Source organism: Balaenoptera musculus, chromosome 14 (assembly GCF_009873245.2).
Source record: "Balaenoptera musculus isolate JJ_BM4_2016_0621 chromosome 14, mBalMus1.pri.v3, whole genome shotgun sequence".
Taxonomy (NCBI): domain Eukaryota; kingdom Metazoa; phylum Chordata; class Mammalia; order Artiodactyla; family Balaenopteridae; genus Balaenoptera; species Balaenoptera musculus.
In genome coordinates, this window is record NC_045798.1 from 53650321 (window position 1) to 53722409 (window position 72089).

A 72089-nucleotide genomic window follows, 5' to 3' on the forward strand; every position below is an offset into this window, starting at 1 on the left:
CTCTGAGCATCCCTACAAGTACCAGGATGCAGTTCCCTAAGCAGCCACCTGCTATATTAAGTAAACTTCTCAATGTTTCCATATATGTATTTCTTATCACCTGCCTTTGAATTTTGTTCAACAAAATGTAAATTAATTCAAGGTTCCAAGTGTACTGATGAACCATGCTATTTAGCCTGATTTAGTTATGATACCAGTTTCTCTCTCCTGCCCCCCTACCAGGGCACTTTCAGGACAAAGAAAATGGTAGAGTGTGGGAGGGGCTCACTCATGGAGTGGACCTAACCCAGTATTGATTCTGCTACTACCTGATTCTGAGTCTTGGGGCAAGTCACTCCCTAAGCCTGAAGACATTTCTTGTAAAGAAGGAAACTCAGCATGAGTAATGTGGGAATGTGCCTGGCATCTCCACATTTGTCATGAGTTGTCAATTATATTTTGCAGAATCTGTTGTTGTAGAGTCTGCGGCCAGCCCTATTCTAAAGCACAGAGTCCTAGCAGCCAACTGCAGGAGGAAGAGAAAGCATTAGGAATATATTAGCTGAATAGCTTCCTTCCTCACCTTTCTCTTCAGCTATGGCAGACAAGATACTGTCAGCATCTGGGTCCCCACATAAACAGCTGTCTACATGAAACAAGGCAGGAGGCCCATATTAAGTAATGAGGATACAATACATTAATTATACCTTGGTAAGTAACTCATATAAAATATGACCATTATATGATTGTTATTACTTTTACTACATTATTCATGCTGACATAAATATAACAGCCCACTAGTCATCAGTGTCATACTGTTTTTATAGAAAAGGAAAATGGAGCTCAAAGCATTTAATGGCCTAATGGCCAAACCTCTAAAACACCAAAATAATCGTTGGCAATGCATGAAAAGAGACCAGCAAGTTTGCCAAAAGGACAGCTTAATGACTGAACTACATTTTAATTTTGACTTCTCATTTCTCAAATGCCTTCCTAGACTATCAGCCCTATAACTGGGCATAACAGGTTGCAACATATGGTGGGGAATGAATAGAAGGGCACCTGACAGGTTACCCTAACCTAGACTATCAAACATGGTGTTTTAATTCTACCATTGGAGCTTCATTTGTTTGATTCTTGAAGATAAATTTTCAGATCTATACCAGCTTCACACATAATAAAACTTTGACGTGTTAACTCATATCATTTAAGAAGCGTTGTAGCAACTAATATCTTGTATGAAGTGGGCAAGGTTTTAGCTCAATATAAAATTAGGAAAATAAAACCCAGAGACACTTCCCCAAGGACAAACTTGTTAGCATCAATATAATTTACTGAATTAAAATTCCTGTTTTTTTGTATATTATGCTACCTCTTATTAGCTCAAAGTACCCATAGGAAAATGGGTCTGGAAAGAGGAAAGAGAAATAAGAATAAACTGGTAGAACATGTATAAGAAAAATATGTTTTTAACTCCATAATTCTCAGACTCTTTCTAGACCTACTAAGCTGGATGGGCTTATCACTTGATCTACTCCTCAGCTTCTTTCTCATATGAGTCTGAAACAGTCAAGGCAATATAAAACACAAAAAAGTAAACTTTTTGAAATTATCAGAAAGAGATTAAAATTTACCCCTTATAAGCACTTAGAATATGTAAATAAAGGTATGTGACAATATCTCAATGGGACTGAACTTTAGACTTCTGTAGATGGCTATTTTAATCATACGTCAGTATGAAAGTGGGTCATTCATTCATCAGAACATATTCATTGAGGGCATTCTGGGAACAAAGTAGATGCTGGGATTATTATTTTCAGACTTGTGCTAATGTGTTTAGGTCTTTGTACCTCCTTTGACAGCAATGACAATCACCATTATTTTGTCATTACTGTCTATCTTTGCTAAATTTTCAATTGCCATGAGAAATTCAAAGGTCAAAGTAAGATATTTTAAAGTCTCCACCAGAATCCTCTCACTAGATGCCAAGTAGGACAAACTTCATGCTGGGAGCCCAGCTACTCTCAGGAATCCTATGAAGATCATATAAAATGATGCATGTGAAATACTTTGAAGTAAAGGATTATATGTGTGTAAAGTATTGCTATTATCAGACGTACTTTTCTAAGTTAATAACATAATGGGAAATGACTTGAGAGCTGATCCTGAAACCATGCTCACTTTTTTTTCAGGAAAATCCATTGTTGTTTTATTTCACAGTCTCAAAAATTCACAGGTAGCTTTATTATTTTATATTTTACTTTATACTCACCATTTAAAGCACTACTAAAATTGTTAATGATTCTTATTTAATTTATTATTATGGAAAAACTTTAGGATATGTAAAAGTAGAACAGTATCACAAACCTTCATGAACCCATGAAACAATGTGAGGCCAAGTTTGTTTTCACTCCTACCTCATTTCCTCCAATGCACATAGTGGATTTTTAAAGCAAATACTTTAAATATCCTACCATTTCATCCTTAAATATTTCAATATATGTCTGCAAAATATAAGGAGTCCTTCACCATGTGTTTATTTTTAACACAACCACAATAGATGACCACATTTAAAAGAAGCCTTAGGAAACAGTTTCCTATTAGGGAAGAATATTGTGCTATGTGTCTACTTGAGAATATTCTGTGACTCTCCAGTGCCCTCAGGATGAAATCTCAACCCCAAGATCATCTTCTAATCAAAACCTTCCCACTGTCCCCCACCCCCATTGTCTGGGCATATTAGTTCTCACTATTTAATCCATCCTATGCCAGGCCTTTGGTCACCCTTCCATCTTGACCCTACCCATTTTTCAAAGACTTGTCTAATCCAACCTCTTGATTTCTATACATTGTTGCAGCCTCTAGTGATTCATTTTTTCTTTAAACCTTTGATGCATTTACTATACTATTAGAAGGTGGTATTACGGGGATTAAAAACATGTGCTCTGGTGTCTGACAAAGCTGGGTCTGGAAATTTCTCCATGACTTACTAGTTAAATGTCCTTGGGAAAGCCCTCCCTAATCCTCATGTACTCAGGTGCTAACAGGAACAGGAACAATATTGTAGTTAAAGATATTAAGTATAAAAATATTATATGTATATGTATAAAACACACATTCACATATATGTATAAACCATATGCATACACACACATACACACATATACATAGCACACACTCACATAAATATATACATTGTTTACCAGATAGAACAATCAAGGTAGAATTATTACTGATATTGTTACCATCTGTATTCAGTATCATATTCTACCTGACTTGTGTATTGTTGGTTATTTTTTGGGTTTACTTCTTGAGGTCAGAGCCAACTTTGGCTTCATGGAGGAGATTCTCAAAGATATTTCTGGAAGACAGCCAGCCAATGTGCCGAAAGATGAAGAGGAGCCAGGGTTCCGACTCCTCCCTGAACCCCTCCAGGATGTTGTGAATAGAAGAACCTCTCCCCTTCTCCTCAGGCTCCCTGCCAGGCTTGCTCTGTGTGTGTGTGTGGTACAGGGCACTTTGAAGTGAATCTGTAGATTTCTCCAAAAAGCAAAAAGCTTTTATGCAGAAAAACAGGAAAAACAGTCATTTCTAACTGAAGTGAGTTTGCAGGCAGCTGATCCTACCATAGAGCTGGCTGTCTTTATCCTGGAAATGTCATCTTTCTTTAATCTGAAAATATCATGCTATAGAGAACACCTTAGCACTGGCTCTCAGAGGAGACGGAGCCAATGTTGTATGACAGTTTACTGTCAACCAAAGGACAATGCTTCTTTCTTGGATTTAATAAAATGGGAAGGGGGCTGGGCAAGCTGCTCTAGAGAATGGACATGCAATACCCATCCTTCCATCACTTTGTGGCTTCTTTAATAAAATGATGAAAGAGCATCTTTGTCCTCCAAACACCAGTGTTACTTGGGCACATTCACTTTTTCATTTTCAAATATGTGAATTCTTGGAATATGGCTGTGGCCTCCCTTTTAAACATGCACCCATAGTTTCTGTTAAGAACTATGTAGGGACTTTTACCTTGCAGTATCTCCCTAATCCAGGCCAAATCCTCCATTTCACCTTTTCATAGTCTAACACTCAACTAAGTAAAGTTGTAGTTCAGTTAACCAACACATTTTAGAAAATAAATTTCCCCAGAAATGTAAAGATTATCTTTCTTACTGTGAAGCATTCCTTGCTGTGAATTACATAGTCAGATTTCTCTGCATTCGTTACATGGCTGAGAACAGAAAATGACAATTTCATTGTGAAGGGGGAAGTAATTTTTGGCATACAGATCAATTCTATTAAGATCTGGTCTGAGAAGGGGGTTGATATGATAGAATTTGTGTAGCTAAAAGGTAGTACTAAAGACTGATGGTGGGTATAGTGGAGGGGGAATTTGGGAGGAAATGAAAAGCACAGGAGATGATAAGAAGGAATCAGAAAGAAGTGGCAAGTATGAAGGATGAGCTTCTTCCTTTTGGAAATTGTGCTCGTGGTGCACATACACAAGCAGTTAGGGGCTGGTGTAGAGAGCAGGGGCTGGATATGAATGACTTGTGAACTAATCCCCACTGCCCTGCCCTACACACCAGCTCTGTGACTCTGGGTAATTTACTTAGTTTCCCTAAGCTTCAGTCTCCTTATCTGTAAAATGAGAATGAAAGAGCATTCACAGGTCATGGCACTGTGTTGAAGATTAAGGGAAATAGTGCATGTTAGACATTTATCACAGTGTCTGGCACACGTCATATAACCTCTAAATGCTCAATAAATATATTTTTCTTAAAAGTAGGGAAATAATCTTCTGATTTATAAACTTCTGATTTATAAACTATTCCTCATATATGATTTTATTGTCTAATATTCTCTTCTAAGAGTCAATGTTAAAAAGTCTATGCCTAATCAAAACTTTGCACTTATCTGATTAATTTCCCTAAACTAATAATTAAAGGGACACTCAGTACTTTATAGAAACAGTTCTAGCGTTCTCCCTCTCCCCTCCCCAAACATATCTCTCTCTCTCTCTCTCTCTCTCTCTATATATATATATATATATATATATATATATATATATATGTACATATATACATATTACATATATCCACACATTTAATCTTCACCATAGCCTATTGTCCAGATGAGGATGACAAGGCACAGAGAGAAATTAAGTAACTTGTCCACAGTACCTCAGCTACTGTGGTAGAACCAGTGTTTGACCAAGGATGGTGTGATTCTAGAGCCTATATTCTTAACAGTATAAAGCCTGGAAAGATGAGGTGAATTGTTAAAGACCATGTAGCAAGTGAGAAGCAGGACTGGAGCCCAATTCAGTTTTCTTTATTACTTCCCAAATAGGATTCTTTCCTTACTAGCTTCATCTTTCCTCAACTAAGGCTGCCCAGATTCACTGACTGGGAAGGACTAGACTAGCTACTCAGAGGCCTGGGCTACAGCCCAGCATTACCAGTTAATACCCTTGTTACTTAGGGTAGGAGCTAAATAGAGATTTAGTACCTTGAGTTTTAGTTGTATCATTTGTTGCTTGACTTTGGTCTATAGAATAATATTTTGATTTATTGCAAAAGTCAAATGAAATAGTTGGTGGAAAATTACTTTGAAAACTGGAAAGCACTAAATAGCAATAAGATATTAGTCTAATTATTACCAACATTAGTATCCTTTCTTTGAATATATATTCTGCCAATAGTCTATAGTCACAAATCTGATTGATGATAATAATTATCTGAAACTTTTTTTTTAACTAACAAGTCTCAGATCTCAACCTTTGAGAATCTGATCCAGTTGGTCTGGGATGGGCTTATGGAATTTTTAAACCTCTCAGGTATTTCAGTTAAACAGGTTTACCAATCCCCATTCTATGCCATAAAGTATCACCCTGGATCATGGACCATCTTAAGTATTTCCCATCTATATTTTATCAAGCCTTATCTTCTGTAAAACCTATTTTCTTAACAAAAGTTATGTATATTTTTAATGTTTTCCTTGTAAAACTTGCAGAACACAGATCAAGACTGGGTAGAACAGTTGATTGAGTTGTATGTATTGACTCCATTGAAAACTGTTGTAAGCAGATCAGCTGAAAACTTGTGTAAAACAGTTTTTAAAAGAGACAGAGTTAAAGTTGCAAAGAGAAGTCTTTATTGACCTTGAGAAATTACCTTCTTGAATGGTACCCCCAAGGCATGAGTATAGATTAAATGACCTTTTAAGGTAATGACCCTTTAGAAAGGTTAGTCTTGATTCAAAGGCCAAATCTAGACAAGCAAACCATTTTGGAGAGAATAAAATAGCTGAATCCAGCCAGTAAACTGAATATTTAGTGAACTATCCTTTAAATGAGGTAGTATTCTTAGTGTTTTCTTAGGGTTTTAAAATGTGATCTAGTGCTTTACTGAGATGAAGCATCATGGACCACAGACTCTGCAACCAAACCTGGGACTGAATCACAGCATCATGATTTAACAGTTGTATAGACATCCAAAAAGTTCCTACTTTCTCTCAGCCTATGTTTTCTCATCTGTACAACTGAAAGAAGACAGGATTATATGAGGTAAAAATACATGCAAAGTACACGTGGTGGCACATGGTGAGCATGGGATAAATGGCAGCTACTATTATTTTTAGACATAACTAATCCACCCTGAACTGTCTGTTTTCTCCATTTCCCCTGATGGTTGAAAGAAATTAATGCAGTTGCGGAGGGAGTGGAGAAGTGCATAAAGCACTAGGAAAGGCTGACTTAATATGTGTTTCTGAAAATCTCCTGACTTCTTTGTGAATATCCATTATCTATCTGTTTAAAAACAAGGTGCACAACACTTCTTGTAGCATTTTGGCTGATTGTTTTAGAATGAGACATTGATAAATTGGAGAGGACCCCAAAATGATAAAAGGATTAAAGGATATGACCTACAGAGAAAGATTATTCTAAGTGCTTTATACATCCAGCCTAGAGCAATGATGACAGTGGGTAGGGAATATGATAATTGAATATAAATCTAGGTATAAGTAAGGAATAAGGAAAGGAATTATTTCAGGTGATCAGAGTGTGGGCAAATTAGGATTAATGGCCTTAGACCAGACAAACAAGCACTTGTGTGAAGTATTCTTAGAAGAAACAAGTTCAAAGAGAGGTCAGTTAACACCTTGATTATTTCATCTGAGAGGTGATTTTATACAGCTCTTTAAATGGTACCTCCATAGGCTGATTCATCCATAGAGTCAAACCTGAGGAATGAGAAAGGAAAGTGTGTCTTGGCTACCTGAGGTTTTTAGGGTCTAAGCCTTTAAGCAATGTACAAATCTCCAATGTGGAGGACATACGTCCATTTCTTCTCCACTTTTTTTCTCCTTCCTCTAGTGCAATAAATAGATTAGTGACCTCCAAAATGATACGTCCTTTTCCTAAATCCCAGAACACTGTGAATGTGACCTTAATTGGGAAAAGGGTATTTGTCTGTGTAATTAAGGATCTTGAGATGAGGAAATTATCCTGGATTAGCTGGATGTGCCTTAAAAAAAGTAAGAGGTGTCCTTATGAGATACAGAAGAGAAGACACAGAGACATAGGAAGAGGAGGAAGCAATGTGACCAGGGTGATAGAGATAAGAGTGAAGTAGCCAAGGAAGCTAAGGGTTTCTGGGAACAACCAGAAGCTGGGAGAGACAGGGAGGGTTCGTCCTCTAGAAACTTCAGGGGGAGCATGGCCTTGCCAATACCTTGATTTCAGACTTCTGGCCTCTAGAACAATAAAATGATTAATTTATGTTGTTTTGAGCCACAAAGCTCATGTGAATTTGTTATGGAAGCCCTAACAATATAGAAATCCCATGAATTCTCAACATCAACCACCAAGAAAAGCTGATAATTAATGCATGGAAAAGAGTCTTCTATGGTTTCTTGTGGTCCAAATATTAGGATTCAGTGAGGTATGCCTTTAAGTTACTAGTTCATTATGGGAGATGGAGGTAGAAAAATTGGGGGGCAGGATGGAGACCAGAAATACTAACCTAGTCTAGGGCTGACCATGAAAGCTCAGTAGAGCAGCAATCACAGTGTCCAGAATTAAAGTTGTGGTCCGAATGTTAAGAAAATTCTCAAGATATGTTTAGGTGGAAGGATAAGTAATAAAGCTGACTGAGCATTTACTAGGTGTTGGGCTCTGTGTTAGGCGTTTTACATAAATTTTAAGAGTAAAAGCTATCATTTATTAAACAGTTTATGCTAGCTACTCTACATATATGGTCCCACAGTATAATTAATGCCATTATTATTATCACCATTTGCAAGTGAGGTGTAGATAAGTCATTTGCCCAAGATTCTACAACAAAGTGAAAGATCTCAGATTTCAACCAGATCTGTATGATTCCATGGCATATGATATTCTAAGGTTAATGGGTAGTAAGAGTTGGAAGTGGAATTCACCTATATTCCCACCATTTGCAAATGCTGTGCTTTTCCCTCAACAACTTCATTTCAAATTACAAAACAGTGGTGGGAGAGGACAGAAATGCCATGCTGGGTGATATAAAATTTTACACTCTAATCAAGGCTAGAATGCTGCCTGGAGAAGGAAATAAGAAGCTCTGAACCAGAAGTGGGAGCTACAGTTGTAAGAAGAACACTCATGTGTGGACACTGAAGAAAGGACCCTGCTGATGGATCTCTGAACACACAGAGGCAGAGTTAGAGAAAATCTTAGAGGTCGCTGAGTTCAGGCCCTTCGGTTCCCAGGTGCAGTACTGCCTCCAACACACGGTGAGACTTTTCAGATAACCAATTCTCACTTATGTAGCCTTTGAGAATTATAGCCTTCATCATGAATCTCTTTAGCCCTAGGATGATTCTAAGCCAACACCTGCCATGCCACCGACGACCACGCAGAGTGTTTTTAGGATTGTCCCAGAATGAAATCTAACTAGCAAAGTAAATCTACTGACACTAGAAAGAAAAGGCACAGAATTTGCACAGAAGAGGCACAGAATAGGTTCATGATTGTCTGTTATTTCATTTTCACTTTTGGACAAAGAGCAATAAAAGTGTACAGTGTAGACTCACTCCTCTGAATTGAAATTATAGGCTATGTGACTGTACAACAAGTGACAGTTACGAAATGAGTGAATTCCCCCAATCAATGCTTTGGTGGTTCAAAGAAGGGCTGGTGTGGTCAGTGCCATTAGATCATCAGATTCAATCTTGGCTCTGTCACCGTATACCTACTGTGTGACTTTAGATAAATTAATCAGCTTTTCTGTTTCTAAAATTTCATATCTGCTAAATGTAAGTTTTTTAAAAAATCATCTGATCTATGGAAATGTTGGGAAGATTGAGATACTGTACATAGTGAAAATAGCACCACACCCTGCAGATGTCAGCTGCAGGAATGATGATGGTAGTAGAAGGATTTGTTGTACCAGGAATGTCACACTTGTGAAGCCTGGCTCATTCCACCACTACTGTAGAGCCTGACTCCAAGACTCACTATCACAAATCACAAACCCCTGACCTCACATTTTTTTCTAAATGTCTATGTCATTGAGACATTTAAACACCATTTTGGACTCATCTTCACAGAGGATTCTATTCTGGATCCATCATCAGAGGACCAAAAACATCAAATTATTTTCAGATCATGATAAAGGGGTTATAAACACAATTATAAGCTTCGCTCCCTGTGATCAACAGTTTGGCTCACAGAGTGGCTCACAAAGCCTGGGGGGGAAATCTGTGGCCAGGAGGTGCAGTGATCTAGGGGTGGAAGTCCTGTTTTTGCATAATTCTCAAGGTCTCTGACCTACAAAGGGAGTGGACTGCATTACAGGAACCGCTCAGAAGTACTGCGTCAGGTTTGAGAGGGACCTCGAAGCTCATCTGGTCCTGATACCCATAGAGCATTCCTCTAGCGAGACTATCTGGCCTGCATGTGAAAATCTCAGAGTGGAGAAAGGCAAGGTAGGGCATAGCACAGTTCAGATAGAGACTTAAAGTGACACAAGTGTCATCCTCTCACAATGCAGCACACAGATTCTGGCTGTTGGCCTTTCTTGTCTTCACACATTTGAAGCCATCTGTTCATGTCTCTCCTGGGGCTTCCTTTCTTCATATTGTAATTTCCTGGATCTTTCTTTGGGTCCTCACAATAAAAGCTGTTCAGTTTTCCTGGCATCTTGGGCTCCCTGATCTGAACTTGTTGCAGTTAGTGTTTTGAGTGTGGCATGAAGGAGTGAGCTCCATACATCCAGGGTCATTCAAACCAGGGTGCATTACCCGCCCTTCTAGACATCCCACTTCTGTTAATGCACACATAATCACAAATTTTGAAATTTGAAATTTACAGTTTCAGAATTTATTATTTGTTCATATTCTAGTAACAACTATTTCACATTTTGTCTCATTCATCTTCCACATATAGCTCTCAACTGGTATTATTACAAACTCAAAAGCGACCTTTGTTTGGTCCAATCTTATAGTACTGCTTGTCTCTGTGTTAGTGTCTTTTTTTATATACATATAAATTTATTTATTTTATTTATTTATTTTTGGCCGCATTGGGTCTTTGTTGCTGCACGCGGGCTTTCTCTAGTTGTGGCAAGTGGAGGCTACTCTTGGTTGCCGTGTGCAGGCTTCTCATTGCAGTGGCTTCTCTTGTTGTGGAGCATGGGCTGTAGGCATGCAGGCTTCAATAGTTGTGGCACATGGGCTCTAGAGCACAGGCTCAGTAGTTTTGGTGCATGGGCTTAGTTCCTCCACGGCATGTGGGATCTTCCCAGACCAGGGCTCGAACCTGTGTTCCTTGCGTGCATTGGCAGGCAGGTTCTTAACCACTGTGCCACCAGGGAAGCCTTGTGTTGATGACTTACAATAAGATCCATTAAGAGATTCTAAGCTTTTTGAGTTGGGATGATCAGATCAGATTCAGAAATACTTATAGAACATGAATCATGCATGTCCTAGACACATTCATACAGATGACCTTATATTCCCCTCACAGTAAAAAAGAAAACTAGGCCTCAGTCATGTTAAATGTCTTACATCATTGTGAGCAAAAGGTCAAGCCAGAAGCTTGAGGCACATCTTCTGCTCTAATCTCTGTGCTTTTCTTCATTTATTTTAAATTTATTTTAATTTGAAATACTTCAAACAAGAACTACAGAATTACATACTTGTGCTCTAAAACACCAAATTCATAAAATTATATAGTATCTTACCAAATTTGCCATAAAATATCTGGGGCTGTTAACTTCAAAGGCAAAACATATTGTTACACTTAATTTCAATAATTGTTACTGAATTATCAAGACTTTCTATTTCTTCTTTCATTAAGATATATATATTTTTTGATGTGACCATTTTTAAAGTCTTTATTGAATTTGTTACAATATTGGTTCTGTTTGATGTTTTGATTTTTTGGCTGTGAGGCATGTGGGATCCTAGCTCCCTTACCAGGGATCAAATCCACACCCCTCGCATTGGAAGGCAAAGTCTTAACCACTGGACCACCAGGGAAGTCCTTCTATTTCTTCTTCAGTCAATTTGGCTTATTTGTGTGTTTTCCGAAAATCATTCATTTCATTAAAGTTTTTAAATTCAGGTACATGTTTTTTATAATATTCTCTTAATATTTTAAGATTTTCTGTATTCTATGCAATTATGTCCTATTTATTTATATCAATAATTTGTATGTGTACCTTTGTGTTCCTTTCCTCCCACTTTATCATTCTTTTTTTAAAACGTCTTTACTGGAGTATAATTGCTTTACAATGGTGTGTTAGTTTCTGCTTTATAACAAAGTGAATCTGTCATACATATACATATGTCCCCATATCTCTTCCTTCTTACATCTCCCTCCCTCCCACCCTCCCTATCCCACACCTCTAGGTGGTCATAAAGCACCGAGTTGATCTCTCTGTGCTACGTGGCTGCTTCCCACTACCTATCTATTTTACGTTTGGTAGTGTATATTTGTCCATGGCACTCTCTCACTTTGTCCCAGCTTACTCTTCCTCCTCCCTGTATCCTCAAGTCCATTCTCTACTAGGTCTGTGTCATTATTCCCATCTTGCTCCTAGGATATTCATGACCATTTTATTTATTTATTTATTTATTTTAGATTCCATATATATGTGTTAGCATATGGTATTTGTTTTTCTCTTTCTGACTTACTTCATTCTGTATGACAGACTCTAGGTCCATCCACCTCACAACAAAAAACTCAGCTTCATTTCTTTTTATGGCTGAGTAATATTCCATTGTATATATGTGCCACATCTTCTATATCCATTCATCCGATGATGGGCACTTAGGTTGCTTCCATATCCTGGCTATTGTAAATAGAGCTGCAATGAACATTTTGGTACATGACTCTTTTTGAATTATGGTTTTCTCAGGGTATATGCCCAGTAGTGGGATTGCTCGGTCATATGGTAGTTCTATTTTTAGTTTTTTAAGGAACCTCCATACTGTTCTCCATAGTGGCTGTATCAATTTACATTCCCACCAGCAGTGCAAGAGGGTTCCCTTTTCTCCACACCCTCTTCAGCATTTATTGTTTGTAGATTTTTTAATGATGGCCATTCTGACCAGTGTGAGATGATATCTCATTGTAGTTTTGATTTGCATTTCTCTAATGATTAATGATGTTGAGCATTCTTTCATGTGCTTGCTGGCAATCTGTATATCTTCTTTGGAGAAATGTCTTTTTAGGTCTTCTGCCCATTTTTGGATTGGCTTTTCTTTTTTTTTTTGATATTGAGCTGCATGAGCTTCTTGTAAATTTTGGAGATTAATCCTTTGTCAGTTGCTTCATTTGCAAACATTTTCTCCCATTCTGAGGGTTGTCTTTTCATCTTGTTTATGCTTTCCTTTGCTGTGCAAAAGATTTGAAGTTTCATAGGTCCCATTTGTTTATTTTTGTTTTTCTTTCCATTGCTCCAGGAGGTGGGTCAGAAAGGATCTTGCTGTGATTTATGTCATAGAGTGTTCTGCCTATGTTTTCCTCTAAGAGTTTGATAGTGTCTGGCCTTACATTTAGGTCTTTAATCCATTTTGAGTTTATTTTTGTGTGTGGTGTTAGGGAGTGTTCGAATATCATTCTTTTACATGTAGCTGTCCAGTTTTCCCAGCACCACTTATTGAAGAGGCTGTGTTTTCTCCACTGTATATTCTTGCCTCCTTTATCAAAGATAAGGAGACCATATGTGCATGGGTTTATCTCTGGGTTTTCTATCCTGTTCCATTGATCTATATGTCTGTTTTTGTGCCAGAACCATACTGTCTTGATTACTGTAGCTTTGTAGTATAGCCTGAAGTCAGGGATCCTGATTCCTCGAGCTCTGTTTTTCTTTCTCAAGATTGCTTTGGCTATTCAGGGTCTTTTGTGTTTCCATACAAATTGTGAAGTTTTTTGTTCCAGTTCTGTGAAAAATGCCAGTGGTTGTTTAATAGGAATTACATTGAATCTGTAGATTGCTTTGGGTAGTAGAGTCAATTTCACAATGTTGATTCTTCCAATCCAAGAACATGGTATATCTCTCCATGTATTTGTATCATCTTTAATTTCTTTCATCAGTCTTATAATTTTCTGCATACAGGACTTTTGTCTCCTTAGGTAGGTTTATTCCTAGATATTTTATTATTTTCGTTGCAATGGTAAATGGGAGTGTTTTCTTAATGTCACTTTCAGATTTTTTATCACTAGTGTATAGGAATGCAAGAGATTTCTGTGCATTAATTTTGTATGCTGCTACTTTACCAAATAATTGATTAGCTCTAGTAGTTTTCTGGTAACATCTTTAGGGTTCTCTATGTATAGTATCATGTCATCTGCAAAGAGTGACAACTTTACTTCTTCTTTATTGGTTTGGATTCCTCTTATTTCTTTTTCTTCTCTGATTGCTGTGGCTAAAACACTATGTTGAATAATAGTGGTGAGAGTGGGTAACCTTGTCTTGTTCCTGATCTTAGTGGAAATGGTTTCAATTTTTCACCATTGAGGACGATGTTGGCTGTTGGTTTGTCATATATGGCCTTTATTATGTTGAGGAAAGTTCCCTCTATGCCTACTTTCTGCATGGCTTTTATCATAAATGGGTGTTGAATTTTGTCAAAAGCTTTCTCTGCATCTATTGAGATGATCATATGGGTTTTCTCTTTCAATTTGTTAATATCATGTATCACATTGATTGATTTGCATATATTGAAGAATCCTTGCATTCCTGGGATAAATCCCACTTGATCATGCTGTATGATCCTTTTGATGTGCTGTTGGATTCTGTTTGCTAGTATTTTGTTGAGGATTTTTGCATCTATATTCATCAGTGATATTGGCCTGTAGTTTTCTTTCTTGTGACATCTTTGTCTGGTTTTGGTATCAGAGTGATGGTGGACTCATAGAATGAGTTTGGGAGTGTTCCTCCCTCTGCAATATTTTGGAAGAGTTTGAGAAGGATAGTGTTAGCTCTTCTTTAAATGTTTGATAGAATTCGCCTGTGTAGCCATCTGGTCTTGGGCTTTTGTTTCTTGGAAGATTTTTATTCACAGTTTCAATTTCAGTGCGTGTGATTGGTGTGTTTATATTTTCTGTTTCTTCGTGGTTCAGTCTCGGAAGGCTGTGCCTTTCTAAGACTTTGTCCATTTCTTCCAGGTTGTCCATTTTATTGACATATAGTTGATTTTAGTAATCTCTCATGATCCTTTGTATTTCTGCAGTGTCAGTTGTTACTTCTCCTTTTTCATTTCTAATTCTATTGATTTGAGTCTTCTCCCTTTTTCTCTTGATGAGTCTGGCTAATGGTTTATATATTTTGTTTATGTTTTCAAAGAACCAGCTTTTAGTTTTTTTGATCTTTGCTATTGTTTCCTTCATTTCTTTTTCATTTATTTCTGATCTGATTGTTTTGATTTATTTCCTTCTGCTAACTTTCGGGTTTTGTTGTTCTTCTTTTTCTAATTACTTTAGGTGTAAGCTTAGGTTGTGTATTTGAGATTTTTCTTGTTCCTTGAGGTGAGATTGAATTGCTATAAACTTCCCTCTTAGAACTGCTTTTGCTGCATCCCATAGTTATTGAGTCGTCATGTTTTCATTGTCATTTGTTTCTAGGTATTTTTTGATTTCCTGTTTGATTTCTTAAGTGATCTCTTAGTTATTTAGTAGCATATTGTTTAGGCTTCATGTGTTTGTTAAAGGTTTGCATATTTTTTTGTTTTTTTGGAATCTTTTTAATTTTATTTTTTAAATTTTCATACAAGTTTTATAGGTTACTCTTCATTTATGCTTATTACAAAATATTTGATATATACCCCAAAAATTTCAAAGTAAGAGTTTTGGATTTTACTGACATGCTCTTTTGTTTCTTAGATTCCTATTTAGTTATTTTTTCTCTCTAGCTTACTTTGGTTTACCTTATTATTCTTAGTTATATGTTTAAAGTATTTATTTACACTTGCTCATTTTAGAAGATATATTGAAATTACATTGTCTTTCATTTTTAAGTATTTTTTAAATTTCATTTCCTTTTTATTCCATAGGAAGAACGAATTTATTTCTAAATATATAAATACATGATTTGTCCAAAGTGAACTTTTTGTTTTTGATTTTGTTTTGAGTTAAGTTGCCTTTTGGAGAGAGGATGTAACTTGCATATTATTGATTCTTTGAAAAATTTTAGCCTTAGTTTTTTCACTGTATAACTGGTGAGTGGTTCCAAGGGTTCTATGCATATACTTTATCTGTCACTTTCAGAAACATGCACACATACATATCTCTCACCCTGTTTGCTGATTTTTTAACTTTATTTTTCAAATTAACATACTGTAAGTTTTGTTATTTTTTGATGTTAAATTCAATGATGTATAGGTTCATATTCATATACCACCAGAATCAGGATACAGAATAGTTGTGTCACTCCTCAAAACTCTCTCATGCTGTCACTTTATAGTCATGTCTTCTCTAAATCTATAACTTCTGGTTGCTATTGCTCTGTTCTCTGTCATTGTGGTCTTTCCTATTTCAGAATGTCACATAAATGGAATTATATCATATGTAACCTTTTGAGATTGACTTATTTTATTCAATATGATGCCTTTGAGATGTGTCCAAGCTTTAAAATATATCCATAGTTTGTATAATATATCTATAGTAATTTTTAGTGATGATACTACAGTTGGCTTATCCATTAACTTACTGAAGAACACTTGAGTTGTTTCCAGTTTTAAGTGATTATGAATAATGCTATTATAAACATTCATGCACTCTTTATCTCTAGGTACATACTCTGGAGTCGATAGCTGGATCGTATGGTTAGTGTATGTTTAGCTTTAAAGACACTGCCAAATGGCTTTCCAGAGTCATGTTCTATTTTGTATTCCCACAACAACATATGATGGCTGCCAGTTTCTTTACATCCTTTCCAGCTCTTGTTATTTTTTGTTTAAGCCTTCCTAATAGATGTGCCGTAGTATCTCATGATGGTATTAATTTAAATGTCTTTAACAGCTATTGAGTTTGACACCTTTTTATGTGGTTACTCACCTTTTGTATACACTCCTTGGTGAAGGGTCTGTTCAAGACTTTTACACAGTTTCTCTTTGGGTTGTTTGTTTTCTGACTGTCAAGTTTTGAGAGTACTTTATATATTCCAGATGCAAGTCCTTTCTGCATATGAGATTTGCAAATAGTTTCTCCTAGTCTTTAATTTGCTTTCTCATTCTCTTAGTGTTTTTCTCAAAGCAAAAGTTTTAAATGTAATGAAATCCATTTTATCTATTTTTGGTGTGTTTGCTTATGGAATGTGCTTTTGGTGTCACATTTAAGAAACTTTGCCTATCCTGAGATCATGAAAATTTTCTCTTTAAATACTCTTTCACATAATTTATCAAATTATCTATCCTACATGCTGAATGTTGTCTTTAGGGCTATTTTTGAAACTACTGACTTTATCTTCTACCATGTCTAGTCTACAATTATCATATCAGGTGCATTTTTATTTAAAAGACTATATTTTTTACTTCCAAACTTATGAACTAGTACTTTTTCCTATACCTCTGATCTTATTTTCATTTTCTTTGTGCTTTCATAATTTTTTTCAAATAAATGGCATAGTGTCATTATCTTTTGATCATCTTCAGCATACTAAATGAAGACTAACAGCAGACTGAAAAACTTAAATGTTTGTCAAATAGTAAAATGCTTTTAATCTATAATGAATATTTTGTAATATTAATTGTGCTGGTTGGCATGTTTACTGTTTGAATTTTTAATTTGTTTTTGGAATTTTGATTTGTATGCTCATTTAGAGTGGAAGTTTTTGGTTTGTTTGTTTAAGATCTGTTTTGTATTGTACGATCTTTCTCTGAAAAAAAAGCAAGACGTTTTTTGGTTAGTTGGGTACATTTACACCTTAAGCTTATAACACAAAATTAGGTAATTTACAGGTTTTTCAGTGGTTTTGCTCTGCATGAGTATTGATAATTTTGCATATTTACTCACAGATCCAAAGGTCAGCTCAATTCAGTTCAGTGTCATACAGCTATTACTTTCTGCCATCGTCCTAGTCCTACAGCTTTAGCAAAAGAGTAATTCCATGAAGCAATCTAGGAATTAATTTTTTAATCTCTCTACAAGGAAAAAAATGTCACTGTAGCATTAAGAATGGACCCACACCCAATCCTGACTGGAGTACTTCTACTCCCTTTTATGCCATGGTAGCTGAACCCTTGGATTCCATAGTTTGTTTCTGTCAACAGAAACAGAAGACCTGAAAGGACATTTGACTAATAGCTTTTCATTTTTATTCTCATGGGTTCTCTTTCTGTAGGTTCATTACCATTTTTGTATGTATGGAGTTGAGAAGGACTGATAGAATGAACTTGAGGAGCCATCATGAATGGAAATACTTTGTTCCATCCACACATCTCTACCAGGTTTTGGAATGAAAACTTGGTTTGAGGAAATGTTTCACCAGTGACTGCTCACTGAGCCATCCAGTTCAGACATTCTGGAACAATGTCCTCTGACCACCACACAGAATATTCAACTGTCTTGACTATTACTGGTATCATTTCCTACATCGTTTCCTTTGTTGGAAAATAAAGCTGCTTGCCATTCTTCCTGAAACCCCCTGTTCCTAACACACTCAAATATTTAAATTATCTTGCATTTGGAGAGAGAATTTTTTTCTCATTCCCATGCAACATTCCATTGCTGACAGAGGCGCTGACAAGGCAGCCTGACAATGGCTATTACTTTGAGCAGTTTCTAAACAATATCATTTTGCTGCCCTTCCACTTTCAGTGAAATTATAGGGTGCTTTCTTCTTTGTGGAACAATGGAGCTCAGCTCCCACACCAGTGGTCCTGAACAGATTCCATACCAACCTCCTAAGCTTAAGAATTAATACAATTATCATTGAAGATGTCAATTCAGATACTCGCAGCTTCACTGGTTCATCTTGGCATGACAGAAAAATGAGGAGTAGAGTTATAAACCTTGGTCTGGATATGTATTGTATGTGTGTGTGTATAAAATATGTATATATGTGTAATATTTATATATAAGATATGTATATATGTAAGTATCTAAATATGTGCATAAAATATGTGTATAATATCCTGCACATTTGAAATGCATCCTGGGTAAATAAGAGCAATATTTATAGAAATGTGTGGTGACAGATCAGCTGTGAATCTGAACTGGGAGCTGATAAATTCTCATTACCTTCATCTACCTGACAAATGAAATGACCTGCTAAACAGCTGCTGAAAATTCAGTCAGATACCTGCAAGTTGCAAGCATCCCATGTGAAAAGTGGACAGGTTTGGGAAACATCTTGGACTGGAATCACACAGAATGGAGAATAAAGGAGAAGCTTTCTCTATCCCCAGAATCTGCTAGTTTATTTGAGATAGGGGCATTTTTAGTTTCTGTCACCACTCTATGCCAATTCAAACCACTCTAATTTTCTTCCCATTCCCAGTCCACAGAGAAAATAATCTCTGAATTTTCCTAATCTTGATATTCCCATTAATCCCTCTCCTAAAACTCTACCTAATGCACGGGATTGTGTCTGCTAGAGAGCAGAAATCGCCAATATGGAGAACACACACCCAAGATGGAGTGATGTGACAATCTATTGAGGAGTGGGAGGAAACTACAAAAATTGCTCCTAATATTTTTGCCTTATTCTTTTAATTCTCTGTATTTGTGAATATTTTTTCAATGTTTATGACATATTAGAATAATTGTACATGATATCATTATAATTGATAAATATTGTATAGATTTTATATTATATATTATCACATATAATAAACAAGTGAATATATAATAAACAATAAAAATGTTATATTATTATACATAATATACATATTAGGAGTACATGCTCATTTTTTAAATGATAGGAATGTGTCATTCAAAAACATTTCAAGAGTATTGTTCCAGAGCAGTTCTTTTCAAACTTGAATATATAAACAAACCATCTGGGGATTTTGTAAAAAGCATATTGAGATTCAGTAGGTCTGAGATGGGGTTAGGAAGTTTGTGTTTTTGACAAACTCCCAGGTGGCACTGATGCTGCTACTCCTTAGATTACACTTAGAATAGCAAAGCATAAGTATGATTTAGTGACCTCCTGAGAGTAATCCCTTCCCCAAATTTCTCCCTCTGGGAAAGTAGAGATACTTGGAAACTCCTTTTGTGTTAAAAGTTCTTTTTGGAGGACAAAGGTATTGCTTTCTGTTTGTTCGCTTTGTTTGGTTTGGTTTTAATTCAAGTCTCCCTGGATAGGTAGAGATATATAGGTATGCCAAGGTTGGGCTCTCTGGAAATAAACTCTGAGACAATGATTGGCAAACATGAAATTTATTGAGTTGTGCTCTCAGGAGATACAGTTGTAGGATGTATATCAATCAGTCACTAGATATGTCTCTGAGAAGAGAAAGTACTCTTGCATGAGATGGTTCTCTTCAGCAGTGGGAAATTCCAGGAGACCTACTAAGCTGAGGACTGTCAACAGCCAACACTCCCAGAAGCTGGAGAAATGAGGGTCTCTGTCTTAAAGGGTAGAGATGTGGGCAGCACACCATAGTATTCACGATAATTTATGCTAATTAAGCCCTTGCTACACTCAGATACATTTGGTACAATGAGCTCCTCTAGGATTCTGATGGAACTCTTTTCCTGTGGAAATGTAAGATAAAGTTTAGTGGGATGTGCTGGAGGTCCCATTACTAATGGTCTTAAATTACCATGGATACTTGTCAAAGTTGACCCAAGTGACACCAAGAAGTTTCTAAGTGAATGATCTGTGTATCCAACACATTCTTTTCTGGATAGTGTAACAGCAGTCCTATCTCTTCCTGATAATCAGGATCCATAACCCTTGCCTGCTTTCCTGCTGGTGTCATGAAATAATGAAGCTGAGGTGATGGGGTGGGAACTGTAGCTTAAAGTTTAATGGTATTTATGCTTTTTACCCTGTTAGAAGACTTCCCTTTTTGGGAATTAGGACCTCTAAACTTATGGAGCCCCAAATTTTGAAGGTGAGAAACACAAATTTCCCAAGTCACTGAAACTGTTAATAAGTGGTTCCCTCCTAGCTCTACATCTTGAATTCTATACCCATGATATAAACTACTGGGATCCTTGATGTGTCCTAGAAGATAGCACATCTTCTTCACAGGGTATCATCACCAAGCTGGTACCTCAGTTGCAACTTGTTCTAGCAGTCTGGCATCATCTGGATGGCATGGAAATGATAGGACCAACAGATCCCATCTATGGTCATGTATATGTTGTCACACCTTCTTTGTTCTAAAGAGGCCCCCTTGGTCTAAGGCAGAGTTTTGCAGGATACAGTCCGTTGTTGTTGTACTAAGAACAATGCAGGAAGTAAGTTCTGAGATATAAATGATGAATCAGTTCTGCCAGGCAAGAAAAGCAAACCTATATCTGAAGATATTTCAATTCCAGTATTCCAGAAACTACTCTTATGAGAGACTAAAGGATGCAGAATTGGATAGAGGATGAAGATAACGTTGATGCTTATACAACAAAGGCATAAGGACAATTCTATGAGAGCTCTTGACCTGGAATGACCTTTCAGAATTCTTCCACTTGGAGACAAGGAAGCCATTGTTTTATATACTCATGTGAGCAGGTTGTTGAATGCGGGATGTTCTGGAGAAAGAGTGTGACTTTGGTCAAGGTGACTCCCTTCAGGTCAAGTGATTCCCATAAAAGAATTCACCTGAGAGCTGTCAGCTGCCAACATTCCCACAACTTGGAAGAAATAGTTCTTTGTTCTTTCAAAGGGGTGAGAAGATCTGAGCTGTATACTACAGTATCACAGCCTCCACTACGAAATACATAGATATATTTCCTCCCTGCTCTAAAAAATGAATATGATCAGTTCCTTTTCAATGAGGACAGATAAGTTTTCAGCAAAAATTGTCAGGTACGTTGTACATATACGATGTAATGGTAGAAAGCAAAACAATGTAAGATCTCTGGAGGTAGAGATCACTAATAGAGAGATCAGTACAATTGAGAGGAGAAAATGTGAAAGAACTGAAGACTCCAGTAGCTACTTCTCAGTTTGGCACCCATTTGATGGTACCTCTTCCAAATTCCTGGAAGGATCATCTTCGTGCATCAGTTAGTGGTCCTGGGCTGGGTAGAGTGTATCTCTCAGTGCACAAAGAACACTGTGCCACACTGAAGAAGGATGCCAAGAGAGAGTGACACTGAGTGTTACACAATCTAATGTCTACAATCTAGTGTTACAGATTGGACTCTGGTAAAAAAGAAACTAATGAAAATGCATAATTCTCAGAGCAGAGGCTTCAGTGCCCTATGGTAGTTCGGAATGCTGCCCGTATTAGCTCAGTTCTCTGCTCAGTTTGGCCAGTCTCTCACTGGCTGTCAGTTAACCTTCACTGAGACACTGATGACAGCTTAAGTTATGTCCACTTCCTGGGAATTTCTGCAAAATATGATCTTTTCTATTTATCTTTCTATAGCTCTTTATTATGCATTCACACATGATCTCAAAGGAATTTCATGTAGTAGATAGTATCTTTGTTTTTTTCAGACACATGGGATAGGATGTTATGTATACAGAAGTTACATTTTGTCTTTTCCTTTAACCTGCTATGTAACCTTGTTTACATGATACAGCCCCTCAGAGTCTTAGTTTTCTTGTTCATAATATGGCAAAAAATTACCCAAATAATGCAAATAAAGATTTAACAGCAATAATGTCTATTCTATAATTTGTACTTGATAATTTTCAACTATTATTTAAAACCATTTCTGGCTTTAACTTTTTTTTTTTAATGTACTTGGAGGGAAAGTATGCAATATTGTTAAAATTGTGTAAACTGAGGATAAATGAATCTAACACAATTATGTTAATCAAGTTCATGAGTGCTTCTAAGCACATATTTTTATAATTATTTTGGCTGTTCACAAATGTTATGTTCACATTTTCCTTTTTTTCCCCTATATTTCAAGAAGCTAAAGTTTTCAGGGAACCGAATGCCAGATAAGTGAGTCCTTTCTCTCACTTATTCTCAGCACTATCATTGCATAGAAGACTTTTAACCTTTCATGTTTCAATTTCTTTATCCACAAACTAGAGGCCATCATCCTGACCTGCATCATCAAAAAGCAATTTCTATTAGCAAATTAATGACTGTTGAGGCAGCTATCAAGGCTGAGCATCCTTCACATTAGATCAGCCTTCAATTACCAAACAGAAAGTGAGCTGTTCCAGGAAGCCCTGGTGGGAACACAAGTTTACATTTTTCCTTTCTGCCTGTGAAGGAAAAGTACTGGTCAAAAAGAAGAGGGAATGGCAGGGGGAGGAGAAGGGCAGGGAGGAGAGGAGATAAACCAGTTCAAGGTTGTATTTCCCTGAGTTCATTCCTGCAATGTCGGCCTCACCCTTTATGACAAGGTCTAGGGAAGATGTAGTTTATGATGTGCTTCAAGTGTGATAAAGAAGCTAAGAGGTGAGCCCGGGAAGGGTTAGGTGTCCTTGAGGACCGGATGGGCTTGAGTACTCTGTGAGAATGGATGTTATTAAATTGAATTATTATTATTAGCACTTAGACAATGTGGAGAGGAAAAGAGGAGAATGGAGAGAGCTAAATTAAAACTGTGGATGGACTACATTGTGAGAGAACTTGTAGAGCTGCAGCTGACCTATAAATATGGCACAGACAATCCAGGGAGGGCTGGCTATTGAGTAGGCATTCTTTAATCCCACAAGAAATGAGTTTTACCGGGACATTTTTTCTGAAAGTTTGGAGGTATGCCTCTTCTGTGGTTTCACTGAGAACTGAAGATGTAACTAAATAGGATTGCTATTTGGCTCTTTGAGTAACCTCTGTTCAATTCAAAATGGATTCTTCTGTTCCCCTATATTTGCCCATATTATTCCACCTTCCACAGTACCTTTGTGCTTTTCTGATCCAATTCCTATTTTCCCCACCTTTCATGGGCCAGTTTTGAAATTGCAGTCATAATTTGTTTTGGGAGTAGTTGACATTTATGAAGCACTTACCACGTGCCAGGCACTGTGCTAAGCATTTACCATTTGTTGTATCTTCATGTGTGCCCTGAGAGGTAGATTTCATTGACCTTACTTCACACTTGAGAATCTTATCTTAGAGAGGTATAGTAGTTTGAACCCAGGGCTCATAGTAAGTGTCAGAAATGAGACTCAATCCTGATTCTGTCTGACTCCAAACCTTGTGATCTCCATGAGGCCTGAGCAGATACCTCTAATCTCTACTGACTTGCCAGTCCTACCACCTTCTCTTCATTTCTGTTGATTTGCCTAGGAGCACAAATCAAAGAAATAGGAGGAATTGGGAAAAATTACTCCCCTGAGCAGAATTATTATCCTGAGGATTATCTTGTAGTTGATCTTGATGAACAAAGAAAAAGTAATTAAACCACCAATAGAAGAGAGCTTGAGACCAGAAAAAAAAAAAAAAAAAGGTATTTAGTATACATGAGGAAATACTGAGCAGTTTTCCCATAATGATACCAGACGGTCTATTTATAACAGCATTCATATCCCATGGGGCATGCACTGATGTATATTATTTGATCTATCAGCAGCAATCAACTATTAAAAGATCCCTCCTCTACGAAATACCATTTTTTTTTCAGCTTCCACATTGGGAGCACATTGTCCTCTTACTAGGGTTTTCTTTTACTTCATTAGCCTCTATCTCCCTAGGCTTCTGTGCCTCTTCTAGATCTTTAAGTTTGGCATACTCCAGGATCTTTCCTTGGCACCCTCATCATCTCCATTCACTCCTCCTGGGTGACATGGGTGATCTTCTTTATTCTCATAGCTCCACTTTGCACCTCTACAACAATCTGCAAATACTTCATCTCTATCCTGGGTTTCCCTAACTCCAGTTTAGATTATCCAACTAATATTTTAAAATTCTACATGAATGCCTAATAACCATCTCATATTTAACCTGGCCTAAACAGAAAAAAGGCAACTCCTAATTTTTCATGAAAAAAAATTTTTTCCCAGATCAAGCCTTCCTCATCTTTGCGGGAGAAAAAAAAAAAAACACCTCCATCTACTCAACTGTACAAGTAGGGAATCTAGGGGTTATCCTTGCTGCCTCTCTTTTACTCAACCCACTATGCCTCCTTTAATGAGTCTCATCAATTGTTCCTCTAAAGCGTTTCTCAAATTGGTTCACTTCTCTAAATATCCACTGTCATTCTAATTCAAGGATTAATAATCTTTTACCTGGACTCTCAAAATAAACATCTACTGGCCGCCTGCTTCCCCACATGTCCATGTTCAAGTCATCCTCCAAAATGCCAGCAAATGGACTTTTTAAAAGAGTAATCCAGGTTTTGCCACTCATCTGCTCAAACTGTTCTCAGGATGTGCCATTCCATTTGGGCAAATACTCACTCCCTGACCCTGGCCCACAAAGCTCTGAGTGTGGTGACCCTCATCTCTCATCATTCTTCCTCTTCCTATTAGGACTCAGTCATTTTGGTCCTTTTTTTCCTTCCTTACATAACCTAAGCTCATTCTATTTTTTTTTTTTAATGATATGTTTTCATTTATTTTTCATTTGGAGAAAAAAATAACTTTCTTTCCAAAAGTCTGAAAGCATGTCTTTAAAATATCTTAGATTTTCTTTTTCTTTTTCTTTTATTAGTTATCCATTTTATACATGTTAGTGTATATATGTTAATCCCACCTTAGGTCTATCTCCTCTGCCTAGAATGTTTTCCCACCTGACCTTCACAGGGCTTTATATGGCCTCTTATTCCCTTATCATCTTAAATGTCACCTCCCAGGGAAGCTAAAGTAGCTTTCAAGTCACCCTGATATCAACCTGTTTTATTTATCTGAATAGCATGTATCTTCACCTACTCTATTCATGTTTATTTTCTTTCTATCTCTTCCCTTTTGGTTAGGATGCTAATTTATGAAAAGAAACTTTGTCCATTTTCATACTAGTGATTAGACAATGTCTAGTACATAGCAGACACTCAGTAGATTTTGTTGAAAGAAAGAAAAAAAAGGAAATAGAAGAAAAAAAGGAAGAGAAAAATAGTGATCATCTATACCAATACACTGAGTTCTTATTGTCTAAAGAAAGAATCTGAAATTTGACATAGCATGTAAATGCAGTGATGAAACTGTCACTGAAATTTAGTGAGGCCAGGCAAATGATTAGGAGATAACAAATGAAGGTTATGCCTTAAAAAATAAAAAGCTGTTTAAATAAAGGACATGAGGAAATAATGTAATCAGAGAAACTATTCTATGCCTGAACAGAAATCCTCAAACTTGTCTGATGTAGTACAGTGAAAAGCACTTCGGTGATTAAGTAAAAAAGAAAAACAAAGTGAAATCATTGTGAGAAGATACTATACAGAAAATCACTAGACAAAATATATTGTTATAGTTCTTCTAAAATATATCACAAAAATGACACACAAGGAAGTTAAAATGTAGGAGCGAGAGGCAGACAGAGAGCTTTTAAAATGTTTTCTTATTTTTCCAGCAAAGATACTACCATCTTTGTAATTATTTAAGTAAGAAATCTGAGTATTATACTTGATGATCTTCTCTCCCTCAAAATTCAAATCAAATCAATCACTCAGTCCTATCTGTAACCTAAATAAAACTGAGTTGCCTAAACAGTTCGGTCTTAGCACACATTTTATTAAAAACAAAACAAACAACCAAAAAACCTTAGTCAACTTAAGTCTTTACTAAAATTTTTCAAAACCACACCAAAAAGCATGAGAAAATATTTTTAAAATCATTTTTTTTTTTTGCTCATGGAATATGTATGTGTGTATATGAGAGAGAAAGAGTGTGAGAAAGGAAGAGAGAGATTTGTGAGTGTTTGTCTCACACACGGTACTTACCTCAAAATATTTCTTTCATTCTTCTATTTACACATTCTCAACCTTTCTCTTCTCTTTTGCCCAATCCATGTTCACTATTCTCTGCCCAACCACACTTTTTGTTCTATCATCCTTTCTTCTACTAGTAGCTCTTTAGCCAACCCAATGTAAATATAATTAAGCAGATCTAAGATCTTTTCACTTGTCCTTCTTACTCACATTCTGGTAATAGCCATCCTCTCTGTCACCCCTGCAACACTGCAGTCAAAATATTAACAGTTCCCTTACTATGATCGTATGTACATCTTAGCAACCTATCTCCTCTGGCTTCTTACAATTGCTTCTTAGTTGATCTCTCTCACATCTGTGTTTGCACAGTAACCAATAAAATATTTTTTTTTGAAATAAATCCATTCAAGACACGTTTCTTGCTTAAAACTCTTAAATAGCTTCCAGTTGCTATTAGGGTTAATTCCAAATACTCTCACATAAGCTGAAAGACCTTCCACAATATGAGACCTTCCGAGTTTTTGAGATTTTCTCATGTCTTGTTCTACAACTCATCCTTATTCTATTACTGCATGAATTCTATCAGTTCTGAACTATTCTGTGTTCCCTCCTGCTTCTGGACCTTATCATAACTAATCTTTCTTACTGTAGTGTTCCCCCTTCCCTTTTCCAGCTAATTTTATTCATCCATCAGATGAGTCAGCTAAAATTCCCTCAGCTAAGCTTGAATCCTCCTGTCAAATGTACTCATAGCATAATTATCTTTTCCTCAAAGACTTTATCACAATTGTAATCATTGCACAAGTATTTGTGTAATATTTTTTTTTTCTTCTTAGATGATAAGCTAAGTGAGGGCAATGATATTGTCATTCTTGTCACTAAAGGAATTTAACACACAGATACCACTTGTTGAATAATTGAATGACTAAATAGATACTTAAATAAATCTATTAGAATTCTAAATCTGCAAAAGGCAGTGTATGGTATTTTAATGATTCTCCTTGCTGATAAATTTGCCTTTCATAATGATGAGGAAACAATAAGCTTCCATAATTGACTATGATAAACAGGAGACGTTGATAAGTAGAGTTACAGTGACAGGAATCTTGGGGAAGCATGACCATATCATCTTGGAATAAATAACTTTGAAAAAGGAATATGCAGTCTTTAAAAGTTAACCTAGGGGGCTTCCCTGGTGGCGCAGTGGTTGAGAATCTGCCTGCCAATGCAGGGGACATGGGTTCGAGCCCTGGTCTGGGAAGATCCCACATGCCGTGGAGCAGCTGGGCCCGTGAGCCACAATTACTGAGCCTGCGCGTCTGGAGCCTGTGCTCTGCAACAAGACAGGCCGTGATAGTGAGAGGCCCGCGCACCGAGATGAAGAGTGGCCCCCGCTTGCCGCAAATGGAGAAAGCCCTCGCGCAGAAACGAAGACCCAACACAGCCATAAATAAATAAACAAATACTTTTTAAAAAAATTAAAAAAAAAAAAAGTTAACTCAGTCCCCCTGATCTGTCTGGTGAGGGCATCAGTAAGCATGCAATATGGACACTACAGCTTATCATGTAGATTTTGCCTAACTCCATCAGTATTCAGACTCTTTCCTCTTTCTCTGTGCTTCCTATTTGTTATAGGTTGTGTTTCTAGAAACCTTCATAGAGGCAACAATGATGAAAATAATTACTTTCATGTTTCTCAGTTCCATACTGATCCCATATTCTCTATGGCAGCTATCATACTGGCTAATTTGTATATGTTTTTCTGGTGCTTGATATGTGTATTCATTTTCTGAAAGAGAAAAATACTAGCTGATTACACATATTCTTACTTCCCCTCTGTATTTTCAACTCTCCTCTACTGGAGCAGAGTGACTAAAATGGGAATTACGTGATGAAGTCATGTTCTAAAGGACATGCACAAAAGATAGAAAGAGGGACATGCAAACGAAGAGATATGTTGAAAAGAGCCCTTGTACCTTTAAGAAGCTCACTTGGAAAGTTAAAAACCAGAAAGAGGTGAAAAGCAAGAACCAACACTAGATTCAGGTAAACAGTAATTTTTACTCTGTAAAGAGCTGGAAGAAGAACATGGCTTAGGGTAGATAAGGTACTGTTAAAAATGACAGCAAAGGCAGAATGATTCATTCCTCTCTTATTTTACTCCCATTTTATCTATCAAGGAGAATGATCTCCACACTGTAAAGCATAAAACAAAATGCATAAAGAGCAGATCATGAAGGAAGATAGATGCCAACATCTTCAAATGGCATCCGACTGTTTTAAATAAGCTCAGTCCTTAGAGTATTCACTGGACCCATGCTATCTTTTCCATCTGATATTTCCAGTACTTGATAATTCTACTTTAGTATCCTAATACCTTTTCTGCAACTCTGAAATGGGATGGTATGCTAAAATACCATCCAGTGGAACTTTTCTATAAGCCAAAACTTAAGAGACTGAACCTCTAATCCAATGAGTAGTCCTTGATTGTTCTTCTTGGAATTTGAATCTTATACCATTTCTGTGTTTTATCCATTGTTGGGAATCCCCTTTACTTCAGCCTGGACAATGTCCATTACTTCTTTAAATTGTGACTGAAGACTGGAACATAACCTTCTAGGACACTATTTTTATCTTGCTCTGTTGAATATTTGAGGATGGTAAGTCACCCTCCTCAAATATTTAGCATGTACCCTGCCATGTCCCTTCCCCTGTTTGTAATGATGAAGCTTCTTTGCTTTAACAGCCAATCTATATAATGACCCTAGATTGTGCCTATTCAAATGCCAGGTCCTAGGTCCAAGAACTATCACCTTTGTGGTAGTTGTACCACTCTGAGTGACACAAAAACGAAACTGAACTTTTCCTAACAGGTTCTCAAGATGCAGGGTATCCCTCTTCTTTGCGGAAACAAAGCCTGGGTCTATTTGCATGTTTGTAAGTTTCATACTGACTTTAGAGACTTTGTAAGACCAACCATCTTGAATGCTGCCCCTGCCCCTTCAGCAATGGCTTTCTCAATGTCTTTTTTTGTTTTTTAGTGTCCTTGACAAACAAGATTCCTCCCCTTCAGGATTCCTTTTTGAAACTCAGTCCTCTCATGCTCATCCTAGCCACCTCTGAGTACAAGGTATAGCACACCTGGATACCAGGAGGGCATTTGTCTGCACGTGTCACTTGTAGAGAACAGGGAAAGCACTTCCTTACCCTCCACCAGAGCATCACTCATTCTAGATTGTCATATATCATTGACATGACATATTCTATTCATAAAAGTTGATCTTAAAGCTATAAAATATAAATAATTATTGTTCTATTTTTTTAAGAAAAAAAGTAACAGGTATCACATAATTGTTTAGTGACAGAACTCAAATTAAAATCTTAGTTTTATCATTCCCAGTCTGGATGTTTTTTCTCACTATATTACAATATTTTCTTGGTGTACCAAGACATTATCTCTTTTTTAAAAATACATTGTGTCTTTGGAAATGGAGTTCAATATCCAATAGTTTTGGGAAAAAGAATATAAAATTAAAGTATGTGCTTTTTAATGAAAGATTTTACATAGACTTTGATATATTTATGTGAATTATGAATCTCCAATGGTGGTATATATAGTATGCAATCCTTCTCAAATTTATAAAGGAGCACAGAGTCCCTTTTTTTATCACAGAACATCTTCATGTAGATTTCACTTTGGGAAAGGATGCCTGAATTCATTTCATGGCATTAAGATTGTCTCAATTGCTTTTCTGAGTGAATTCCTGAGTACTATTTTCCTGTTCATTCTTTCTGTGACTTTATTCAGTCTACAATTTATCTTATCTGTAACATTTTATTTAATTTCAATTTCCCATATTTTATTTCCAAAATTTCTAGGTAAGTTTTGTTTTTTTTTTTCATTGCTGCTTTGTTTCATAGTATCTTGTGTGTGTGCTTTAATGGATGTAATTCCTTCTATTTTCTTTTTAAGCATTGTAACTATATTTGTTTATAAAGCTTTGCCATACTGTTCTATAACAATAACTTCATCTGGAGTTTATTTTGTTGATTTTGTATTTTGTTGACTCTGTTAGTATTAGGTTTAATTTATGTTTATATATTTCTATTGTGGATTTACTTTAGTTTTCTCTCTCTCTCTCTCTTTCCTTCCCTTTCCAGTTATCTTCCCCAATGCAGAGGTCCCATGAGTGCATCTAATTTGTCTGAGAGCTCTAGTTAAGTACTGAGTCTTAAGAAGGCAGTCTTGATCTCTCATCCCATGGAGAAGTCAGAGCTATCACCTACCTATGCAAACTCAGCTAACAGATTTATTAAATGCCTGGTCATGAGGTGAAGCTATAAACTTAGAAATACTTGGCAGGACTTCTCTCAACTTCCTTTCTTTCATGAGTGAGGGAGCCCACTCAAGGCATGAACTTTGGGCTCAGATCTCCCAACTCACATGGAAATTTTTCTTCCCCTTTGCCCACAAGATGTGCCATTTCCTGCATACATGCTCAGAACAAAGAACTTTATCCTCACATATTGCAGTATTTTTGGACTACTTCTTGTTCACAGTGATATTGATATTATTTTAAAATTCAGCTATCATTTAAAATATTGTATTAGTCATTCCACAAGTTTGAGGGATAAGGGATTTATTGAAGAATAAATTTATGCTATCTTTTCTATTGGAAGACCCTAATTTCTTTTTTTTTTTTTTTACAGGCAGTAAATATGTGCGATTTATTTTTAAAGCATAGGAAGAAATAATGATATATAGGATGAAAAGCTATTATTCAGAGATTTAAAAAATTCAACAAAAATCAATGGATCTTCTTCATATATATATGCCATTTGTAGAAAAAATTTAAAATTTAAAGAATTGTTTTTAATTGGCAAAGTTGTTTTTTTTTTTTTGAATTTTATTTTATTTATTTTTTTATACTGCAGTTTCTTATTAGTCATCAATTTTATACACATCAGTGTATACATGTCAATCCCAATCGCCCAATTCATCACACCACACACCCACCCCCCCGCCACTTTCCCCACTTGGTGTCCATACGTTTGTTCTCTACATCTGTGTCTCATTTTCTGCCCTGCAAAGCAGTTCATCTGTACCATTTTTCTAGGTTCCACATATATGTGTTAAAATGCAATATTTGCTTTTCTCTTTCTTACTTACTTCACTCTATATGACAGTCTCCAAATCCATCCATGTCTCTACAAATGACCCAATTTCGTTCCTTTTTATGGCTGAGTAATATTCCATTGTATATATGTACCACAACTTCTTTATCCATTCGTCTGTCAGTGGACATTTAGATTACTTCCATGACCTGGCTACTGTAAATAGTGCTGCAATGAACACTGGGGTGCATGTGTTTTTTTGAATTATGGTTTTCTCTGGGTATATGCCCAGTAGTGGGACTGCTGGATCATATGGTAATTCAATTTTTAGTTTTTTAAGGAACCTCCATACTGTTCTCCATAGTGGCTGTATCAATTTACATACCCACCAACAGTGCAAGAGTGTTCCCTTTTCACCACACCCTCTCCAGCATTTGTTGTTTGTAGATATTCAGATGATGCCCATTCTAACTGGTGTGAGGTGATACCTCATTGGAGTTTTGATTTGCATTTATCTAATAATTAGTGATGTTGAGCAGCTTTTCATGTGTCTCTTGGCCATCTGTATATCTTCTTTGGAGAAATGTCTATTTAGGTCTTCTGCCCATTTTTGGTTTGTCTTGTTTGTTTTTTTGATATTGAGCTGCATGGGCTGCTTGTAAATTTTGGAGATTAATCTTTTGTCACTTGCTTCATTTGCAAATATTTTCCCCCATTCTGAAGGTTGTCTTTTCGTCTTGTTTATGGTTTCCTTTGCTGTGCAAAAGTTTGAAGTTTCATTAGGTCCCATTTGTTTATTTTTGTTTTTATTTCCATTACTCTAGGAGGTGGATCAAAAAAGATCTTGCAGTGATTTACATCAAAGAGTGTTCTTCCTATGTTTTCCTCTAAGAGTTTTACAGTGTCCTGTCTTACATTTAGGTCTCTAATCCATTTTGAGTTTATTTTTGTGTATGGTGTTAGGGAGTGTTCTAATTTAATTCTTTTACATGTACCTGTCCAGGTTTCCCAGCACCACTTATTGAAGAGACTGTCTTTTCTCCATTGTATTTGTATATCCTTGCCTCCTTTGTCATAGATTAGTTGACCATAGGTGCGTGGGTTTATCTCTGGGGTTTCTACCTTGTTCCATTGATCTGTGTTTCTCTTTTTGTGCCAGTATCATATTGTCTTGATTACTGTAGCTTTACAGTATAGTCTGAAGTCAGGGAGTCTGTTTCCTCCAGCTTTGCTTTTTTTCCCCTCAAGACTGCTGTGGCTATTCAGGATCTTTTGTGTTCCAATACACATTTTAAGATTTTTTTTTTCTAGTTCCATAAAAAATGCCATTGGTAATTTGGTAGGGATTGCATTGAATCTGTAGATTGCTTTGGGAAGTATAGTCATGTTAACAATGTTGATTCTTCCAATCCAAGAACATGATATATGTCTCCATCTGTTTATATCGTCTTTAATTTCTTTCATCAGTGTCTTATAGTTTTCTACATACAGGTCTTTTGTCCGCCTAGGTAGGTTTATTCATAGGTATTTTATTCTTTTAGTTGCAGTGGTAAATGGGAGTGTTTCCTTAATTTCACTTTCAGATTGTCCATCATTAGTGTATAGGAATGCAAGAGATTTCTGTGCATTTATTTTGTATGCTGAAATTTTTACCAAATTCATTGATTAGCTCTAGTAGTTTTCTGGTGGCATCTTTAGGATTCTCTATGTATAGTATCATGTCATCTGGAAACAGTGACAGTTTTACATCTTCTTTTCCAATTTGTATTCCTTTTATTTCTTTTTCTTCTTTGAGTGCCGTGGCTAGGACTTCCAAAACTATGTTGAATAATAGTGGTGAGAGTGGACATCCTTGTCTTGTTCCTGACCTTAGAGGAAATGCTTTCAGTTTTTCACCATTGAGAATGATGTTTGCTCTGGGTTTGTCATATATGGCCTTTATTATGTTGAGGTAGGTTCACTCTATGCCCACTTTTTGGAGAGTTTTTATCATGAATGGGTGTTGAATTTTGTCAAAAGTTTTTCTGCATCTATTGAGATGATCATATAGTTTTTATTCTTCAATTTGTTAATATGGTGTATCACATTGATTGATTTGCATATATTGAAGAATCCTTGCATCCCTGGGATAAATCCCACTTGATCATGGTGTATGATCCTTTTAATGTGTTGTTGGATTCTGTTTGCTAGTATTTTGTTGAGGATTTTTTCATCTATATTAATCAGTGATATTGGTCTGTAATTTTCTTTTTTTGTAGTATCTTTTTCTGGTTTTGGTATCAGGATGATGGTGGCTTCATAGAATGAGCTTGGGAGTGTTCCTCCCTCTGCAATTTTTTGGAAGAGTTTGAGAAGGATGGGTGTTAGCTTTTCTCTAAATGTTTATGGAATTCACCTCAGAAGCCATCTGGTTCTGGAGTTTTGTTTGTTGGAAGATTTTTAATCACAGTTTCAATTTCATTACTTGTAATTGGTCTGTTCATATTTTCTATTTCTTCCTTGTTCAGTCTTGGAAGGTTATACCTTTCTGAGAATTTGTCCATTTCGTCCAGGTTGTCCAGTTTATTGGCAGTGGAGTTGCTTGTAGTAGTCTCTTATGATGCTTTGTATTTCTGCGGTGTCCATTGTAACTTCTCCTTTTTCATTTCTAATTTTATAGATTTGAGTCCTCTCCCTTCTTTTCTTGATGACTCTGACTAATGGTTTATCAATTTTGTTTATCTTCTCAAAGAACCAGCTTTTACTTTTATTGAGCTTTGCTATTGTTTTCTTCATTTCTTTTTCATTTATTTGTGATCCTATCTTTATGATTTCTTTTCTTCTGCTAACTTTGGGTTTTGTTTGTTCTTCTTTCTCTAGTTCCTTTAGGTGTAATATTAGATTGTTTATTTGAGATTTTTCTTGTTTCTTCAGGTAGGCTTGTATAGCTATAAACTTCCCTCTTAGAACTGCTTTTCCTACATCCCATACATTTTGGATTGCCGTGTTTTCATTGTCATTTGTCTCTAGATATTTTTTGATTTCCTCTTTGATTTCTTCAGTAATCTCTTGGTTATTTAGTAACGTGTTGTTTAGCCTCCATGTGTTTATGTTTTTTATGTTCGTTTCCCTGTAATTCATTTCTAATCTCATAGTGTTTTGGTCAGAAAAGATGCTTGATATGATTTCAATTTTCTTAAATTTAGTGAGGCTTGATTTGTGACTCAAGATGTGATCTATCGTGGAGAATGTTCCGTGCACACTTGAGAAGAAAGTGTAATCTGCTGTTTTTGGATGGAATGTTCTATAAATATCAATTAAATCTATCTGGTCTATTGTGTCATTTAAAGCTTCTGTTTCCTTATTTATTTTCATTTTCGATGATCTGTCCATTGGTGTAAGTGAGGTATTAACGTCCCCCACTATTATTGTGTTACTGTTGATTTCCTCTTTTATAGCTGTTAGCAGTTGCCTTATGTATTGAGGTGCTCCTATGTTGGGTGTATATATATTTATAATTGTTATATCTTCTTGCTGGGTTGATCCCTTGATCATTATGTAGTGTCCTTCTTTGTCTCTTGTAACATACTTTATTTTAAAGTCTATTTCATCTGATATGAGTCTTGTTACTCCAGCTTTCTTTTGATTTCCATTTGCATGGAATATCGTTTTCCATCCCTTCACTTTCAGTCTGTATGTGTCCCTAGGTCTGAAGTGGGTCTCTTGTAGACAGCATATAGATGGGTCTTGTTTTTGTATCCATTCAGCAAGCCTGTGTATTTTGGTAGGAGCATCTAATCCATTCACGTTTAAGGTAATTATCGATATGTGTTTTCCTATGACCATTTTCTTAATTGTTCTGGGTTTGTTTTTGTAGGTCCTTTTCGTCTCTTGTGTGTTTCCCACTTAGAGAAGTTCCTTTAGCATTTGTTGTAGAGCTGGTTTGGTGATGCTGAATTCTCTTAGCTTTTGCTTGTGTGTAAAGCTTTTGATTTCTCCATTGAATCTGAATGAGATCCTTGCTGGGTAGAGTAATCTTGGTTGTAGGTTCTTCCCTTTCCTCACTTTAAGTATATCATGCCACTCCCTTCTGCCTTGTAGGGTTTCTGCTGAGAAATCAGCTGTTAACCTTATGGGAGTCCCTTGTATGTTTTTTGTCATTTTTCCCTTGCTGCTTTTAATAATTTTTCTTTGTCTTTAGTTGTTGCCAATTTGATTACTATGTGTCTCGGCATGTTTCTCCTTGGGTTTATCCTGTATGGGACTCTCTGTGCTTCCTGGACTTGGGTGGCTATTTCCTTTCCCATGTTAGGGAAGTTTTTGACTATAATCTCTTCAAATATTGTCTTTGGTCTTTTCTCTCTCTCTTCTCCTTCTGGGACCCCTATAATGCGAATGTTGTTGTGTTTAATGTTGTCCCAGAGGTCTCTTAGGCTGTCTTCATTTCTTTTCATTCTTTTTTCTTTATTCTATTCCACAGCAGTGAATTCCACCATTCTGTCTTCCAGGTCACTTATCTGTATTGTTTAGCCTCCATGTGTTTTTGTTTTTTATGTTTCTTTCCCTGTAATTCATTTCTAATCTCATAGTGTTGTGGTCAGAAAAGATGCTTGATAGGACTTCAATTTTCTTAAATTTACTGAGTCTTGATTTGTGACTCAAGATGTGATCTATCATAGAGAATGTTCCATGCACACTTGAGAAGAAAGTGTAATCTGCTGTTTTTGGATGGAATGTCCTTCTGCTTCAGTTATTCTGCTATTGATTCCCTCTAGTGTAGTTTTCATTTCAGTTATTGTATTGTTCATCTCTGTTTGTTTGTTGTTTAATTCTTCTAGGTCTTTGTTAAACATTTCTTGCGTCTTCTCGATCTTTGCCTCCATTCTTTTTCTGAGGTCCTGGATCATCTTCACTATCATTATTCTGAATTATTTTTCTGGAAGGTTGCCTATCTCCACTTCATTAATTGTTTTTCTGGGGTTTTATCTTGTTCCTACATCTGGTACATAGCCCTCTGTCTTTTCACCTTGTCTCTCTTCCTTTGAATATGTTTTTATTCCACAGGCTGCAGGATTGTAGTTCTTCTTGCTTCTGCTGTCTGCTCTCTCAGAAGACCCTAATTTCTAATTGTGACTGTTAATATGTCTCACACTTAAGTGTGGTTAGAGACCAAAGTGTCACTAAATACATAAAAATAATTCAATGGCAGAAAAAATTATTTATCTGATAGAGACAGATAATGTAGGGAACAGAAAAAATTAAATAAATACCCTTCTCATAATTATCTTCAGCTATACCAAGAGCAAAACCCACAGATAAGACAAAAATAATGCTATATAAATTTTTTTTTAAAAAAAGAAAAAATTTCTGGAAATGTAAAATATTAGGAATTAAGTAAAGTTAGATCATAATGTCAAATTTTTCCATAAAGTGTAACACAAGAACAGTGGAAATTAAAGCTATAAGAGAAAAGACAAAAGACTAACATAATCAATCCAAGACCTAAACAGCTGATTTAGAGTCCAGAGCAAACAAAAGACATACCTATTTTGGAGAAATAATAACCATTTTTAAAAATCAAGGGCATGGAGCTCTGCATTGAAAGATGAATGTCCATCTAGTGCCCAGCATAGTGAAAAATAATATATCCATCATAAAATAAATTATCATGATATTTCAGAACAGGGGGTGTTGACGGAATTATTAGTCACACACAAAATAATGATTTGTATGGATTATAGTTTCTAAACAGCAAGAATGAATGTTAGAAACTAATAAGTTCAAAACTCTGGTTAAACATTATTTTCAGCCTAGAATTTATAAGCAAACTATCAACTGAATGTGAGGACAAAATAAAGACAAAGAAGACTCAGAAAAATTTACCTATCAGTCACCTTTTTGTGAGAAGCAACATAATGATGTGGTCTAGAAATATGCAGTTAGTCAACCAAGACAGATTAAGATTTCATATCCAGGAAGAAAGAATGTAATCATACTAGGAGAACATTTAAGAGAATTCTTTAGACTATATTGAAGAAGCATCCTTAGAGAGAGCATTCAAGTCTAGATTGTAGTTAGAAGATAGAAAGTTCTAGTGGAAAAATGTGGGGTTTTTGTTTACTGGATAGAGCAAGAGAGAAAAAGAAAGGCAAATAGAAAACTAATGGCAAGCAAACTGCTGTGAAGAAAGGGAAGGCAATAACAATATATTATTTGGCTCAGCAGTGAACAATATTTATATAATTATTATAAGATTAATATAACTATGGTTTTAACTGAGTGACTTACTATTTGCATATATGTGGAAGATGAGATGCAGATGTTGTATGAGGAATAATGTCTAAGTCAATACAAAATATTGCATTATTTTCATATTTAGAAATATGAAGGTGATTACTAGAAGACACAACAAAAGTAGCTGTATAAGAGGTATATTGGGACATGGGATTGCCATTAAGAACTATTTGTGTTTTCAAACTATGTGTATGCATTCTGTAGATAAACATAAAACCTAAACCAAACACAGAAACTTCAGTGCTCTCTTGCCTCTCTCTCTTTCTCTCCCTGTCTTTTCCATGAAGCTTTCCACCATCCATCCATTTCATTTATTCACCCCTAGAGTCAACCACAAAACACAGAAAATGATGAGTAACCATTTTCTCACTTCTCCCAAGAATGGTACATAAGTAGTGCCATCTTAGATACATGGGAAAGAAGTTGATTCATTATATTCAATGGATACCTTAGGCCATTAAGACAATTCTCTTGCTGAATAGGTCGAGAAAATCTGTACTTGGACTCTGTTAACACTTAACTCATTGTTTTGATTATCTCTGCATAGTACCTCCTCCCATTATATCCATGATATTTTTATCATTCTGCCTATACTAACTTTCTGCTTTCTAATTTTCTGCTCCAAGGCCTGTTTCTTTCTCTAGTTTCCTTAAAGGCAGAACTCTATCCTATTTATCAAGTGCCAAAACATTGTCTGATATTTAATATATTACCCATAGATCTTGATTTAGTTTTGCTAATTAATCCATGTGTATGTATTTTAGAAGACTGAAGTGTCTCTGCCAAGAATGGTGGGCAATTGAAAAAGCCAAGTCATACCTCCAGATTACCACTCACCAGCTGAATGCACTTGGAAAAGTTTACACTCTTGGGGGCTTGTTTCCTCATTTACTCAGTGGTTTTGATAATATGTTAGCTAAACATCTCATGGGACTGTTGCTAATACCCAGAGAGAAGATGAAGGAGGTGATATTGAGAACAATCTATCCAGCACCTAGGAGCTTAGAGCTAAGGACTCCTTACAACAAGTCTTATGGTCCTTCCTGCATGGCAAGGCTGGTCTTCCAAACCCAGTGAAGTGTTTAAATTTGCAAAGATGGTCCAAAGTTAACCAGAACCCCCAGCGTGGTAGGCTCAAAAAAGTCCCAAAGTGGGGGCTTAAATAAGGTAATTCTGAGTACAGGATTGAGTTTAAATAATGCCATCACATAAAGAAATGCATAGGAGGATTTTCTGTCCCTGGGCCCTGCATGTGCTGAATACACAGTGAGGTCTTAGGGTTTATTGACAAGATATCAGCAAAAGGTGAGCTATAGACAGATCTGATAAAAGTTGGACAGCACTGTGCACAACTAGCTCCTACTGAAGGCCAGTAAAATGAATAAGATCTCTCTCTGTGTATGTGTGTGTGTTGTATAAACAAACTTTACCCAAAATAATTTTCCAAAATCTGTTCATCTACTGACTTTCCCCTCACCACTGGGAAATGAGAATTGAAAATATTTAAATATTGGTAGAGGGATGGTATCTGGGCGGCAAACCAATATTCTCCATTAAAGTTCGAGATTTAAAGATCCATTTATCAAAACCTTTGGTGTGTGCCCAAGTCTTCGTGAATTAATGCATGCGTGCATATGAAAATCAATGTTTCCTGCCCATATAAACACTGCAGCTCTGAATCAATCTCTCAAAGCCGAAGAGGGTTAAATATTTAAACAAGCTATGTATTGAAATACATTTTTAATGCCGTGAAGTCATTCTGATGAAAGATTACTCAGGAGCCTTCATTACTGAGTGTAGAGAGTAATGTGGTATTATCGGAACAGATGGCCCAACTGTCTGTGGGCCCTGGCCCCCCTCAGGGTAGATTCAAATACTACTCCTAGAGTCAGCTGTTGGTAGCCAGTGGCCTGAATGGATGGCTGCCTGCACACCACACATCCTTGCATGACAGCCATGCTGGCTGCTGTCTCGGGGAATATTTCCTTAAGGAGTCAAATGCTGATTTGATTTGATTTGGTTTGATTTTTTTTGATTTGATTTCTTTGTGAGCACTTCATGCTTCTGCTGTTTGTTTCGAGCAGAAGCTGTTGTTCAGGAATCCAGAGTGGATGAGATGACCATTTAGCTGCTTGTTGTCTGATTTCAGCTGGGGTACTCTCAAAAGTCTGAATGGAGTACGATTTAAGGCTACCTATTTTGTTACCTGTTTCTGATGAGACATTATAGTGAGTAGAAAGGGCACTTCATTGTGTTTAAATTTGAATGTCCTGAGCTGTAGTGCTTTTGCCCTTGATTGCTAGCTGTGTGGCTTTGGGAAGCTTGCATAATTGTCCTGAGCCCAGTTATTTTTAAATGTTATCCCTTATACTCCTTTCTTTTATAGCTTTCTCTGACCAGATTTTCAGTCTTGTGATTACAGAAAAGAATCGTATAGAGAATATTAGTGATAGAAAGAGGACTGGATTCAGATCCAGATGGAGGGATCTGGTCTCCAAACACCTTTCAAACCCCTTTGCCTCACTGAATCTCACTTTTGTTGTCTCTAAAATGACATGAAATTTCCTGTTCTATCTACCTCTACTGAACACTTTGAGGAATCTGTAAAAATACTGAAAAATGTCTGTTAAAAGGATACATTTCTGATTGTGAAAGCTAGAGATGAACAAATGGGGAAGATTATGACACCGTGAGGAGGGGTCTGAGGTGGCCAGTGCAACTGGTACATTTCAGAGCATATGGGTAATTTGTAAATTAAACTCTGTGCTGTCCTATCTAAGTCAGATTAGCTAAGTGACTGTTCACCGTTGCTTTCCAAGCCCCAATGTGGGAGGAAATATGTCACCGAAAGCAACCATCTGAATTTTATTTATCTGAGTATCAATCAGGTCAAGACTAGAAGCCACATGGGCTACCAAGAGACCATAAATGATGAGCACATATTGTGATTTTGCATCTGGATGATGAACAAAATTTATAAAGGTAAATGTGATACTCGATGAAAATCATTACATTCTTGAGCCAAATATTGACCGAATTAAACATTTTTGAGGTTTTTCTAATGTGCTATTGGTGATACGTATTCAGTAAAGAATAACACTCTTGGGCTTCCCTGGTGGCGCAGTGGTTGAGAATCTGCCTGCTAATGCAGGGGACACGGGTTCGAGCCCTGGTCTGGGAAGATCCCACATGCCACGGATCAGCTGGGCCCGTGAGCCACAACTACTGAGCCTGCGCGTCTGGAGCCTGTGCCCCGCAACGGGAGGGGCCGCGATAGTGAAAGGCCCGCGCACCGCGATGAAGAGCGGTCCCCGCACCACGATGAAGAGTGGCCCCCACTTGCCTCAACTAGAGAAAGCCCTCGCATGAACCGAAGACCCAACACAGCCAAAAAAAAAAAAAAAAAAAAAAATAAAAAAAAAAAGTAGCTATAAAAAAGAAAAGTGCTTTTAAAAAAAAAAAAAAAAAAGAATAACACTCTTCTGGGAGAGAAAATAAAGAACACACACTCTTCTAAGTAGCCACAATCTTCTGCGGGAAGCGTGAAAAGGGAAAAGTTGGAGAGGATTTAAAAGAACACTTGGCAGCTTTCACATACAGCCTCCTTGTTACAATCCCACTAATTCGCCAAGGATCAAATCATCAACTGTAAGAGGAATTGGATCCAGACCTTTTGAGTTACAGACTGATAGCTGCCATTTTCATTAGGTAAAGCCTGTCATTCCCTCTGCTTGCTTATTAGCTGTGGAAGCTGATAGCTATATATGTACAGCAGGGGCAGGCAGGTGCCAAGCCCTGCAGCCCTGCACTGGTTTGGCATGTTCAGGGTCTCTAGTTTCATTATTTCTTTTTCCTACAGATTAACTAGTTTCTACATCCCACTTATTAATTTCACTTCCACCCAGAGGCATTACAGCTATACCATAGGCATCCAACAATATGCCCCTACTGGCAATGTCACCATTTCATCCCTGCCCCTTGTAACTCATTATTGAACCAATTGCTTCCTGGTCAAGTCATATGATTCCTTCTGAACTTATAATAGTTAAGGGACATGTGTGAATTTGATCTCTGGAGGTCAATCCATGAAACAAATGCATGAATCCTCTGGAATATTCCACATAATTTCTTGCTTCTTTCAGTTTGTTTTCTCAATTCCTTCCACCTAGAATATCTATATGCCACTCCCTTGGGATGTTTAAATTTTTCCTACCCTCTCTGTTTCTAAGTAATCTTCATGATTTCCATGGAGCATATCCTAACCAACTAACTTCGTATGTTCTTTTACTAATCTGAACTATGATACCACATGTCTTTGAAACACTTCTTTGTCACATAAAATACAGTATCACACTGTTAGCTAGGTGTTGGGGATGCACCAGTGAATTATCCATAGTCCTTATCTTCTGCCACCTAACTAGCCTGTGTGACTTTGAGAAAATGATTAATCACTCTCATCTACCATGGAAATAATACCTCCTCCACAAATTGTTGTGAGAACAAAATAAGAAAGTGTGAAATTCTTTTGTAAATTTTAAAGTGCTACATGAACACAAGGTATTGATTTTATAATGCTTACTTCCAATCATATTAGCTTTCAATCATTTGGTGTATAAAGATCAAGATATTTTTTGTTGGTTTTAGCAGAGTGATTTGCTCATAAAAATTGAATTGATTGATTCATTTGTGACTTCAGATTTATGATCCAAGGGTCTAATAATATTTCAAAATATTCGCAGTCCATGACTGAGGTTTTGAGTTTCCTTTCTCTTTAGTCCTTGCAAGTTCAAATGGAGTTGTTTCCCATCTATATGAGATTGTGGTCACTCAAACATGGAGGCTATACAGGGCTGGGGTTCTGGGGATGTGTCCTCCATATAATCTCATTATACTTTCCTCATAACTTTTTCACTTTAGCAAAGGCACCTTGGCCAGCTGTTCTTCATCAACTTTTTATTTGATTTAACTGATTTTAAAGTCTGCTGGCCTCATTTTGGTGTTAGAACTTTTAGCAAAAATATCTTCAGACACAAATAATAAAGAAGAATAACAAAAGTGAGCAGTAAATTTTGAATGCATCATTTTTTTTTAATTTTTTAAAAGTATATTCATGTGTATATTCATGTATATTCATGTGTATTAGTCCATATAATCTTTTGGGTATGCTCATAAATGAAAACATTCTAAAACTTATTTTATAGATAAGAAGTCCAAGGAAACCAGCTCCAAAATAATAATGTCTATATTTTTTTTCTCTTTACAGTGACAATAACTATAAATCTAATTTATTTGAAGAAGCAATTATAAAATCAGTTTTGCATATCGTCTATCCAAATCACCCTACCCTGGGTCAGAGGAGTGATCTAACTAGATATCTGTGTGAGAAAAAAATTGTGGAAAGTGACTCTTGCCCCCCAAACCACAGAGGGCACTGCCATCAGGTTTGTAAGCAGAATCAAAACTTGAGAATGTGCTCAAGGCAGCTGCTGGAGGAGGAAATATGAATGAATTGTTAGTGGAAGACACCACACATCATGTCATCTTGGAAGACATTCATTGTCAGATATAAAAGAAAAAATATTTTGTGAATGAAAAACAAAGAAATGGACAATAGTTGGATATAGTTTTCTTATTTTCAATTTATTTTAATTGAAATAATTATTTTAGACTTCTTTAGACATAGATTTTTAGGAAACCCTCTGTTGTATATACATGAAAAGAAAACCTATGTAAGATATACTGGTTTTGGAGGTCCTCAGTCTTTTCTAACTCTGACTTTTCTCAATGACTTCTCTACTTGGACATTGATGCTCATGTATTTGCAAACAATATTGTCTTCTGAGCCATGAAGAGAATTGATGAGTCAGCATTCCTTAAAAGGGTGCTCTAGTATTGCCTCCAGGAGTTTTTTGGGTTTTGATTATTGGGTTTTGGGGTTTTTTGTTTTTTGTTTTTGAAACTGCTGTGACTCACTCTTGAAGTTAACTTAGGGATGATTGTTACAATAGTAACTGTTGTTATTTTGTGATCTCAGAGGTGTAAATTATGGTGAGACAAATTCATTTTGGTTGTCTATGAGTATATGGAAATAGGAAATGAATCTGTAGTCAGGGATTAGAGAGTGACGTAAAACCAGGAGTCCAGCAAATATAGCAAAAGAGTGGAGGTCATTCCTTGGATAGTTGTGGGATTGGAGATGACTTTTCTGCACTCTCTGAGGCTGATACAGTGGTGGAAATGGAGAGTAAACTAAAAAATGAATAATTGCATATAATAACCCAGGACCAGGTCTACCCCATTATTTAAAGACTAGACTTGTACAGTTACAATATAATTACTCACAAAACAATCTGTACAATACCGTTTAGAGGTGACAGCTGTAAATTAGACATCGGGCATCCTGAGTGCCAATCACACTTCTGTCATTAACTTGTAAGACTTGACTTAGGTGATTGTTATTTTCCCCATCTGAAAATGGAAAGGGTCCTACTTGCTTCCCTTTCCTCTCTCTAGGGATTACTATTGGCTTTCATAGACAGTTATTTAATAGCTGCTACATACAAGGTAACCAGGTAGGTCTACCCTCATCTGGCTTTAAACATGATCCTACAGCAGAGGGTCCTCATATTACACATGAGGAACCTGACACTTAAGTCTGTTGAGTCACCAGGACTAGTTCAACTCACTACTACACAGCAGAGATGGGATTAAATATAGACCTATTGATTCAATCCAGTTTTCTTTTGTTATATCATGTAAGAATAATTGGGAGATGCAAGAGGGAGGAGATACGGGAATATATGTATATGTATAGCTGATTCACTTTGCTAAAAAGCAGAAACGAACACACCATTGTAAAGCAATTATACTCCAATAAAGATGTTTAAAAAAAAAGAATGAAATTAGAACACTCCCCAACACCATAAACAAAAATAAACTCAAAATGGATTGAAGACCTAAATGTAAGGCCAGACATTATAAACCTCTTAGAGGAAAACAGAGGCAGAACACTCTATGACATAAATCACAACAAGATCCTTCATGAACCACCCCCTAGAGAAATGGAAATAAAAACAAAAATAAACAAATGGGATGTAATGAAACTTAAAAGCTTTTGCACAGCAAAGGAAACCATAAACAAGACGAAAAGACAACCCTCAGAATGGGAGAAAATATTTGCAAACAAAGCAAATGACAAGCATTAATCTCCAAAATGTACAAGCAGCTCATGAAGCTCAATATCAAAAAAACAAACAAGCCAATCTAAAAATGGGCAGAAGACCTAAATAGACATTTCTCCAAAGAAGATATCCAGGTTGCCAACAAACACATGAAAGGATGTTCAACATCACTAATCATTAGAGAAATACAAATCAAAACTATAATGAGGTATCATCTCACACCAGTCAGAATGGCCATCATCAAAAAATCTACACACAGTAAATGCTGGAGAGGGTGTGGAGAAAAGGGAACCCTCTTACACTGTCGATGGGAATGTAAATTGATACAGCCACTGTGGAGAACAATATGGAGGCTCCTCAAAAAGCTCAAAATAGAACTACCATACGACCCAGCAATCCCACTACTGGGCATATACCCTGAGAAAACCATAATTCAAAAAGAGTCATGTACCACAATGTTCATTGCAGCTCTATTTACAATAACCAGGACATGGAAACAACCTAAGTGTCCATCAACAGATGAATGCATATAGAAGATGTGACACATATATACAATGGAATATTACTCAGCCACAAAAAGAAACGAAATTGAGTTATATGTAGTGCAGTGTATGGACGTAGTGTCTGTCATACAGAGTGAAGTAAGTCAGAAAGAGAAAAACAAATACCATACGCTAACACATATATATGGAATCTAAAGAAAAAAAAAAGTGGTTCTGAAGAACCTAGGGGCAGGACAGGAATAAAGACGCATATGTAGAGAATGGACTTGAGGACACGGGGAGGGGAAAGGGTAAGCTGGAACGAAGTGAGAGATTGACATGGACCTATATACACTACCAAATGTAAAATAGGTAGCTAGGGGGAAGCAGCCGCATAGTACAGGGAGATCAGCTTGGTGCTTTGTGTCCACGTAGAGGGGTGGGAGGGAAATGCAAGAGGGAGGAGATATGGGGATGTATGTATATGTATAGCTGATTCACTTTCTTATACAGCAGAAAATAACACACCATTGTAAAGAAATTATACTCCAATAAAGATGTTAAAAAAAAAAAGGAATAATTGGGAGAGCTTAAAACAAAATAAAGGGTTATAGGGGAATAATGTGTTAACGATATAGTCACTTTGTATATGGAAAATTTCTATCTCAAATATTTTGATTAAAGTCTTGCTTCTTTTCTTGATGAGGAGATGCACAAATTCTGTTTACTGAAGAATCTTATTCTGTGCCCTTAGAGTTTTTTTCTGTGTCTTCCTCACTTCTACCACCATCACTACCAAACTCAGAAGTTGATTGTTTTCTGAGAAACTTGGACTAAATAGGAATCAGATTGCAAGTCAGTCCCAACAACGCCATATTTAACAACACCTACAAGATAAAAGTTACATACTCAAAATAATCCAGAGTGCATAAATGAATATTCACAGAGCTCTTATCACAAACTTGGCATTGTGTTCTGTGATTTTATATTTGTCAGTTCATAAAATTCTTGCTATCCTGCTGATCAGAAAACTGAAGCTTTGGCAAGCTTACCCAGTTTATCCAAATTCACACAGATAGGTCTTTTGATTCACTGCTTATCCCATTCTAGCCATGAGATTCTTTTCCAGGGCAGTAGAAATCAGGGCCAGTCAAATTCAAATTCCTGTGGTAACACTGTAAGTACCTGTGTTTCTGTTGCCAGGGAAGATTTTTAAAGGGAGTGCACAGGAATTACAAGATGGCAGATCAGGGAGCAAACTTTCTTTTCTGGCTGCACTGCATGGCATGAGGGATCTTAGTTCCCCAACCAGAAATTGAACTCTTGTCCCCTGCAGTAGAAGTGTGGAGTTTTTTTTTTTTGTTTGTTTGTTTTTTTTGCATCTTTATTAGAGTATAAATGTTTTACAATGGTGTGCTAGTTTCTGCTTTATAACAAAGTGCATCAGCTATACATATACATATATCTCTATATCTCTTCCCTCTTGCATCTCTCTCCCTCCCACCTTCGCTATCCCACCCCTGTAGGTGGTCACAAAGCACTGAGCTGAACTCCCTGTGCTATGTGACTGCACCCCACTAGCTATAGGTTTTACATTTGGTAGTGTATGTTGTATGTATGTACATGCCACTCTCTCACTTCATCCCAACTTACCATTTCCCCTCCCCGTGTCCTCAAGTCCATTCTCTAGTAGGTCTGCAAGTTTACTCCTGTCCTACCCTAGGTTCTCCATGACCCTTTTTTTTGTTGTTTCTTTAGATTCCATATATATGTGTTAACGTATGGTATTTGTTTTTCTCTTTCTGACTTACTTCACTCTGTATGACAGACACTAAGTCCATACACTGCACTACATATAACTCAATTTCGTTTCTTTTTGTGGCTGAGTAATATTCCATTGTATATATGTGTCACATCTTCTATATGCATTCATCGGTTGATGGACACTTAGGTTGATTCCATGTCCTGGCTATTGTAAATAGAGCTGCAATGAACATTGTGGTACATGACTCTTTTTGAATTATGGTTTTCTCAGGGTATATGCCCAGTAGTGGGATTGCTGGGTGGTATGGTAGTTCTATTTCTAGTTTCTTAAGGAACCTCCATACTGTTCTCCATAGTGGCTGTATCAGTTTACATGCCCACCAACAGTACAAGAGGGTTCCATCTTCTCCACACCCTCTCCAGCATTTACTGTGTGTAGATTTTTTGATGATGGCCATTCTGACTGGTGTGAGGTGATATCTCATTGTAGTTTTGATTTGAATTTCTCTAATGATTACTGATGTTAAGCATCCTTTCATGTGTTTGCTGGCAATCTGTATACCTTCTTTGGAGAAATATCTATTTAGGTCTTCTGCCCATTTTTGGATTGGCTTGTTTGTTTTTTTGATATTGAGCTGCATGAGCTGCTTATACATTTTGGAGATTAATCCTTTGTCAGTTGCTTCATTTGCAAATATTTTCTCCCATTCTGAGGGTTGTCTTTTCATCTTGTTTATGGTTTCCTTTGCTGTGCAAAAGCTTTTAAGTTTCATTAGGTCCCATTTGTTTATTTTAGTTTTTATTTCTATTTCTCTAGGAGGGGCTTCAAAAAGGATCTTGCTGTGATTTATATCATAGAGTGTTCTGCTTATGTTTCCTCTAAGAGTTTTAGAGTGTCTGGCCTTACATTTAGGTCTTTAATCCATTATGAGTTTCTTTTTGTATATAGTGTTAGTAAGTGTTCTAATTTCATTCTTTTACATGTAGCTGTCCAGTTTTCACAGCACCATTTATTGAAGAGGCTGTATTTCTCCATTGTGTATTCTTTCCTCCTTTATCAAAAATAAGGTGACCATATGTGCGTGGGTTTATCTCTAGACTTTCTATCCTGTTCCATTGATCTATATTTCTGGTTTTGTGCCAGTACCATAATGTCTTGATTACTGGAGCTTTGTAGTATAGTCTGAAGTCATGGAGGCTGATTCTTCCAGCTCCGTTTTTTTTTTTTTTTTCTAAAGATTTCTTTGACTACTCAGGGTCTTCTGTGTTTCCATACAAATTGTGAAATTTTTTGTTATAGTTGTGTGATAAATGTCACTGATAGTTTCATGGGTATTGCATTGGATCTGCAGATTCCTTTGAGTAGTACAGTCATTTTCACTATGTTGATTCTTCCAATCCATGAACATGGTATATCTCTCCATATGTTTGTATCATCTTTAATTTCTTTCATCAGTGTCTTATAGTTTTCTGCATACAGGTCTTTTGTCTCCTTAGGTAGGTTTATTCCTAGGTATTTTATTCTTTTTGTTGCAGTGGTAAATGGCAGGTTTCCTTAAATAAACTTTCAGATTTTTCATCATTAGTGTATAGGAATGCAAGAGATTTCTGTACATTAATTTTGTATCCTGTCACTTTACCAAATTCATTGATTAGCTCTAAGAGTTTTCTGGTAGTATCTTTAGGATTCTCTATGTATAGTATCATATCATCTGCATATAATGACAGCTTTAATTCTTCTTTTCTGATTTGGATTCCTTTTATTTCTTTGTCTTCTCTGATTGCTGTGGCTAAAACTTTCACAACAAAGTTGAACAATATTGGTGAGAGTGGACAAACTTGTCTTGTTCCTGATCTTAGTGGAAATGGTTTCAGTTTTTCACCATTGAGGCCGATGTTAGCTGTGGGTTTGTCGTATATGACCTTTATTATGTTGAGGTAAGTTCCCTCTATGCCTACTTTCTGGAGGGTTTTTTTCATAAGTCGATGTTGAATTCTGCTGAAAGATTTTTCTGCATATATTGATATGATTATATGGTTTTGCTCCTTCAATTTGTTACTATCGTGTATCACACTGATTTGCATATGTTGAAGAATACTTGCACTCCTGAGATAAACCCCACTTGATCATGGTGCATGATACTTTCAATGTGCTGTTGGATTCTGTCTGCTAATATTTTGTTGAGGATATTTGCATCTACGTTCATCAGTGATATTGGCCTGTAGTTTTCTTTCTTTGTGACATCTTTTTCCGGTTTTGGTATCAGGGTGATAGTGGCTTTGTACAACGAGTTTGGGAGTTTTCCTCCCTCTGCTATATTTTGGAAGAGTTTGAGAAGGATAGGTGTTAGCTCTCCTCTAAATGTCTGATAGAATTCGCCTGTGAAGGCTTCTGGTCCTGGGCTTTTGCTTGCTGGAAGATTTTTAATCACAGTTTCAATTTCAGTGCCTGTGATTAGTCTGTTTATATTTTTTGTTTCTTTCTGGTTCAGTCTCAGAAGGTTGTGCTTTTCTAAGAGTTTGTCCATTTCTTCCAGGTTCTCCATTTTACTGACATAGAGTTGCTTGTAGTAATATCTCATGATCGTTTGTATTTCTGCAGTGTCAGTTGTTACTTCTCCTTTTTCGTTTCTAAGTCTATTGATTTGAGTCTCCTCCCTTTTTTTCTTGATGAGTCTGGCTAATAGTTTATCAATTTTGTTTATCTTCTCAAAGAACCAGCTTTTACTTTTATTGAGCTTTGCTATTGTTTTCTTCATTTCTTTTTCATTTATTTGTGATCCTATCTTTATGATTTCTTTCCTTCTGCCTACTTTGGGGTTTTTTTGTTCTTCTTTCTATAATTGCTTTAGGTGTAACTTTAGGTTGTTTATTTGAGATGTTTCTTGTTTCTTAAGTTAGCATTGTATTGCTATAACTTTCATCTTAGAACTGTTTTTGCTGTATCTCATAGGTCTTTTGTCATCAGGTTTTCATTGTCATTTGGTTTTAGGTATTTTTTCATTTCCTCTTTGATTTCTTCAGTGATCTCCTGTTTATTAAGTAGTGAATTGTTTAGCCTCCATGCGTTTGTATGTTTTACAGATTTTTTCCTGTAATTGATATCTAGTCTCATAGCATTGTGGTCAGAAAAGGTACTTTATAGAATTTCAATTTTCTTAAATTTACCAAGGCTTGATTTGTGACCCAAGATATGATCTGTCCTGGTGACTGTTCCATTAGCAGTTAAGAAGAAAGTGTGTTCTGTTGTTTTTGGATAGAATGTCCTATAAATATCTATTAAGTCCATCTTGTTTAATGTATCTTTTAAAGCTTGTGTTTCCTTATTTATTTTCATTTTGGATGATCTGTCCATAGGTGAAAGTGGGGTGTTAAAATCCTCTGCTATGAGTGAATTACTGTTGATTTCCCCTTTTATGTCTGCTAGCATTTGCCTTATGTATTGAGGTGCTCCCATGTTGGGTGCATAAATATTTATAATTGTTATATCTTCTTCTTGGATTGATTCCTTGATCATTATGTAGTGTCCTTCTTTGTCTCTTATAGTAGTCTTTGTTTTAAAGTCTATTTTATCTGATATGAGAATTGCTACTCCAGCTTTCTTTTGATTTCCATTTGCATGGAATATCTTTTTCCATCCCCTCACTTTCAGTCTGTAAGTGTCCCTAGGTCTGAAGTGGGTCTCTTGTGGACAGCATATATATGGGTCTTATTTTTGTATCCATTCAGCCAATCTATGTCTTTTTGTTGGAGCATTTAATCCATTTACATTTAAGGTAATTATCGATATGTATGTTCCTATTACCATTTTCTTAATTGTTTTGGGTTTGTTTTTGTAGGTCTTTCCCTTCTCTTGTGTCTTCTGCCTAGAGAAATTCCTTTAGCATTTGTTGTAAAGCTGGTTTGGTGGCGCTGAATTCTCTTAGCTTTTGCTTGTCTGTTAAGGTTTTAAATTCTCCTTTGAATCTGAATGAGATCCTTGCTGTGTAGAGTAATCTTGGTTGCAGGTTTTCCCCTTTCATCACTTTAAGTATGTCCTGCCTCTCCCTTCTGGTTTGCAGAGTTTCTGCTGAAAGTTTAGCTGTTAAACTTATGGGGATTCCCTTGTATGTTATTTGTTGTTTTCCGCAGCTGCTTTTAATATTTTTTGTTTGTATTTAATTTTTGATAGTTTGATTAATATGTGTCTGGGTGTGTTTCTCCTTGGATTTTTCCTGTATGGGACTCTGTGTGCTTCCTGGACTTTATAAACTATTTTCTTTCCCATATTAGGGAAGCTTTCAACTATAATGTCTTCAAATATTTTCTCAGTCCCTTTCTTTCTTTCTTCTTCTTCTGGGACCCTTATAGTTCGAATGTTGCTGTGTTTAATGTTGTCCCAGAGGTCTCTGAGACTGCCCTCAATTCTTTTCATTCTTTTTTCTTTATTCACCTCTGCAGTAATTATTTACACTATTTTATCTTCCCGGTCACTTATTCGTTCTTCTGCCTTAGTTATTCTGCTATTGATTCCTTCTAGAGAATTTTTAATTTCATTTATTGTGTTGTTCATCATTGTTTCTTTGCTCTTTATTTCTTTTAGGTCCTTGTTAAACGTTTCCTATATTTTCTCCATTCTATTTCCAAGATTTTGAATCATCTTTACTATCGTTACTCTGAATTATTTTTTAATGTAGACTGCCTCTTTCCTCTTCATGTGTTTCATCTGGTGGGTTTTTACCCTGCTTCTTCATCTGTTGTGTGTTTCTCTGTCTTCTCATTTTGCTTAACTTACTGCGTTTGGTGTTTCCTTTTTGCTGGCTGCAGGTTCGTAGCTCCTGTTTTTTTCAGTGTCTGCCTGCAGTGGCTAAGGTTGGTTCAGTGGGTTGTGTAAGCTTCCTGGTTGAGGGCATTAGTGCCTGTGATCTGGTTGTTGTGGCTGGATCTTTTTTTTCTGGTTGGCAGGTCTGCCTCTGGTTGTGTGTTCTGGGGTGTCTGTGACCTTATTATGATTTTAGGCAACCTCTCTGCTAATGGGTGGTGTTGTTTTCCTGTTTTGCTAGTTGTTTGTCATAGGTTGTCCAGCACTGTAGCTTGCTGGTTGTTGCATGGAGATGGGTCTTGGTATTGAGATGGAGATCTATTGGAGATTTTTGCTGTTTGTTATTATGTGGAGCTGGGAGGTCTCTGGTGGACCAATGCTCTGAACTCGGCTCTCCCACCTCAGAGGCACAGGCCTGATGCCCAGCCAGAGCACCAAGACTCTGTCATCCACATGACTCAGAATAAAAGGGAGAAAAAAAGAAAGAAAGAAAGAGAAAATAAAATAAAGTTATTAAAATAAAAACAAATAATTATTAGAAATAAAATATTAAAAATATAATTAAAAAAAGAATGAAAGAAAGAAGAGAGCAACCAAAGTGAAAAACAAGTCCACCAATGATAACAAGCACTAAAAACTATACTAAAAGAAACAAAAAAACGAACAGACAAAACCCTAGGACAAATGGTAAAAACAAAGCTATACAGACAAACTCACACACAGAAGTAGACACATACACACTGAGAAAAAGAGAAAAAGAAAAAGAAAAAATATATATATATATATATATCGTTGTTCCCAATGTCACCACCTCAGTTTGGGATGATTTGTTGTCTATTCAAGTATTCCACAGATGCAGGAACATCAAGTTGATTGTGGAGATTTAATCTGCTGCTCCTGAGGCTGCTGGGAGAAATTTCCCTTTCTCTTCTTTGTTCGCAGAGCTCCTGAGGTTCGGTTTTTGATTTGGCCCTGCCCCTGCATGGAGGTCGCCTGAGGGCATTTGTTCCCCACCCAGACAGGATGGGATTAAAGAAGCAGCTTATTCGGGGTCTCTGGTTCACTCAGGCTGGGAGGATGGAGGGGTACAGAATGTGGGGTAAGCCTGTGGCTGCAGAGGCCAGTTTAACGTTGCAACAGACTGAGGCACACTGTGTGTTCTCCTGGAAAAGTTGTCCGTGGATCACAGGACCCTGGCAGTGGCAAGCTGCACAGGCTCCCAGGAGGGGAGCTGTGGATAGTGACCTGTGCTTGCACACAGGCTTCTTGGTTGCTGCAGAAGCAGCCTTAGTATCTCATGCTCGTCCCTGGGGTCCGTGCTGATAGCCGCGGCTTGTGCATGTCTGTGGAGCTCGTTTAGGTGGTGCTCTGAATCCCCTTTCCTCATGCACTGTGAAACAAAGAGGCAAGAAAAAGTCTCTTGCCTTTTCAGCACTTCCAGACCTTTTCCTGGATTCCCTCCCTGCTAGCTGTGGTGCACTAGCCCCTTTCAGGCTGTGTTCTTGCAGCCAACCCCAGTCCTCTCCCTGGGATCCGACCTCCGAAGCCAGTACCTCAGCTCCCAGCCCCACCCCACCCCGGGGTGAGCAGGCAAGTCTTTCAGGCTGGTGAGTGCTGGCTGTCACCGATCCTCCGTGCGGGAATCTCTCCGCTTTGCCCTCCGCATCACTGTTGCTGCGCTCCTCTCCGTGGCTCCAAAGCTTCCCCCCTCCACCACCCGCAGTCTCCGCCCATGAAGGGGCTTCCTACTGTGTGGAAACCTTTCCTCCTTCACAGCTCCCTCCCACTGGTGCAGGTTCTGTCCCTATTCTTTTGTCTCTGTTTCTTCTTTTTACTTTTGCCCTACCCAGGTACGTGGGAAGTTTCTTGCCTTTTGGGAGGTCTGGGGTCTTCTGCCAGCGTTCAGTAGGTGTTCTGTAGGAGTTGTTCCACATGTAGATGTATTTCTGATGTATTTTTGGGGAGGAAGGTGATCTCCACTTCTTACTCTTCTGCCATCTTGAAGCTCCACCGAAGTGTGGAGTCTTAACAACCGGACTGCCTTGGAAGTCCCAGACAGTTTTTTGTTTTTTTCACAGGAACAAATTTTACTTGTTTCTAGTGATAGCCTTAGGACTCAATAATATTTAGCCAAGACTAACTTCTGCCTCCAACTCCAATTACATTTGTTTGTAATGCAAACCTTCCTTCTCTGCCTTTATTTATTTATAACATCTTTATTGGAGTATAATTGCTTTACAGTGGACATATATACCCTACCAAATGTAAAACCGACAGCTAGTGGGAAGCAGCTGCATAGCACAAGGGGATCAACTCGGTGCTTTGTGACCACCTAGAGGGTTGGGATAGGGAGGGTGGGAGGGAGGGAGATGCAAGAGGGAAGAGATATGGGGACATATGTATATGTATAGCTGATTCACTTTGTTATAAACCAGAAATTAACACACCCAGAGACTTTGTAATCTCCTGAGTACTTTACTTGTAAAGGATACTAGCTATGTTTTTTTTTTTTTTTCTGGTTGATTATCTTCTCCAGGAGAGAGGCTTCTGAGTAAAATTTTTAAAAAGAAAACAAACACAACAACAAGCACATCTGCACAGACACAAACTCAGTTGTAAGGGTTGTGGGGGAAGAAACTGGGGTGATAAGGCTAGTCTCCTTTTAAACTATTCATTGATGACTAGTTAGACATTTTTCATCCTATTTACATACAGCCTCCTTTCCACTTTGTGTGGCTTCTCCAGTCCTAGAGAAAGCTGTTCATCCATGCAAAGCTACCCTATGCAGACCAGCCTCTTTGAACAGTTGCTGAGATCACTCACCAAATCTCCCAGAGGATAAATGGATGCTTGGATGAAAAGTCAACACCCTGACTGTTTTATTAAACCTGACTATATTGACAGCACTGGTCTAGGTCATTTGAAAAGTACAATGATCATGTAGTCCCTGATCTTTGACCTTGGATAGTTTTATATCTACACAGGGAGAATAGATAAAGCATGTGAAACCTAATGCAATACACGTCTAGGCTCTAGTGTTGGCTTGGAAGATGAAGGATGAAGAAAGACAAAATGACCATGAACAGAAAGAGAAAAATGAATTCCTGAAAGAAGTGAGAATTGATCTGGATTCTCAGATTCTTGTTTTCAATGGTCATTTCCATTGGAAAACTTACTTATAAAGAGAGATCTCAAAGTTAAATGACCTGTATCTGGTAACTTCTCCAGTCATATTAGGATCCCCTAACTTCTCTGAGTTTTCCACATTTTACCCATTCTGCTTTCCTTCCTAATGCATGACTTCTCTCCTTCCACTACTCCCTTGCTTCTTATACTTTTCCCCCCCATCTCCAAGGCCTTTGACACATATTCCCTATGTCTTGTCTTTTTCATGATTGCTTTGTCTCCGTTTAATCATATTTCTCTTCTTCTCTGATGTTGCATCGCCAGTTGTGAACTAAAGAATGTACCAATGAATTCAGGGGGGAAAATCCTGGGAATCTAATGTTTGGGTTGCCAAACATCAAAGAACTTTATGGATCCTCTGCCCAAATTGTGTAAGGGGAATCTCCGACATAGAAGGGCAATGCCTTCAGAACTGAAGTATAAAAATGGATTTATACAAAGAATTAAATTGATATAAGCTAATCTCAGCTTTCACCTTGGGCTCATGCTCAGTTATTTTAAGGAGGGAAGAAAAGAATCCCCTGCATATTGATTACCTACTATGTACCAAGACTTGTCCTGGGCACTTTCAAACATTTAATTCTCCCAAGAGCCGTCAAGGTGGATATTGGTATCACCCAATTATAGACTGGGAAACTGAAGCTCTGAGAGTGTAAGCCTATCACCCAAGGTCATGCAGCTGACAACAGCAGAGACTAGATTCTGTCTCTCTGCCACTGTTTCTAATATCGACTTGATTTCTACCTCCTTTCCGGCAAGGACCACTGCCACCAGACCCTCAGTAAAAATAGCAGTCTTAAGAGTTGTCTCAGCCTTGTAGTAAAGCTTTGATGCCCCTTTGTGTTTTAAGGAAGGACCCTGGCTGCCGTGCTGAGGAGAGGACAGCAATGGTCTCAGGCAGACCAGGAGGAGACAGGGCTGAGGGCTCGATCACACAAGTGTGGGTTGGAAGATACAGGAAGTTGACAGGTCAGAGGCTACTTTCCAGGGAAGTCAGCAAGGCAGATAGATATCAAAAGCCCAAACAGTCAGGGTCCAGAGACTTAGTGATCACAGCAGCAGGGACAATGGTTCTATTGAAAGAGAGACATGAAGGCAAGCAAAGATCCTAGGACAGGCACTTCTTTTGTTGCCTGCTGAGTATGAGCAGCTTCGGATCCTAGGCGTTAAAGAAAGTTAGAAGGATCTCAGATACCCACAGGAAAACGGTGCCTCTTCTGGAGCATAAAACAGAGATGTGGAAATTGTTTGACTGTGGTTAGTGCTGCAAAGGAGCTAACTTTTATATTGGTTGATGCAGACAGGACTGGGTTTAAGACATGAATAGGTGCACCTTTTGCATTGCTTACACTTCATTATGTGTCTACAGAAATCTCAAGAGACAGTGATGTTTTATGACCTCCAACTTCATTATTTTATGCCTCTTCCCTCCACTTATGGCCTAGCGTTAAGTATTACCCACTTACTCTTATACTTCCTTCCAACCCCTATCAAAACCTGCTCTTTGATTACATTTAGTGGAGAGTGTCTATGGGAGCATATGGGGCACATTTCTTTCATAGGGGCACTGACTTTACTCAGATGGAAGCCAGGGGGATTTCACTTAGAAAGACTCTGAGCAAAGACTGAGATGAGGCAGGGCCCTCTGGATCTCCTAATCTACTAAGAAGTGAGCAAGCAGGTGGCTATTCCACCCACACATAAGGTCAGCCCTGACAGCAGTAGGTTTTTTTTTTTTTTTAATGTGTCCTGGAATCATTTTCTCAGAGTGACATTGACATATGCCCCCATAAATAAATTAGCAACCCCATCTCAGCTGACACATTTGGCAGAAACAAGAAGTTCATGTGCCAGTATGTGGGTTAATTTCCGTGCCCGTTCCACTGGGAAAGATCAAGTGTATCAGTGTGTGTTCATATCACTGGGAAGCAGAAAGCTTTTCTTTTCTTATTCTTGATTTTCACAGAAATATATTTTGACTTATCTATATAAAAGATTTATGTGAGAAGTTATTAAGCCAACAGAAAAGTGATAGAAAGACAGGAGGATAGGTTTGTCAGAAATAGATTTTTACAATTTACGAAAATAGAAATGGGGACTTCCCACAGCTTATCCCCCCAAATTCTCACTGTGCAAGGTGGATATTTATGTTCTTTATATTGTAAAGCTACCTCTGCTAAATCTTCATGTAGAATAAAGACATGGAAAAAAAGCAAAGAATTTCTAGTCCTTTCCACCTCGTTCCTTCTAAAAGAGTCGTGACTGCTCAAAAATGTCTTTATGCCTTTCCATATAATCCAATCAACAAAGTTTGGAGAGTCTTGTATGTGCTGCTTCCAGTATTAGGAATTCCTTGGGATAAGAAAAAAAAAAAAATAAGTGGACAAAATCCCTGTTACAAATAGTTAACTGGGAGAAGCAATTACTGAAATAAATACAACATGTTTATCCAATAAGTATTGATTGAGCATGTGAAATGTGCAAGACCCCATGCTGGAAGCAGCCTAACTCATGCCCATCCTGCAGATAGGCAGGGCTCCTCATCTAGGTAACATAATTTTTACCACAAATGCTAGCTCAGTCCACCCAGTCAAGATATTTACAACAATGCATAGAGTGTTTTGCCCATTCATTTACTAATTCATTTACATATTTTCCATTCACTTACTGTACATCATTTACTCTTTTAAATGATGGGATTATGATAATGAACAAGACAGATGAAGCTCCTGCCCTCATGGAGCACACAGTCTAGAGACCCTCAGGTTTTTATTTTTATTTTTTTAATTTATTTTTCTTTCTTTTTAATTGAAGTATAGTTGATTTACAATGTTGTGTTAGTTTCAAGTGTGCAGCAAAGTGATTCAGTTCTACATATATAAATCTATTATTTTTCCGATTCTTGTCCATTATAGGTTATTATAAGATATTGAGTATAGTTCCCTGTGTTATATAGTAGGTGTATATATTATATACAGTATTTTATATACAGTAGTGTGTATATGTTAATGCCAAACTCCTAATTTAACCCTCTGCCTCACCTTTCCCCTTTGGTAATCATACGTTTTTCTTTTATGTCTGAGTTTCTTTCTGTTTCATAAATAAATTCATTTGTATCATTTTCTTAGATTTCACATATTAGCGATGTCATATGATATTTGTCTTTCTCTGTCTGACTTAATTCACTTAGTATGATAATCCAACCATGTTGTTGCAAATGCCGTTATTTCATTCCTTTTTATATCTGGGTAATATATATGTATATATACCACATCTTCTTTATCCATTCAGAGACCCTCAGTTTTTTATGAAGGCAACACAAAGTTCATTTGAGAGTGATTGCACCTATCTAATGTAATGAGAATAGTGTTATTCTTCCTGATGAGTGTTGGCATCCTCCTGGACTAGGAATTAGAATGGCTTCTAAATAATTTACCCCTTGAGCATAGTCAATGCAACATCTCTGTGCTTATGTTTTCATGTGCAAAATGAGTCATAGATATTCAAGAACTGCCTTGAACAATGTGAAGGTCACTAGCCTCATGTGGCTATTAAAAGTAAGTTAAATTGCATTCATATTAAATATAATTTAAAATTTACTTTCTCAATCAAACTAGCCCATTTCAAGTACTCATATCCACATGTGGCTAATGGCTACTATGTTGAACAGTGCAGAACAGAAATTTTCACCACCACAGAAAGTTCTTTTGGATAGCACTGCTTTAGAAGATAACTTCTGGTGTTAATACCTATGATGTTTATTTGTCTTTGGGGTGTTCGGCTGCAGAATTCAACATGTAGCTCCCTGCTATGAAATTCTACATCATCTTCTTACACATAAATTACATGGCATTATTATGCAAACTCATGTAAATGTTTATGTTTACTTGCACAGTACTCTTCCTTTATTTGTGGCCTTGCTGTCTGTGGTTTCATTTACCTGTGGTCAACTGTGGTCTGAAAATATTAAATTAAAAACTCAAAAAATAAACAATTCATAAGTTTTAAATTGCACGCTGTTCTGTGTAGTGTGATGAAATCTCACACGGTCCCACTCTGTCTTATCCTGGAGATGAATCATCCATTGTCTAGCATATCCTCCCGTTGGTCACTTAGTAGCGCTCTCGGTCAGATCAACTGTCATGGTATTGCAGTGCTTGTGTCCAAGTAATCCTTATTTTACTTATAATGGTCCCAAAGTGAAAAAGTAGTGATGCTGGCACTTCAGATCTGCCAAAGAGACGCCTCAAAGTGCTCCAAGTGAAAAGGCGGAAGTTTCCGAATTAACATGGAAAGATAAAAATCATATGCTGAGGTTGCTATGATCTATGGTAAGAATGAATCTTCTATCCGTGAAATTGTAAAGAAGAAAAAGGAAATTGGCGCTAGTTTTGCTGTGGACCTCAAACTGCAAAAGTGGCCACAGTGTGTGATAAGTGCTTAGTTAGAATGGAAAAGACATTTAATCTGTATAATGAGATATTTGGGGAGAAAGAGAGAGTGAGACTACATTCACATAACTTTTATTATAGTATATTGTTAAAATAGATCTATTTTATTATTAGTTATTATTATTAATATCTTACAGTGCCTAATTTACAATTTAAACTTTTATCATAGGTATACAGGAAAATAGTAGTATATATAGGGTTAGATACTATCTGTGGTTTCAGGCATCCCCTGGAGTTCTTGAAACATATTCCCCATGGATAAGAGGGGATTACTGTATATGCCTTTACTCCCTACTACACTGGAAGCTCTTGAGGGCAGTGATCATGCCATATTCCTCTGCATTCTAAATGCTTAGTACCGTGTCCTGCAGATGGTAGGACTTCAATCAATATTTGGTGAGGAGGATAATTTCTGATATTCAATTGCACCCTAACAGACTCTGAGCTCTGCCTCTAAGCAGCAGAGGGTACCCTTTACTAGAGAGAAGTCCCGAGGGACAGATCACGAGTTTGGACTTCTCCACACTGAGTTTGATCTCAAAGGCTATTTCTGTACATCAAGCCATCTGGAGATAGCGTGGGTGCCAGGCATCATGCCTGTGTAGTGATGTATCTCATCCCTTGGTATTTAAATGCTGCCTTGGCATGGGGCACTGGTGTCCACAATCAGCCACAGGCATAAAATAAAAGTTCTGACTACTAGTCGTGGGCTGCAAACTTTATTTCCTTGGTTGAACTTAGTTATTTCCTGGGTGTAGCCACACATCCACTTCTACAGCTGGGAGGATTCTCATTCTGGGTCTCTAAGAATACAATTACAAAGGCTTTATAATAATGAGAAGGAATTAGAGTTCTAAGGGATGGGTCATATCCAAATTCAGTCCATAAGAAACTAAAAAATGACATCTGCTCTGGAAGATCACATCTGCTCTGGAAGATGAATTATTTTAAGTAGCCTTCAGCATTACTCAGTTGCATCAAGATCCAGCTGCCAAGAAAAAAAAAAATATATTTTAGTCACTTAATGTTTCGTGTGATAAAATAGTCTTCTTTTTGTCATTGCTTCCTCCCTTACTGAGGTCCATTTTCTCAGTCCCCTTGTCTGCTTGTATTTGCATCAAAGAACCTGTACCATTTTGCCCACAGTGCTGGCTTTGGACATTTGAAAGAGAAAATCTGAAAAAATAGGTCAGTATTTACAACACATCTTTTTTTTTCAAGTCTTCTTCCTTTCAATATATTGAGCAAGGTGACTCGTATTAACTATTTGAAAATATTCTGGAGGCCCAAAAGCATAAGAAATTGTTGGAGGTTCTATTATGAAATAATGGTAGAACCAGGACTAGAAACCAATGTGGGACTTGAAACAAGGTCAGAAAAGAAATTACATGGTAAGATTTCAGAGGTGCTGGAAAGGATATCTACTTTCCATATGTCCCTTTGCCTACTAATTAATTATCATGACTTTATTAAACACTAATAATGTATAGGAATATACAGGCAAATATGGGAAGTGTTAAAAGAAGTTCACTGGCATCAGGATGTTTACAATTCCAATTTGGAGTAGTTCTGAAAAAACTAACATATCAGAGTAATGTACATAACACGAAAAATCAATATATATGCAAAAATGATAACTGAGCTCAGAGGAGGAAAAGAAACCTTCATGTAAGTGTTGTCACAGGTGAATTATTATTGATTGGTAGGAATGAAATAAAAAGTAGAGATTAGTCTCTCATTCGAAGAGAAGGGGAAAGTAAGAAAAATACATAGAGATTGGAAAGTCCAATGCTGATTTAGTCGTTGAGGAACATGTAGAAATAAAACAGGAAAGGCAGGACGGATCCAGATTCTGAAGGTATTTGAATTCCTGGCTAAGAAGTTTTGTCTTTATCCTGCACAATTAAGAGGCACTTTTTCAAAGAATACTTTAATTTCAACCTGTCCTCTTGACCTTATAATATCATGCTTATTTGCATCCCTGTCTTTGTTTTTTGATGCTATTCACACCTTAATTCTCTTTCTCATATCAAATCTGAGTTTCAAAGCTCAGTCCAAATTGCACCTCTTCCAGGAAAGCTTCTTCAATTTATGCAGCAGTTATACATAAATTCCATCACCTTCCACTTACATGTTTGATTAGGTATGTTTCCATAATGTTATCTGTTATGCCTGTGTGAACCACATAACTCTGTACATTTAAAAACATTGTTAAACTGTAAACTCCTTAAGGTCAAAGAACATCGTTTATATCTCTGTTCTTTCAAAGTACAGGCTGGAGCTCATAATAGAGAGAATTATGTTGACTGGAATTGAAGAAAAGCAGTTAGTAAGGAGGAGGCATTGTGTTTATACTGGTAAACTTATTGAGATATAACACTAATAACTCTAAAAATACAAACTACAAAATAATCGCTGTATTATTTCTCATTCAATTTATGCTTTGGGAGTGATGGAGGCAATGGAATACATGGCAGATTATAACATGCTTTATTCCTAAAACTACTTTTACAAAGAAAGCTGAAAATTTTTTGAGACATTTCAAAACCATTTTCTTAAGACACAGAATCTAATTTTGTGAATTCAAAGAGTTTGTAAAATAATTATCAGCTTTGGCAAAAAGTGCCTAAACTTTTGAAAAATTGATTGTTTGTCCAACATGTATTGAAATCCTACTATCTGGGGATGTTGGGCTAGGCGCCATGGGTAGTAAGAGGATGTACCACAAAGACTTTAGAAAGCCTTTGGAATCTGCAGAGTCTATGCTCTTGTTCCAACTGCCCCTTGTACATCATTCCTTTTAACCAGTTATTGCAGTATGTGAAATTTCCTGCCTGTCCTTCAAAACTATAGATGATCGGTGAAGTCAGTGACTTTTTCATTTTACCTGGGGTCTGGTACATAAGAAGTTAGTAACCAATAAAAGTTTGTTGAAATCAATTGTCATGAACCAGGATTTTTACCTCACATCCTTTCAATTAATAACAGATAAGATAATTCAAACCTCATGCCAAAGATGAGTTCTAGGTCCTCCAAGACTTAATTGCCCAAGACATTCAAGCAAATAAATTATAAAGATGGAAAGACCTGGGAACTAAAGAGCCAACTATTGATACAACATTCTTTCTATGGATTAGAGACATAATTAGAGTTAAACAAATTGAGAATTTTTCAAAGCATTATTATTTGGCAGTGAGAGTCTGGACTTTTCTTATTAAAGAGGAAATAGCTTTTCGAATACCACTATGTGAAAACAAGGAAACAGACATCCTTTGTTGCATGGTTGATCCTGCATGTCTTCTCATAACACAGAGTAGAGACAGGAGTCTCTTAGTCCTATTTTTACTGTGAGAAATCAAGCCTCAGGGGATTCAGGGTGGGGTGTTGAAACTCAGTGACCAAATGAATTCAGTATATGTCTTGACTATTTAATTTTTAGCAGACTTCTTCCTCAGCTCATCCAACTGCAGACTGAAGGTTTTATTATCCCTCCAACATTTGGTTCCATTCTCTGACATTTTTCTTGTTGCCTGTGATTTTACAAAGCATCCACTTTTCACAAGTGAAAACTGATTTTGTCCAAACAGATGCTTGTTTCTATATTTTGCATTCTGGAAAAAATATGGATATGATTTGGTTGGGGAGGGGGCTAGAGAGAGATGGGGAATGAAATCGCTGGTGGAGACACAGCTTGAGCTGAAATTAGAAGCCAAGTGAGAGCTGTAAGCAGGAGGAAGGGGGTCTCCAAAGAAACTTTGTTGTATAATAAAATACTCATTGAAAATATTCTGACAGGGAGCCCTAACAAAATTCTCACATATCTTTGGCTAGATAATAAAATGGTTTCTCTCTTAAGTTTGTGTGAGAATCTGTGGTAAGCTAGAATTGAACAAGTTATTCCAAATGAGTCAAACAATCAAGTCCTCAATCAACTCCTCAATCAGCAATCATCCCCTGAGCATCATTTTTCATCCTGATCACTTGTTAGGCTTGAATCAGGGGAATCAAGAGAAACACAAACAAACAAACAAAACAAGTAAACACATCTTAGATGATGTTCAGGAGATGCTAATTGTAGAGGTGGGAAACGGGGATAATATACATGCAAAAGGGGTGAGCCAGAGGAGACAGTACAGATCCATCCCAGCTACTATTTCTTTGGGACACAGCTGGCCTGTTGTTCCATAGCTCAGTCCACTGCTGTCTTACTCTGACTTCTTAACATTGCTCAGGATTGGAGAGAAGGCATAATACCTGATGTTCTACCTGCTCTGCAGGCACCAAAGGTGCTGAGGCAGTGTCCATTCTCCCCAGGTGACTTTGCTGGCCTGAGAAGTACCTCACTGTTCTTTGTGCTGAGCCAGCATATGGGAACTGTCTGTACCCCGTCCTCAGCATCCTTAATCACTGAAGGTAAATTTCATGTCCCCAACTAGGGTAGCTGGTACAAATTTTAGGGGCAGAAAAGCTTCCTAGAGAAAAGCTTGATCTACTAAATCAAGTACTGAAGATAGTAAGATTATCTTACCTTGTGAATGTGGTAAGAGCATCTCCTGGACAGCATCTCAACATTTTACTCCACCTACCACCCTTCTCCCCAGGCTAGGGTGTTGATTAAAAGAGATTCTACCTTTCTTCCCAGACACAGGTTACTCACAACAGTGAGTTGTCATGTTCCTCCCATTCTCCTGCAGCATCGGAGAAGGATATCGTTACATGTACTGAAGGCACTCCATGCCCGGTGCAGATTCAACACCACCAAGATGTGATTGGAATGGCTCCCTTCTAATCTGATTTGGCCTCTGATAACTGCTTCCACTTATCAATCAGAGCTCACTGCTGAGGACTTTGCATTTTACATCAAAGGTAATTATTACTTTTATAATTCAATTAGCAAACATTATGTTTCTGTTTGCCTTGTTAAGATGGTACCGCTGAATTTAACAATAACACACTTATTCCAAAGCTACCAAGGGACAAGCACTTATAATGTTGTAGCACTTTTTTTCCTTGTGTTTTTTCCCCCTCTTTTATTATGCAGACAGGTCATATTCAATTTTAAAATGAGAATGTTTCAAATTATGAATGTTAGACCTGTAAAAGGACTTGTAATCTTACAGAACTAATTTCTCAACTTAGAAATGAGGACACTGAGGTCCCAAATCAGTAATTTGCTCTAAATGATACCAGTCTGTAAAAGAATCAGCTTTCTAACTAATGTCTTTAGACACCAAGTTCAGTACTCATGTTTCCTTCTCTTTTTAAACTCTGGATGCAGAAAAGAGAAGTGAACAAAGTCCGGACTAAAGGAAAGAGACAGTGATCCCGTTTGTGGAGTAACTCTTGAGTGCAAGGTATTTTATACAATTTAATATCTTACGCTGGATACCAAGGCCCTAGTCTATACTCTGACACCAACTATCTATGTGACTTTGTGCCCTGGTTCTCCATAAACTTTGATTTCCTCCCTCTTGTAATCAAGAGGGCTAGACTAGAGTATTTCAGGAATTCTTTGCACTGTCATTCTGGAGCAAGTCAGCCATCCCTCAGTTCAAGCATGTAAGTACCCTTTGAATTTTCTTTTCATGTTGCTACTCCAAGTGGGGAGGGGGTCCTTTTGCTCTGCAACAATATTGCTGTATGTTCCTGGTTTTAACCACAATTGGAAACCTCTCAAATAGTTTTGTTTTTGTTTTTGTTTTTGTTTTCCTCTCTTTATTCCTGAAACTGCTGGCATAGTCAGGAGGAAGAACGTGTAATATCCCAGGCAATGAGCACCATGTGGGGTGGGTGCTCAGAGCTGGGTCCAGCGCAGTGGAAGCCACTCTCTTCCTCTCGCTGCTCCAGCTATGTGGGCAAAGGTCTCTCCAGCAATCTGAAAGCCTGTTTCCATATTATCACTGATTCCCCCTCTCCAGCTTTATTAAGCATGTTAAGTAAGATGTTTTGCCATGTTCTTACAGAGTCTGTTGCATTGATTATTCACAATGCCATCTCCCCTCCTCCCATCCTGCTTAGTAACCTCCCTCCCAGCCTTGATTTATTACCCACTATATTGTTCCCAGCACGGACCTTTTTATCATTGTCACATATGTGAGCCTGGTGATGAGATATACTCAGTAGTGGCTGGAGGGGCAGGAGGGAAGTGTGGGAAGCAAGCAAGGAGGAAGTTTGCAAGTGATTGTGTCTTTTTCTAAAACTCATCTCTACTTATATTTTGGAAGATGGCAAACATAATTCTCTTTGTCTCTTTATAATATATAATTAAATGGATTATTTGAAGAACAACATTTAGACTTCACAGGCAAGTTATACTAGGGACCCTGAAATAAGTTACAAAGGTAAAGGCAAACAGTTATTAAACATTTAGTATGTGCCCATCATGATGTTAAGTGCTTTATATGGATGATCTCATGTGATTCTGTCTCAAAACAACAAACAAACCAAAAGCAAAATACACCATGTTACATAGATCCTGCTTTAATCCCAACCCTCTTTTTCATGTGAAGAAATTGAAGCACAAAGGGGTCTAGTCATACAATTATAAAAGGGTAGGTCCAAGGTTTAATCCTTAGATCTTTCATAGTGATTATACAAATTCTGTCCCCAGATTCAGATATAATGATAGAATTTTTTATTAATGATCTGAGTGGATTTTCCATTTCTGTATTTTTTTAAAATAATTAGCTAAGGCAAAGAAAATACAAACTATGTTATAGAAGGACAATATATTAAAAGAAAAAAGAATAAAAGGAAGGTAGAAGTAGAGGAAGAAGCTCTAGAAACTCACCCCCCCCAATTCTCCCATGCCTCCCATAAAGCAAAGGTGAAAGAATTACACATCTATGTGTTCATCACTCAGACTACATCACAAACATTTCATTATACTCCACCATCCATCCATCCATTCATCCATTCATGTATTCATTTCATTTCTTTGATGACACTCAAAGCAAAGTGTGGGCAAAATCTCTCTTTGTTTTGATATTCGAGCACATGTCATCAACCAGAGTTCAACTCATTTCTGTCATTTTTTTTTCTTCTTTGTATACAAAGAAATGCACAAATCTTAAATTAACTTTTATTGAGTTTTGACAAAAGCATACATCCATATATATAAACCTGTATCAAAATATAAAACACAGCAATCATCCCAGAAAACCCCCTTATATCCCTTCCCAGTGAAAGCCTGTTCCCATCCTCCAGTGGCAATCATTATCCTGACTTTTTTCTATCATAAATTACTTATACCTAATCTAGAGGTCCACACGTATAGACATACAGTGTGTATTAATATCTGTGAGGTTTTTTAACACTGGGCATGTTTTTGAAATTCATTCATTTTCCCATTTATTAGTAATATGTTCCTTTTTATTGTTAAATAATATTTCATTAAGTGAATAAATCACCTTTTGTTTACTCATTCTCCTGTTGATGGACACCTGAGCTATTTCCAGGTCTTTATTATTGTGAATAAGGTTGCTAAAACATTTTTATATAAGAATTTTTGTGAACATGTATTTTCATTTATTTTGGGTATATATGGTGGGCTAAATTACTGGGCTAGAGGGTAGAAAGGTGTAAATTTAGTTTTATGATAAACTGTCAGAATGTTTTCAACAATGGTTACAAGTTCTAGTTGCTCTGCATTCTCATCAATATTTGATGTTTTAGTCATTTAAAAAAATTTAGCCATTCTGATGAGAGTGTAAATGTGTCTCATGGTGGTTACATTCTGATAACTAACAATGCTGAGCACCTTTTCATTTGCCTAATAAATATGCCTATATTTTCCTCTGCAAAGTGTTTGTTTTTGACCTCTTTTAATGGTGTTTAGCTTTTTTTTATTGACTTGTGGGAGTATTCCTGAGTAAAAATCCTCAGGACACTAAAACAAAATAGGAACAGATATCCATAGGTGTAAGCTACCATTGAAACTATCAGCAAGTGCTCTACTAATTCACTGTGACCAGAGATTTTATTTTAATGTATAAACTTTTGCCTTTGTTACTCTATATAGACTTTAATTTTTCCCTGGTGTAAGCAGAAATAGAGTGTAAAAACCACAAAAGAAAAAATAAGTCAATAAAAATGTAAAGAAAACAGGAAAAAGAAACAGAAAGTTGAAAGTATTACAAAGTAAAATAAATCCAAATATATAATTTATTACAATAAATATAAATGGACTATACACTCAGGTTAAAATAAAAAATTGCCTGATTATATGAAACATACAATTATACATTTTCTACAATAAGTCCTATTTAAGATATAAGCACCCGGAAAAGAAGAGGAAGATTGAAAAAGATATATCATGAAAATATTAACTGAAATGCAGCTGATTTGGCTATACTAATATAAAAAAATATGTTGTAAAGTGTGCCACTACATAAAGGTTTCAGATTGCCAGGGTGATATAATAATTCTAAATTTGTATGCCACTACTTTTATGGTTTTAAAATATACAAAATAAAAATTTAAAAAGCTGTGAAGGATATTAATAAATCTACCATCAAAATTTAAGAGTTAGCATGTTAACAATCATAGAAAAAGGAGAAAAAATAGGGAATAAGAATACATGCTATTTGAACAAAACTGGACTGACTAAATAGACATACAAACAACAATGAACCCAGAAAGTGAAGAACACAGGTTTCCTTCCAGTTTATTTGAAACATTTATTAAAACTGATACTAAAATATACCTTAAAACATATCTCAACATACAACTAAAAATCTGACATATTCTTTGATGGCAATACAATTAGTTAAAAATCAGTAATGAAAGAAAACTAAAATCAAGACAGGAAAATATACAGGATTATCTATAAATATTAAAATAAAATTCTAAATAATGAAAAATTCCAGGTAGAAAGCATAGTGGATATTTAAATTACTTAGAAAAAGCTATGAAAAAACTACAAACAAAAACTTGTAAGACAAGTAATTGATAATTAAAGAAAAATAATTCTAAATGATTATATTACAAAATAAAAGAGCTGAATATCAATAATACATTATACATATTAGAAAAACAAACCTTTAGAATAAACATAAGGAAAGTAAAGAAAGGAAATATTTTTTAAAGAAAACAGAAACTAATAACATAAAAGTAAAGACACAACCAAGAAAAATCATAAAACTAACAATGAATTCATTAAAAAGACTAATACAATTGACAAACTTCTGGTAATGGTGATCAAGAAAATAAGATAGGGGAGACCTTCAATATGGCGGAGGAGTAAGATGTGGAGATCACCTTCCTCTCCAAAAATACATCAAAAATACATCTATATGTGGAACAACTCCTACAGAACACCTACTGAATGCTGGCAGAAAACCCCAGATTTCCCAAAAGGCAAGAAACTCCCCATGTACCAGGGTAGGGCAAAAGAAAAAAGAAAAAAACAGAGACAAAAAATAGGGACAGAACCTGCACCTCTGGGAGGGAGCTGGGAAGGAGGAAAAGTTTCCACACACTAGGAAACCCCTTCACTGGCAGATTCTGAGGAGTGGCAGTGGGTAAGCTTCAGAGACATGGAGGAGAGCACAGCAATAGGGGTGCAAAGGGCAAAGCAGAGAGATTCCCACATAGAGGATCAGTGTTGACCAGCACTTACCAGCCTGAGAGGCTTGTCTGCTCACCCACCAGGGTGGGTCGGGGCTGGGAGCTGAGGCTCCAGCTTCGGAGGTCAGATCCCAAGGAGAGGACTGGGGTTGGCTGTGTGAACACAGACTGAAGGGGGCTAGTGCCCCACAGCTAGCCAGGAGGGAGTCCAGGAAAAAGTCTGGAACTGCCTAAGAAGCAAGAGACCATTGTTTTGGGGTGAGCGAGGAGAGGGAATTCAGAGCACTGCCTAAACGAGCTCCAGAGATGGGCACGAACTATAGCTATCAGTGCAGACACCAGAGACTGGCATGAAACACTAATGCTGTGGCTGCAGCCACCAAGAAACCTGTGTACAAGCACAGGTAACTATCCACACCTCCCCTCCTGGGAGCCTGTACAGCCCGCCACTTCCAGTGTCCTGTGATTCAGGGACAACTTCCCTGGGAGAATACACGACATGCCTCAGGCTGTTGCAAAGTCATGTTGGACTCTGCCACCTCAGGCTCGCCCCACATTCCATACCCCTCCCTCTGCCCAGGCCTGAGTGAGCCAGAGCTCCCTAATAAGCCACTCCTTTAACCCCCTCCTGTCTGGGCAGGGAATAGATGCCCTCAGGCTACCTACAGGCAGAGGTGGGGCCAAATCCAAAGCTGAACCATGGGAGCTGTGCAAACAAAGAAGAGAAAGGGAAATTGAGGCACTGGTATTTGAGAGCAACTGCAGACTTGGGGTTTCCTTTCTGTGTCTAATTTGTTTCTGGTCTTATGTTTATCTTATTTTAGTATTTAGAATTTATTATCATTGGTAGATTTGTTTATTGATTTGGTTGCTCTCTTCCTTTTTTTTAAATATAGATATATATATTTTTTCCGTTTTCCCTTTTTGTGAGTGTGTGTATATATACTTCTTTGTGTGATTTTTGTCTGTATAGCTTTGCTTTTACAATTTGTCCTAGCGTTCAGTCTGTCCATATTTTTTTCCTTTTATCTTTTTTTTTTTTTTTTAGTATAGTATTTAGCACTTGTTATCATTGGTGGATTTGTTTTTGGATTTGGTTGTTCTCTTCTTTCTTTCTTTTTTAATTACTTTTTAATATTTTTTAATTTTTAATAATGTTTTTTAATTTTTTATTTGAAAATTTTTCTTTCTTTCTTTTTTCTTTCTTTCTTTCTTTCTTTCTTCTTTCTTTCTTTCTTTTTCTCCATTTTCTTCTGAGCCGTGTGCCTGACAGGATTTTCATGCTCCAGCCGCATGACACACCTGTGCCTCTGAGGTAGGAGAACCGAGTTCAGGACACTGGTCCACCAGAGACCTCCTGGCTCCATGGAATATCAAATGGTGAAAGCTCTCCCAGAGGTCTCCATCTCAACGTTAAGACCCAACTTCACTTAATGACCAGCAAGCTACACTGCTGGATACCCTATGCCAAAACACTAGCAAGACAAGAACACAACTCCACCCATTAAAAGAGAGGCAACCTAAAATAATAATAAGGTCAGAGACACCACAAAACACACCACAGGGTGCATTCCTGCAGACCAGCGGGACAAGATCCAGCCTCATCCACCAGAACACAGGCACCAGTCCCCTACACCAGGAAGCCTGAAAAACCCACTGAACCAAATTAGCCACTGGGGCAGGCACCAAAAATAAGGGGAACTATGAAACTGCAGCTTATGGAAAGGAGACCCCAAAGACAGTAAATTAACCAAAATGAAAAGACAGAGAAACACACAGCAGGTGAAGGAGCAAGGTAAAAACCCACTAAAACAAACAAATCAGAAGAAATAGGCAGTCTACCTGAAAAAGAATTCAGAGTAATGATAGTAAAGATGATCTAAAATCCAGGAAATAGAATGGAAAATACAAGAAACGTTAAACAAGGACCTAGAAGAACCAAAGAGCAAGCAAACAGTGATGAACAACACAATAAATGAAATGAAAAATTCTCTAGAAGAAATCAATAGCAGAATAACTGAGGCAGAAGAACAGATAAGTGACCTGGAACATAAAATAGTGGAAATAATTACTGTAGAGCAGAATAAAAAAAAAAAAAAAAAGAATGAAAAGAATTGACAACAGTCTCAGAGAACTCTGGGACAACATTAAACACACCAACATTTGAATTATAGGGGTCCCAGAAGACGAGGAGAAAAAGAAAGGGAGTGAGGAAATATTTGAAGAGATTATAGTTGAAAACTTCCCTAATATGGTCAAAGAAAGAGTGAATCAAGTCCAAGAAGCACAGAGAATCCCATACAGTATAAATCCATGGAGAAACACGCCAAGAAATATATTAATCAAACTATCAAAAATTAAATACAAATAAAAATTATTAAAAGCAGCAAGGGAGGGCTTCCCTGGTGGCGCAGTGGTTGAGAATCTGCCTGCTAATGCAGGGGACACGGGTTCGAGCCCTGGTCTGGGAAGATCCCACATGCCACGGAGCAGCTGGGCCCGTGAGCCACAACTACTGAGCCTGCGCGTCTGGAGCCTGTGCCCCGCAACGGGAGGGGCCGCGATAGTGAAAGGCCCGCGCACCGCGATGAAGAGCGGTCCCCGCACCGCGATGAAGAGTGGCCCCCACTTGCCTCAACTAGAGAAAGCCCTCGCATGAACCGAAGACCCAACACAGCCAAAAATAAAATAAAATAAATAAATAAAGTAGCTATAAAAAAGAAAAGTGCTTTTAAAAAAAAAAAAAATTCTGCTTTCACTTTAGTTAATCAACAAATCTTTGAAAAAAAAAAAAAAAAAAAGCAGCAAGGGAAAAACAACAAATTACATACAAGGGAATCCCCATAAGTTTAACAG